The 71,164-nt window shown below is 50.7% G+C and overlaps 1 long non-coding RNA gene across 1 annotated transcript; it reads left to right on the top strand.

Annotated features, from left to right (window-relative positions):
* The first annotated feature begins 23,950 nt into the window (after positions 1 to 23,950).
* Positions 23,951 to 53,558, top strand: LOC122221856. Its single transcript, XR_006203475.1, has 8 exons — positions 23,951 to 24,350; positions 25,724 to 25,791; positions 27,038 to 28,093; positions 29,096 to 29,241; positions 30,909 to 31,073; positions 31,687 to 31,857; positions 50,602 to 50,850; positions 53,479 to 53,558. It is a non-coding gene; the product is annotated as an uncharacterized LOC122221856 (long non-coding RNA).
* The last annotated feature ends 17,606 nt before the right edge of the window (positions 53,559 to 71,164 follow it).

Below are 71,164 nucleotides of genomic sequence, written 5' to 3'. Positions count from 1 at the left end.
ACACTCCAGCTATTCTTGGAAGGCATTTGCAAGTCAAAAATATGGTGCACGGGGATCTGATGTCGACTTCAAATTCTGAAGATTTCAGCTGGGTCAGCAGTATTTTATGTTAAATCCCATCAACAAAAAATAAAGACATGACGAGGGGGCACTGTACTTTGTTTTGCTTTTAATTTTAATTCCGTGATGATTGCACACATGGTCCAACGGGCCTGCCTCCTCCCACCCCCCTCACCGGCCTACCCCCACCAAGCGATGTCAACCTACATCTGTGTACGTCCACGGACTCAGGGTGGGGATGGAACGTTCCCTTGTCGCGGAATTCGAAAGCATTCCAACCATTGTGGTTTTGCGCTAAGTAGGGAGGAGATCAAAGCGTCCCCATTTTCTTGCTTTTCTTTCACCAAGATTTTACAGGACCGATACCTGCTATTCGCTATAATGTGTGCGTATGGGTCGTTCGAAGCTCAGTCGAGAAGAAAGAGAAGAGAAACCAGGATCTTCCCATTGACCAAGAAATGGGAACTGAGGCTTGTTTTTTTTTTTTTTTTTTTTTTTAAAGAAATTGCGGTGAAGGCAGGAGAACCACAGTGAATATCTCTGTCTCGGAGGGCGGACTTTCCTAAAAACATAGATGCTGGGGCCCTGGCTTCCCTTGATAGATTCACACATGGGTTTGTTTACAAACACAGTACTTAAGGGCGAAGGCAAGCAGTCATCAAGTGTCAGGAGACGAGGGAGAAACAGAAGCAGGAACATCCAAGGTGCCTCTGTGACCCTCCTCTTCTGGTCCTTCGTGACAGCAAAGGACCATGACTTTTCTCACTCCCCTCCTTGGAAACTGGAGAGCCGGTAACATCTTTACGTGCACAAGGGCCCGGTGTATCTGCGAACCCTCAAGCGTAAACGCATCGGAGGCAGTAACGAGGGTATTGATGGCAGCAGCAAAGTGCAGGAACAGTCTGTGGATTGGAAACCTTTGAGGCCGGGACACGTCCCGGTGCTCAGAGCGAGCACTTCCCAAATTTAGATATGCGGAAGAATCCCCTGGGGATCTGGTCAAAGTAAAGACCCTCATTCTGCGGAGGACCTGAGAAGGTCTCCGGTCATGTTACTGCTGCTGGTTCGCAGAACACGCTTAGGATATCAAGGATGCAGACCGGGTTCGTTCTTCCAAAGCAGAAGTACGTTCAGACTGTTGTGGAATCCCTGGGATCTGGCACCGTGAGGGGGACGTAGAAAGGCCAACACCTGGCTTGTGGCTTCATGTCTCCTTCTAGCCTGTACCCTAGATGGTTGGCCCACTGAAGATGGAGGTCCAGGGATGCCGGACAAGCCGTGGGCAGAGGAGGAGTACCAGGCCATGCGGGAGAAGCACTGGGTTCTCCCGGGACCACCTGGCTCTATTACTCAGCCGTGTGGCACCGGGCGGCCCGCCATAGCTTCCTTTTCCTCACCTGCGTGGGGTGAGGGGGGGCTTCCCTACAGCATTCCATAAAATCGAGTAGGGTTGAGATTCAGGGGCTGGATGATGCCCCAGGCGATAGCAGCTGTGGGAAGAGAACCTCATAACTCTGGGTTTAAATCATGGTTCTAGTAACACTGATAAGTCCTTTGGCAATTTTGCTCATTTCCCTGAGCCTCAATGATTAGGACACTGGCTAGGCAACCCGTGAGCATGAGCCCAAGCAGTCTTGAGAGAGAGAGAGAGAGATGTGGGCTCTGCCCCACTGCCCTTTCTCTTTCCTTTTGGGGTCGCACAGCTGGATCCCCCAAGATCAGACCATGACAGCTTCAGCCCTGCCTGAAACAGGCCTCCAGTCCTGGTCTCCCAACCCAAGCCTTTCCGTGTGAAGTTCTGGAAGGTTGGTGTCAAAGCCCACCTTCCCCCACGATAAGTCTGTCCCGCTCCGGCTTGTCTTAAAAGGGAAGTCAGCCAGTGGAGGGATTCAACAGCTCATCTGGGCAAATCTGACAAATAGATAACTTTCCCCATGTTTATATGTCAGTGTTCCAGCGGAAAATGGAGTCGAGCACCTGCTTCCCTCAGGAATACTGTGAGCCCAGGGAGGACACTGAGAGCACAGGTTTGCTAAGCAACCGTAATGTTTGCATCCCCCTGAGACGTTTCCCCTTCTTTTGTGGAAACTCGTTCATCTCTCTAGGACCCGTTTCTCCGTCTAATAACAGCCCCCATTTTATGGAGGGTTCTGCCCTTCCTCACTCTGGTCCACAAGGTCTGGTCGAGATTAGAGTCCTTGGAGTGGACCTACAACGCAAGCCCTGTCTAATCAGAACATGCCCTCCTCTGGCTACGGTGATTGGTTCAGTGGTCTTGGGCATGTGACCCTGGCCGGTCCAATCAGAAGGAGTCGCTGGCCATGTTGTTCTCCATCCCCACTGTCATCTATCACTGCATCCTCGCACTGGTAAGGCACCCTTGTCACCATCTGTTTCCCCTGGCGTCTACTGAGATTTGCCATCTAGTCTGGTCTTTGGACAGTTGCTCCCTTCCTTGTCGACATGAGCCTTGCCTTCCTCTCCGCCTCCTATCCATCCCCACTCATCTTGCCTATCCATAGACAACCTCTGACCTTACGGCAGTCTAGCTTCATCTATCCTTTTTCCAATCTACAATGTATGCCCGATTTCCTTCAGAGCTTTGCTTCTGATGCTAAAAATTAGGCATTTAGAACTTAAAAAGCAATTCCTGCAAATCAAAAGCATTAGCTTTCAAGAACTCGTCTCTGTTCTGAGTACCAAAAATGTACTTTGAAATGAAAAGAGTTGACTGTTTCTTTTCTCTTCACATCTCGCATTCCTGATAGAACAATCCTAATCTTTCTTGAGGCAAAGGCACCTTTAAAGAAGCGCACAGGGGCCTGGGAAGCACGATCATCCTGCTGTGGCAACAGGGATATTCTCAGCTCCCTGAGGCCCTTCCAAAGCTCTTGCAGGGGACCAGGAAGAAACAATTTTGGAGTCAGGGCACCCAAATTCTAATCCCAGTTCTGCCACTTAATAATTGCACAGTGTAGGGGCGCCTGTGGCTCAGTCAGTTAAGCGGCCGACTTCGGCTCAGGTCATGATTTCACAGTCCGTGAGTTCGAGCCCCGCGTCGGGCTCTGTGCTGACAGCTCAGAGCCTGGAGCCTGTTTCAGATTCTGTGTCTCCCTCTCTCTGACCCTCCCCCGTTCATGCTCTGTCTCTCTCTGTCTCAAAAATAAATAAACGTTAAAAAAAAATTAAAAAAAAAATAATTGCACAATGTAGAGGGGCAGCTCGGTGGCTCGGTCAGCTAAGCGTCTGATTTCAGGTCAGGTCATGATCTTGCAGTTTGTGAGTTTGAGCCCCGCATCGGGCTCTGTGCTGGCAGCTGAGAGCCTGGAGTTTGCTTCGGATTCTATGTCTCCCTCTCTCTTGGCACCTCCCCCGCTTGCACTCTGTCTGCCTGTCTCTCTCAAAAATAAATTTAAAAAAACATTAAAAAAATAATTGCACGGTATAGAGAAGTCACTGAATTTTCCTAAGTCTCACTTGCCACATCTATTAAATGGGTATTTGTTACTGCACCATAGCCTTGCCTATCCTGACTAATATACTGGATTTGGGATGATTTTGAAAGTGACCTTGTGCAATGGGGGATTTACTAGACTTCAACCTGTCTTCTTCTCTCTTTGAACTCGTTTGCACAGGGATCTCTGGGGATGTTGTGGCTGGAGAGAGACACATGTGGATGGTGTTGGACACTGCATTTGTCCATCAGAGCTCAAGGAGTCAGAAGTCACTGTGGAAGGACCATGGGGGATAATTTAAGGAGCTCCAAGACCCCATCTCACGGCCGGGTAAGGCCAATGCCAACTTTACAGAAAGATAGAAGATGCTTATATTTATTTAATCGCCGCAAATGTCACTATTATCACAGATGACATTAATTTTTAAGAGAAAAGGAAGAAAATATGTTACATTTCTGTTTTGTGCATATGCTGATTGAAGGAAAAGTTTATGCCAGATGCCAACTTAAAATAAGGACATATAAATATTTAATTGTTTGTATGTATATGTACATTTCTGTATACACAATACGTGTCACACGGAACACTGGCTCCCAACTAGGGGCCGATGTTGCTTCCCAGGGGACATCTGGCAATGTCTGGAGACATTTTTGGCCATTCCAGCGGGGGGAAAGAGAATGCCACTAACATCAAGTGGGTAGAGGCCAGGAACGCTGCTAACACCTTGCGATACACGGGGCAGCCCGAATCTGGCTCAGGCGTCAGTATTGCTGAGGCTGAGATCCCAGCGTGGGGAGACGCGTGGAGTACAGGGACCTTTCTTCAGTGTATCATCGACACATCTCCTTGACTTATTTAACATCCCCATCTCGACGGACTTATCTAGAAAAAAAACCCCACAAATCACAAGCCAGGGAGAGGGGGGTTCCTCATGGCCTCTGTGAGACACAGCCTCTGTCCTCTTAGGAATACACTTGGAGGCAGGCACCCCCGTCCTGCTGGTTTCTCCTGATGACAACTGTTGACCGGCACCTAACGTCGTGTGTGGCTCACCTGGCTGGAAGCCCCACCTGTGGAAAGGGAAAGGGAGAGGCAAGATGGGGAACTGGAGAGGAGGGGGCAAGTCATTCTAGAGCTTTATGAAGCCCTGAGTATTAGCGCGTCCTTTCAATCACTGCCCCCCAAAGAACCGCGTAGGCATGGTTCGTCTCCATCCGAAGACATCAAGACATTTATAGCTACACGTAAAATGTTTATATACATATATAAATTTGTACACACATGTAAGGAGGCAAAACACTGACTGCCCTCACAGCGGGCACCGAACTCCCACAGAGCATGGGCAGTCCCTGAGAAATTTCCTTGATAAGCCACCGGACCGGAGAGAGACTCTGAAGGCAACGTTGTCATCTGGACCGTCGACTAACAAGCTGGCCTGCTACCGAAAATGGAAAAAAAAATTAACTTTTGCTTCTGGGGGGCGGGGGGGGGGGTGGTTAAGAAAAAAGAAGAAAAAAAAAGAAAAAAAAAAGATGGGCGTGAGCACGGCCCTGGGATGTTTGTCCTGCAGTGTGTGCTCAGAACTGTTAGGACCATATTAGGACATCTCTCCCATCTGCTGCTTTGGTGAGCTGCTTTGTGCGGGCCTGGGGAGAGGCTGGGCTTCCCGGAGGCGGTGTCTACGGCAGCAGGCAGCAGAGGGGCAGTGGGAGGGAGGCCTGCGGGCAGAGGCAGACCGCGGCCCCGGGGAATGGGGGCAAATCTAGGGGAGAGCTTGCACACCCCTAAGGCACGGATTCATGGTTTCAGCCACGCTGAGCGGGACTTGAAGGGGGCCGGGGAGCTGCAGCTGACAGCTGGGATGCCACACAGATTCCACCAAGTGATTAGTCCAGATGCTACTTTATTTCCAAATCTCGGTGCCGGAGATATTGGAAAAGCGCTTGGGTAAAACCAAGCGAAGGACCTGCGGCAGGCACAAATTCACTAAGAGATTCTAAACGCAGTCACGGGGACGGGACTAGCAGATCAAGAAAGGCCTATTCCTGAGATTGATCACACGTTTGCACTTTCGGGCTCTTGACATTCCAGAGTGTGGGACGGGGGCAGAAGGAGGTGTGAGTCAGTCACACGCGGCGCTGGGCTGCCTAAGTCGGCTGCGGGTGCTGGAGGAACTGTAGGTGAGTCACCATAGCCTCGCTCGGCCGGGTGGGCAGCCTGTGGGGGCAGGGCTCCATCAGGCGGTCCCTGCCCGGGTCACCCGGCACTGAGCACCGGATCCCTACCTCCCACAGTCAGGTGAAGTCCTCCTAGCTTCTCTGGCCTCCGCGGGGCCTTTTAACTGGGACCTCAAGCCAGGCATTGTTTTCGGGCCCTCAGCGAGCACCCACCCTCCCCTTCTTCTAACGCGCCTTCCGCAGCTCCAAAGCTGGGCAGGATAAAAACACCCTTTCTCAGGCTCCCTTGCAGCTAGAGTTCTGATCATGAGTCCGGTGCTGCTTGTCAGATGCCATCGGGCCGAGCTGTGAAAGCAGGAGTGAGGCCAGCTTCCCGTCAGTTAGCCGATGTCTGTGGGCAAACAAGGTGGGGACGTGTGGGGACCTCCTACAAGTGTCTCCGTGTCTGAGTGCCTGCCTTGTTGGAGCCAAGCCAAGCAGAGGTGATGGCCTTGCGACCCTGGCTGCTGATTCCAGGCATCTGAACACAGAGTCCCTGATTCTCCACCTTCCCGGCTGGGCCAGAGGCAGCCGCTCCCCTTGTGGACCATTCTATGGTGTCCACAGACATTCTTGGAGGTCCCAGGCAGAAGCCTGCTCCCCTCCAGCCCTCCCTGGGTTTGGTACAGTTTGGTTTTTAACCTGCTACTAAATCCCTTTCTGTTTCAAATAGCTACACTGATTTCCGCTTCCCACTGATTGACTCAGGACTTTATAAAGACATCACAGGACTTGCTGAGAATGATGGGACCAATGTGTGGGTCTAGAAAGCCACAGAGGAGGAAGAGTGGCTCCCGTCAGCACTTCTTCCTCCGATTCTCACCGACCAGGGTACTGTCCCTTCTGCTCTGGGCCCCAGGCTGGCGAACAGAGGCCCCTGGCTGTGAACTTGAAGGAGGCGTTCTCTCCCGGAGTCGTGCAAAGGCAGGGCGGCCCCTGAGGGAGAGCCCCTCCTTAAAGTGGACACCCCAGGTGCCTCGCTTGCCTCATTCTCATCCTGGCCCTGCTCACAGGTCAGACCTGGGTGCCTGGTTGACGTCAGTGCTGAGTTTGGAGAATTCTCAGCCTGTGCACATGCTGTGGCTCAAAGAACAGCCTGTGGGTGCCTCCTCTGAGGGTCTCAAGCCTGCCCTGCGCTGTGCACTGTGCCTGTGTGAGGCTACAGCTCCCAGAGGCTCCTCCCTCTGCTGTCTCATCCTTGTCCCGACCTGCCGTGTGATGGAGGACGCTTGGCCCCGAACGTAAAATTGGTCTCATTAGCCAAGCCGCCATGCTGTCGCCCGGTAACATCATCCGATGCCTCGGGGGAATGGCAGCTTGTGGCATTACTCTGCAAGCGCCTCGTGCCCTGTGCCCAGTCAGTAGGTTGGATGAGCAGAAGCATAGTATGCAAAACAAAGGAGGGGACAGCTCTGCTCCAGCTGGTCAGATATGCCTGGAGAGCTGCCCTTCCACAGGGAAACCAAGGGGCCGGGGCCCCTGAACCCGGGGGAGCCTTTGGCAAACACACCGATGTCTGACAGATGCTCAACTTGAACAGAAGACCCGGAAGTGTAAATTAAAGCATCAGGGGCAAGGAAGTGCTTTTTCTCACCTGCTGGATCAGTAGCTGGGGACCAGAGCCGGGTGTCCTCACTCCTCTCAGCACCCGTGAAGCTGTTGGCTACACCAACAGCTAGTGGGAGGACAAGGCCAAGAGCCTAGCCAGGATTTTTTTTTTTTAAGTTTATTTATTTATTTTTGAGAGAGAAAGAGAAAGCGTGAGCGGGGGAGGGGCAGAAGAGAGAGGGAGAGAGAGAATCCCAAGCAGGCTCCACACTGTCAGTGCAGAGCCCGAAGCGGGTCTCGAACCCACGAGCTGTGAGATCATGACCTGAGCTGAAGTCGGATGCTTAACCGACTGAGCCACCCAAGCGCCCGCCTCCCCTCCCCGCAGTGGTATCTTTTGGAGGGAAACGCAAGCGGTTCTTCTCTCTCAGGTTCATAATGACTGCGGAGCTAGCGAGAGGCAGACAGTGGAGGAGTGATTGCCTGGCTAGCCCCTCTTCTGCCTCTAAGGCTTGCTGTGGGGCTCGAGGGACTGGTTGCTGAGGCCGGCCTTCCAGGGCGGGCGTGCCGGACCAGCTTAGCTCAGAGATACCAGCCTTAGAACCTGTTCAGAGGGGTGCACTGCTCCCCTTGCCCAGGGGCAGAAGAGATCCCACACCGGGTGTCCAGGCAGCCCTGGGAACTCCTAGAAATACATCCGCAGTGGAGACAGAGGAAGTCATTCTGGAAGAGACTGCAGCCATTGACGATTGACGGTGCACTGGCCTTACCTTTGTTACTGGATGAAAAGGGGTGCTGGTGGGGGCTCTATCTCGTTCAGTGCTCTGACAGCCTGATGAAGTGTGTGCTCGTTCAGGTCCTCGATCCTTGACCCCCTAGTTCCCAAACTCCAAATCGCCCCGACAGCCAAAGACTTTTATAACTCACTTGGTGGCAGGTCCTGGGCCAAGGCGATATGAGGTTATTTATGGTCTCAATTATCCCATTTACTGTAAATATTTATATCCCTACAGAAATACTCGTGTGTTTGTTTGATTACAGAGTTCCTCGGAACTCACTGGTGTTCCATCATCGGCTGTCAGGGGCCATATAACTTTTCTAACATCCCACATTTCTGAATGTTGAGGTGTCTGGCCCTGAGATAAACTAGAGTGAGCCTACATTGTTTCCGTTTTACATACAATGGAAACCCATGTTCGGGAAAGAACCAGCCATCCTGCCCAACACCACGAAACTCCTAAGCGACAGGCAGTCTTGAACCCAGGGTTCTCTGACTGTCCGTCCCACGCTCTCCGATTCCGGGAACAGGGACTGTGTTTCTTAAGTGCATGTGAATTCCGAGGTTAGGACAGCTGTGTTTCCTAACTGCACTGTCACAGCCTTTCAAACCGTCTTGTTCTGAGAATCAGGGAACAATACCAAGACTCAGTAGCTCCCCTCCACTCAACCCCAAGCCCCTGATGGGATCCGGCATGTGAAGATCTCTGTAGAGCCTTTTCAGTTATTTTTATAGCAAACTTCTAAAAGCTTTCTGTGCTTTGGGTATTTATTGTTTCTGGACATTGTGGCAAGCAGAGATTTAGCCACAGAAAGCCTAGCGTTTAATGGAAGCTTTTGTACCGCAAATGTGTTCACGTGACCAAAAACAGCGTCAACTCGTGGGTGGTTCTCCTCCTTGTCCCCCTCTGTGTCATCCCTCCCTCGCTCCAAACCCTTGCTGATCCGGGGCCCCTGCCAGCACTCCCCTCTGATCTAATTCACGTTCAGTAATGAAGTCATTCAACAAACACTTATTGAGTCCCCATTGCTGCCAACAGTGCGGTATAAGAGGTTTTTTGGTTTATTAGAATCACACTGGTCTGACGGACAAAAGATTGAGGTCCTGGTGCTACAAGAGTTTGAACAAGGCATTTCCCTGCTCTTCCCAGTTTAACCACGGATGAAACAAGGTCTGAGCAGGGACCTTAATTCAGCCCTCCTTTGGGTATCTTTTTTAATCTTCAGGGTAGCTAGCCTCATGATCACAAAAGAGCTGCCAGCAGCAACCGTAGTCACATGTTTCACAACCAGGGAGGGGGAGGCAGGGCTATTTAAAGGCATTAAGCGCGGTGAGCAGACAGATTGCTTGGATCCAGTTTTGTTCTCATTGAGCCCCTGCTGGTTCCAGTGGGTCAGAAACTGACCTGGACGCTATTAAATATTTCGGGCATCACACCAGGAAAAAGTGCCATTTCTTACAGTTATTAAGCCAAAGTCTGGGATTTCCAGCTGATAGGTTTAAGTCTTAAGTTACCAGAACCAATCCCCATGGCAGGGGGCTTAGGAGTGCCTCAGCTGGTTTGGAGCCATCAGGCCCACCGCTAGAGCTGGGGGTCAGGTTAGTTCTGCTCATATGGCATGGTCACTATGGGAGGGGTGGGAGTGAAGAGGTTTTCAGGTTGCACACGGGGTTGCTGTGTCTATCAGCCCTGGGGGCCCTTCCTACTCGAACCTTCCTTACGTCGTTTTCCACCCCACGCACGTGGCATTGCAAAGACACCTCCCACTTGCCTGTTTCCTTGCTGCACTCTTAGTTCAGTCGTGTGGTCGGGGGGCTGCTTCCCCTGCTGGGGATTCTGCCATCCACTTCCCATCTTCCCAGAATGTTCCTCTGGCTCTGTCGACGAGAAGGGAAGACCCAGATACGGGGCAGGGCTGGTTTGCGGTGTCAGCCTGGGCTGAGCAGGGAGAGTCGCGGAGGGTAAACACATCTGGCTATCTGCAGGGCCTCCCCCCATGCCTGGCACTCAGATGGCATTGCCTGTGTGGCTTCCTGGGTTATGTTCTACACATATCCCAAAGATATAAACGGTATTTACATTTGTGTGTGTACGAAATGAAATCCTGCATCATATATACACCAACAGGGGTTATGGTGTAAACCAGTGTTTGTTGACTGAATAAACGAGTACCTAAAACGAAATGTGAGACCTATGCCATCCAGGGTGACCAGCCAGGAAGCAGAGACCACACAAGTGACTGTATCGGGGAATCTTACCATAGACGATCCATGATACAAGGATCACGGGACTGGAGAGGCAGAGAGTGGTCTTTGAGGATGCACAAAAAGGCAGCTACTGCCCTGAGTGGGGGGAACAAAGAAGGAGATGGGGGTTGTTAGCTTGCCCTGGAGTGGGGCCTCGGATGCGGAGCAGGGGGCGCTGGCTGACTGGTACCTCTGTCCCTGAGGGGGACAGGCTGTGGCTGGTTCTGAGACTGTGACGGAAAGGCGGTGATTGATCTGAAATGATCTGTGGCTACTGGGGTGACGCTACCTGGAAGCGGAAGCCCATGAGATAGACCAAGTCCCTCCGCCTGCCTTGCTGCTTCTTACCCCCCACCCCCACCCCTGCAGCGACAGTAAGGCGGCAGAGAGCACAGCAGGAGGCAGCCAGCAAAGGGGAGGGGTTTGCACAGTTCCGGCCCCAGCAACACCCAGTGGGCTCAAAGCGTGGGTCTGCCGCAGAGACGAGGGTATCATAACCAGGGCACCCTGCTTCTGTTTCCTCGCAGCCGCGAGGCAGATTAGGGACAATCACCTGCTCTGGGCAGGCTGGCCCTGTGTCAGGGCACGTGCTTTGGTGAGCGGAATTAGAAGAAGGTGCGTCCCGGAAGAAGCAAACCATCCCAGGGTGTGTGGCTGGGTAGAAAACCGCGGGCCGGATTTTAGCACCTGACCCCCTTCTCATCAAGGCGCGCTTCCCCCTCGTACAGGGTGCGACCTGTGCCGTCACGGCCGGTGGTCTCGCAGCACCGTCTCCGGCATGTGGCGCATTCCGTTACAGGTGGGCGTCGCACACGCACGCGCGTGTGCAGATGAAAACGGGTTTTCTGCCAACGCAGTATATGTGTGACGGCAGATGTACATGTAGAGACGGTTTGCCCGAGCAGGAAAGGGGGCTATCCTGTTGCCCACCCTCCGTGGGGGCTGGGAGTGAGGATGGGCTATCGAGAGACCCCCAGGGTCCCCGGGGTGTCCTGTGGGTAGCTCAACACGCACCTGCCCCGTCTCGACGCAGGACCCGGGGTCTGAACTAAACCAGTGTGCTTCTGCAGACAAAGGCATAGAAAATAGAAACAGTTTCTCAGCGAATCTAGGACAGGAAGCCGCTTCTGAGGGACAGTGTGGTGTTGGTGGTGAACCAAGATGTGGGGGCGGGAGTCTTCAGATAGTAGGCATTAGAGAAGTTTGAGAGGCTATTTCAGAATTCCTCATAATAGAGTTTTCAAATTGGATGGGACCCTAGAAATGATCTAGTGATAATGATAATGACGGGAACACTAGTTGTCTTAGATTAGGTTTTCGGGAACTAGACTCTGAGACGGTTCTCGGAGAGGCCGGGGAGCACGTATCACAAATAAAGAGGGGAGGAGGCTGACCAGGCCAAGGGGGCAAGCAGACCCAAGGTGTGGCTGTGAACGAGGCCCCAGGACCCTACAGGGGGCTCTGGAGTGGGATGGGCCTTCAAAATGGCCTCCGACCGAGGTAAGAAGGCTGGCCCTTGCGTCCACACATCACCTGGTCATTGGCCACAGGCCCCCGTGAGAGAGCAGATCCCTGTGGTCTAAGGCAGGTTCTGATGAGGGATGAGCTTCCCATTAGCTGGAGATGTGTTGCTCCCAAGAAGGGATCTGGGCAGAGCCTCAAGGGAGCCACGACAGTAGCAATGAGGTGACAATAGCCTCCCACCTGTTGATCACCTACAGTGAGCTAGAAGCCTTGCCCACAAGCCTCCCCAAGTATTCCCCATCCCAGGAAGCAGCACTGGCGTCCAACCGCGGCTCAACACTTTTTCATCCGCAGCCAGAATGACCCCCAACCATTGCTCTGCTGTGTAGAGCCCTTGAATTGCAAAGTCTAAACTCCCTAGAGCAGGATGCAAGGACCCACGCCATGGGTCTCTGCGCCCTCATCGACGTCTGTTTTCCCCTAGCCCACCATATTCTAGTCTCACTGGTTTTCACTTGATTCCTTCTGCATACCCAGCTCATTCTGGCCTCAAAGCCCTTACAGTAGCTGTTCCCCATGCCTGGAATGACCTTCCCCAGAACTGCCATGGCGTGGCCTTGTCACTCAAGCCTCAGCTCCAGTGTCACCTCCCTGGTGAGGCCTCTCCTGACCTCGCTAGTTAAATTCTTACTGGAGACATCAGTCTAGCCCGGTTTCAAGGACCAGGCCCCACCTCTTGCAGCCTGGGGGCGACTTGCAACTGATCAAAGCATCCTTTGTACAACCTGACCTGGCTGGTGGGGTGTCTCCTTGGGAAGAAAGTTCTCACGTGGTCTTTTTCAGGATCCCAGAGCTGTCTGGGACCTCCCTGGCCCTATCGTGGTAAAGCGAAACTCACTGCGGAGTAGGAGGAGCTCGGGAACTGAGAGCCCGGCCTCTCTTCTCCAAGTGAGTCAGTTAACAAGTGGAAAAGAGAAACCCCTTCACCACTGAATTTTTAACCGCACCAGAAACTGCCCAGCCGTTTGGTCCAACGCGGGAGGGGCAATTTGGTTACTCTGTCTACAGGCTTGGGGCAAGTAGGAACAGAGATGAGGTTGGAAGCATTGTTAACGTGTGTGTTTTCTTCAGTCATTAAAGGAGAGCGGCAAACTTGGGACGTTTGAAAGGAACCATCATCCACTTCACAAGCAGTCGTTTGGTTCTGTGACTAAGACGTGGAAGGACTTGGATGAGGCATCGGGGCCACTGGAGTGTCACACGGTCGGTCCCTTTTGTCATGGAGCTTACTTTTAGGAGAAGAGACAGGGCAGAGGAAGTGGGGGCATGGGACAACACTCGCTGAGACCGCGTGCTGCGTCAGGCTGTGTCTGGGTTTCTCATGCACGCAGAGCCCCTAATAGACAGCAGGCAGGGTGCGCCCAGAATCGAGGGGCTGGGCAGGCACTGAGTCCGAATTCCCAGGAAGGCGGGCGAGCGAGCGAGCTCCGTGGGGCAGAGGCAGTGAGAGAGGACATCTGCGGAAGTGGCCTTGGATGTGGCTCCCACAGAGCGGTGGCCTCCAGGCCAGCATCGCTGAAAGAATGACCCATCTGCCCCATGTCCCTCGCACACTTCTGCCTCTGCCTCCTCCCCTTCCCTCACCTCTTCCTCCCCTGGCTGGGGAGCACTCAGGAATGACTCTCTGAGCCCTGGCAGGCTCTGGTGGTGGTGGTGGGGGGCACCCTACCTGGCCGATGTCTTACAATCTCCAGCAACCACACACCAAACAAAGTCTCTTGGCTGGAAAGCGCGGCGGTCCCTTGGAACCTCTTCTTGGAAAAAGCAAACGCTCACTCAGTGTTTGAGCCTCCTGGCTGGTTCCTTTGGAAGGGGGGCGGGAGCTGCTGCCCAGGGGGACGGAGGGGTGAAGTGGAAAAACATGGATTGGTTTCACAGCAGAGCACAGGGAGGCTGGGAACTGTTCTGCTCTGTGAACAAAGTCAGGCTAAAGGCGGGGGGAGGGGGTGGGGGGGGACAGCGTGAGCCAGCGAGTGTGAGAGAGAAAGGCATGGAGGGAGTCGGCTCTCGGTAATTTGAAGTTAATTTGGAATTGCCTTGAAAATCACCGTGCAGCATCCAGTTCTGCCTTTGATGGTCGAAAGAGACCAGTGCTTTTATTCGTCTTCAGGATTTGTTTCCCACTTCTCCCCCCCCCCCCCCCCCCCCCCCCCCAGCAGTGAAGCAAATTAGGCAAAGCAGCAGTGGAAGAGGAAAAGGTCAGGCTAATTGTTGGTTGGGAGCTCATAGAGAGGAAGCATATTGCCCCTGCCTGCTTTAACCTACCCCCCCACCCCCATCGTGTCCCATTGGCATCTGCAAAGATGGGCACCCACGCTGGCTTTCATTACTAGCCGGGACCCCTCGTTCCAGCCACGAACACGCCTGCACCACGCGCAGTGTCTGGGGGCAGACGAGGCAGGTGGAACATGGCCCCGTGTTGCCCAAGAAGGGCCTACAAGGGGCAGCAAACCTTAACGCCCACCCCAAGCTGCCTGATGACGCGGCTCTTAATTTGCAACGTCAGCAGTGCAGGGATTGGAGGGAAGGGTAGCTTCATTGTTTTTTTGTTTTTCCTCTTTTTCCCTGTTGCTTCATTCTTATCAACTCAGCTGTAAAAATTAATATCATCGAGCTGCGTGGAAGGATACGCAATGTAGACTCATCTCTGGAGAGTCTAGAATGTACCTTTGTATCCCATTTAAGCAGCCACCTGGGGAGCTCGCCCATGCTGTTTGGGGCCCCTGGTAGAGCTGTCGTTTAATGAGCAGCGTGCTGGCGGGATGCCCGCTGCCGGGGAGGAGGACCCGGGAGGGGCCTGACCTTGGGAGAGGCAGACGATGGGAGAACTGCCTTCTCCAACCTGCGAGTGGTTCCTCTCTTGGTAGAGGCAGAGGCTTTCATCTTTAGGGCAGATGTTTCCTCTGGGCCGCTGAAATGATCAGGACGGAACTTTGATTCCATAAAGTGAGCTCCTCCCGCAGCTGCGGGGAGACCGGAAAGTAACCCGAATGTCAATGTTGTAAATGGGGACACCAGAGATGCATTTGTTGCGTGTGGCTATGCCCCGGCTGGGTCTCTCCTTTCGTCTCTCTCCCTCCCTCCCCGCTCCTTTCCTTGCTGACTGTGCCTCCCCTGGTCACTTTAGTCGGGCGGTGTGGATGCGGCTGACCCAGAAAGGAAGCCTCTTCCCTTGGCTGCCTCCTGAGTAATGATCCGGGTGGGAGTTTATTCAGATCTAGTTTGGGAGCTCCAGGATTCCATCCGGACCATTCCTGGGTGGGATGTATCTTTCCTTCCCACCAGCAACCCCCAAAAGCAAAGGGGGGACCTGCGGGGGTTCAAATTTAACTTTGGTTCGGTCACCTGGATTCTCTTGTTGGATTGCCATGATCTTGGAGCATCAGGGCGGTGACCACGTGGATGAGTACATGGCTCACCAAGTCCTCCTACGGTGGCCCCCATGGGCCAGAGTGGGGGATGTAATGGGTCTCTATATGTTTTATGAAAACGCTTCTCACCGCTCTTGTACCCGAGCCTTCTGGACAGAGTATGAGCAGGAGATTATCGGGGGAAAGGGTGATGTTCTAGCCACTGGGATGACAGCGGAAGGAGACTAACAACCCAGCCCCTGCGGAGGAAATATCTTAGATTTGTGCTCAGCAGTCAGCTACTGGGAAGCTGGGGACATTCGTGGGATTGGTCTTTTGGAACCACTCCTGGGGACTTCCTCTCGAAAGAAGATGCTCTGCGCATCTTCTCCCAAACTGTTGAAGGTCCTTAAATTTAACGAACTGCTGGGTCTGCCGTCCTCCGCCAGGCAGCTCTGACCATCATTTGGTCCCTACTCCCCTTAACCTCACTGAGAACTCTGTACGAAAGGCAGGAATGGCCCCAGCTCCTGCATCTCCCGCACAAAATACCGTCAGCACCTCTGGGTGTCTGGATTCTCACAGCTGTTACTCGGTCATTCCATGGGGCAGGTGAATGTCACCCGGCTGGGGGAGTGGGCACCCGGCTGGGGGAGTGGACAGACAGAACCGGTTGGACAGTCTGCCCTCAGGCGATCTCCCCCAAACCAAGGACTAGACAAGACTGATGGCAGCGGAATTGGGAACCCCATGGCTTATGACCCACTGAAGGGCCATGGGAGGTGCTGTCAACCCGTGTCCCCTGAGTGATGAAGTCCCCACTTGGGGGATCCCAACAATTGTAAAAAAAAAGTACTTTCTTTCTAGGGTCTCCATATGCACCCTTGGGACTGTACTTCTCGTGTGGAAGCCAGACATTAACCTGTGTCCCTTCTGAATACATGGTGACTTATAGCTTAGACGGCATCAAAGAGACCTTCAGGTATCTAAGTAGACATCGCTGGCACGTCGGGAACCCCCCCGATGACCGAAGCCACTTGGCACCTGTGTGTGTTCCTGCGGTTAGTTATCCCTATCATGGGGGTCCCCCACTCAGAAAAGGCAGCATGAAATCTGTCCCTGCCTTTAGCTGACCTCACCTTGCCCTGGGATCTGGAAGGCACTCATGTCAATCTCAGTTCACTGAGAGCCGAGGGTCGAGCCAGGGTTGTTTTGAATGATGGAACTGCCCCACACTTTCTCCTGGGAGGTCAAGGTGGAGCCTGTGCCGTCCCTAATACATTCTGTCTACTTGGATCACTGCCTTGGGCCAAGCGGAAAGGTCAGTATAGAACCATAAGGCGGAATCCCCCTGGCTTTCTCAGGTAGACCCTGATTAATATGACCTTTGTTCAGACGGCCGGGTCCAGGACTCTGGGGAGGGCAAAGCTGAGGTCAGTACTGCAGGTTGGTTTCCTCTTGCTGCCTGGAGCCCTGTTGATATTTGCTTCACTTAAATGTTGCATGACTTAACAGAACAGATTTGGTCCCGCTCCCTGTTGGTCAGCTTAATCAGAGTGGCCAGTGGGGTGGGGTGCTCAAGAGAAAATCGGCCAGAAGCTGAGACTAAAAAGGGTGGATATGGTCGGGAGAAAATTCTCTGCAGGCCTTTGGAGTTCCTGCCTGTTTTGTGAACAGAGGCACCACCTGCCTTTGTTCCGGGCTATGCTTTCAAGTCCCTGGTACAGCCAATAGCCTTGGAGGAGGGCGTCCCTCTGGAGAGCAGGGCAGGCAACCCCACTGTTCCTTGTATGAGATTCACCTTCCCTGGGGCGCCTGGGTGGCTCAGTCGATCGAACATCCGACTTCAACTCAGGTCATGATCTCGCAGTTCACTAGTTCAAGCCCCGCTTCAGTCTCTATGCTGACAGCTCAGAGCCTGGAGCCTGCTTCTGATTCTGTGTCTCCCTCTCTCTCTGCCCCTCCCTTGCTCACACTCTGTCTCTCTCTCTCAAAAATAAGACATTAAAAAAAAAAAGAATTTATAAAAGATTCACCTTCCCTACGCTTGGGGTTTCTCTCCTATAATACGACCCATTGAATACGCAGGCATCATTTGGCCCTTTCCATGTTGCCTTATGGGATTTGGGGCTTGGGGAACCGAGGCAAGAAAGTCTGCTATTCTGCCTCTTACTATCTCTGCGAGGATTGAAGTCTTTTGTGTCTGGCCCAGGAACCTTGACTGTAAGGTGCGCTAGCTTCTTAGCGAGTAGGGTAGACCTTGGACACCTCCCAGTCCTCGACAGCCATGATTTGGCCCGGACCACCCTTAAGTGGGGTGGGCACGTGAGTGTTATCCGTCGTGGGCATCACGGGAGGACAGAAGTCCACATCACGTGGACTGTGCCGGACTGGGCTGGCTGGTGCATGCGGGGTCACCGTCCAACGCTGTCCTTTGTCCAGCCCACAGAGTCCTTTCTGCCTATGATCCGGGAGGCTGACGGGAGAGCGCGAGCAGGGGCCTCCGGGGTCAAACCACAGGGGCTTCCACTGTGGCCCTCCACGCAGCACAGCCTCCGTTTGCCCATCTGTCAAGCTGGGCTGACGAAAGCACCTACCTCAGAGGGGGTTTGTGGGGACTAACTAGGCAGGTTTGGCACAGGATAGCTGTCGCCACTGTGGTCGTTATTCTCCTCGATAACGTTATCGCCTCGACCTTGACTCATTCTTTGTAAGCCTTGCCTCTCCCTCTTAACAGCCTGTCTGTAATCTGACTTTATCTCTTCTACACTGAAATTGGCCAATTTACGTGGCACCCCTCACCACAGCCACTGGATGTGCCTCTAATCTAATTAGACTAATTTCAATTTCCTGGATTTAATGACTTTTAATTTAATTAATTTAGAATGCAGTACACAGGGTGATTAATTAGGAAACGTTACTGCGGGATTTGGAAGGTGAGTCGCAGGATGTGTTTAAATATTGTGGCCGTGGCCGTCAGTCGTCGCTTTACACGGGAGGCCGCCCAGGCACCCCCCCCCCCCCCCCACCGCCCCCAGGAGGCACAGAATCCGGAAAACCCCGGGCGGAGCCGGGACCTGAATGGAGATCACCCGACGCCAAGCTTGGATCCTTCGTCTCTGTGCTTTCAGTGACAAGGAGCAACTCCCAGGGGAAGCGAGGGGGCGGTGGATTCTAGCGAACGTCGAGGGGGAACGAGGCAAGTGTCGCGAGCGGTGAGGACGGGCCTTGTCTTTCTGCGGAGCCATATCCTTCGCTGTGTTCTCCGTGTGCCAGGTAAATGGGCAAACCCGCTGCGATTTTGTTTTATATATATTGCGTGCTATGTTCCCTTCCTGAGTACTCGGGAGAAGGAGGAGAATGTTAACACATACGTAACGCGATGCACCGGGTGCTATTCTGAGTGCTTTTGTATTGACCCGCTCATCCTGTTGTCATAGGAGGGGGGCACACCGAGCGATTTCCATCGTCTGAAGGAGGAATCTGAGGCGCTGAGTCGGCTCTGCTGGGGAGATCTGTTCTTGCGTTGCACGAAAGGGACAGCCCCCAGTGGAGTCCCGTCTGTGGCAGGCGGGTAGGGAGACGGGTTAGGGCTGGGCATTGTCTTGAGCCCTGCTTGTCACACGCCCTCCATCTCTGAGGGGAAGAAGTAGCAATGACACCGCTCGGAGAGCCCTCTACGGGGCCGGGCTGGCCTCCTCGTGCTTGTCGTGTGTTGACTCCATACATGGCCGGCCCACCCGCTGCTCACTGAGGGGAGGATGCCTGGGGTCTGCTCACAGCCCAGCTGGGCGCTGGACCCTGGGGGTCAGGGTGAGCCACCCGCCCTCACTGCCCCTCTTCCTCTTGGCCATCGACTTCAGAAGCCATAGGCTCTGTTCGCTGGTCGGGGCTTCTGACTGCAGTTGGGTTGGGCCCGTGGAAGCAGAGCCGAGCCAGACCTTCTACCCGGAGCTGGGCCCTCTCCCCTAAAGTTCAGCTCCAATCCCAGGGTCACTTATTTTCCAGATGGGTTCATTGAGCATCTTTGGGGCTCTGACCCCTGTTCTTCTGGAATGTTGGGCCGTGACCCAAGTAAGGAAAACAGGGTGCAGACTCTACTTCCTGACGCAAGCAATGCCTGATAGGGCTAGACCCTGTTACGCAAGGAGGGAAAGACACAAGAGCTGCCTTCCATAAATGCCCTGTAGGGAATAAGGCCAATCAGTGGAAGCCAGAGAGAGAGACTCTCTAAAAGAAAGGATTTCCTTAACTAGAATGGGTTCTTCAGTAGGCCGTGAGGTACTGAAAGGGTTCAAACAGAGGCTGGTTGTCAATAATTCGCTCACCTTCTTTTTCTGGAATGTTCTTTCCTTTCCTTTTCCGCTGGTTCCCTCTCATTCAACTTTTAAGACAGCTCAGGAGTTACTTTCTGACCGACCAGGTGTTCTCTATGCTCCTGTAATGCCCTGGGCAGAACTTAGTCATGGCACTCAACGTACATCACAATGATCTGCGTATGAGTTTGTCTCGTTCACGTCGCGTCCATATTGCCCTTTAATAACCCTGCAAAGTGCATGTGGTTTCCCCTAGTTGGAGGGTGGAGACCTCAGCATGACTGAAGGTCTTGCCCATGAAGCCAGAAGGAGCCAGAGATGGTTGAGGATCTGGTTCCCAGACCTAATGTCTGCAATCTTTCCACCATGAAATACTGCTCTCCCAGCAGGGGCCCCAATTCTGTGATTCGTGAGGTCGTGGTCTTGTGTGCAAGCTGTGTGTCTGAGGCACCAGGGGCAATCTATCAAGGGGTGGCTCCTGGGCCATCTCTGGAGGTAGGTTGACCCTTGCGGACAGCCACGTAAGTACACAGACCCACCTCGTCAGCTCACAGGCGCACTCTCTGAGCCCTTCAGAGGTCACGGAGAGGCCAGGAAAAAATGAGAACCAGGGCCGCCAAAGCCTGTGTTTCTCCTGGACCTGTGGGGCTTGTTTGAGCCTGAGCCAAAGCCCCTCTTAGCGCCCGCATTCCTTGACTTAACAAAGGTGAGGAGAGCCCTACCCTGTGGTTTTAAGGCTGGATTCCATTTCTATTAAGATCGCTGAAGGCCTCGTAAGATTAACTCACGGTCGCCCCTGTGAAAGCCGATCCGAGTGGAAAATCGAGTTAGAAAATTCTGCCTTCCCTTTCCCTCACACCGCAGCAGATTAAGGGAAGGCCTGATGCTGAGTTTTGGGGATTTATGGGAATGTGCAGTTGCTGGCTGTTAAACGCGCACTCTTTGGGATGTTGGCAACCTTGCTTCCTATAAATCGTTGCTGGTATTTCTTAGCCTTTCCTTGCCAGCAACGCGGAGGCCTGCAACACCTTTTCCGTGCAGTAGCCTGTGAAAATATTGAAGCTGGGCCCAGAAAAACACCAGCATAGAAAGGGGAAACTTTGATGTTTGCTAGTTATTTTCAGACAACCCTTGCCAAATCTTAATTTTTCTAGTTTACAAGTGAGGGATTCTGACCATCTGCCTGCTGTCAACCGATGTTTGTTTGGGTGAAGATTTTATTTTTTTCTCCCAATCTAGCACTCCTGTTCTTACAAGTAGTTTATTGGACTTCATAAATGTCAGCGTTTTGCAGGCATTTTGTAAGCAGCTTATGATTTAGTATTTAATCAAAATTGAGCAGTCAGCGTCTGTAATCAATCTGAAGCGGGAGTAACAATGAGATCGCAGCTCAACATCCACCAGGACCACGATTGGTGCGTCCCAACTATCCCTGTGAGAATTATGTTTGCGTCTGAAGGGAGGGCGGTGAGTAGAACGGTGGAGGAAATACCCACCCTTCGGGCACCGATTACGTGCTCTCTTGTGTTTGTGTCAGCTATCGAGTGCCAATACTGCGTAACAAGCCATCCCAAACTCAGTGGCTTGAGTCAATAAACAGTTTCTTAGCTCCTTAATTTAAGGAGTCAGCTGGGAGCTCCTTCTGGCCTCAGCTGAGCTCCTGAAAGGTGTGGGAATGAGTCGGGCCGTTGGTTGATCTTGCCTGGCCTCATCTGGGACAACTGAGGCAGCTCAGCTCTACTCCACAGATTTCTCGTCCTCCACCAGGTTAGCTCAGGCATAGTCATGTGGTGCTGGGGGAGTGCATAAGCAAAGAAACCAATCATTCAAGTGCTCTCCTAAGCTTCTGCTTGCCTGACATGTGCCAACATCCCATGAGCCAAAAGATGGCATGGCCTAACCCTGAATCAAAGAGGGGGACAGACTCCATGTCCTTGTTGTGAGAGGTTTTTTCCAAAGTCACAGGCAGAGGCAGTGGGCACAGGGAGGGGCGGAGAACCGGGGCCCCTTGATGTGGTCTAGCCCAGTGATTCTGGAAATCCCACAAAGGAGGTGATGTTTCAACCCCAATGTCCAGAGGAAGAAAGAAGGCTAAGTGCCGAAGGCCTCTTCTGATGTCGTTACTAAATTCCTTCCTTGGTTGGTGCTACAGACTGAATTGCATCCCTCCAGATTTATATGTTAAAGCCCAACCCCCTGAAAGGGACACAGGGAGAAGGGAGGTTGTTCATTTTCGCCTTTGCTACCAGCTTCCCTGCCTCCGAGGATCAGCTCCGTGTTCTAGTCAAGTTGGTAAAAATGGTCAGGAGGAAAGAGAAGCTCGAGGGGGACACTGAGGTGCTCCTAAGAATCGGGCTCACCAGTCCCCCCGCCTCAGCCCTCTGGCTTCTCCCCTGCCCATCTCCTCCCTCCTTCTGGTTGACCCTGCTTTCGCTCCCGCTGCCTTCTCTCCAGCCCCTCCAGCCCGCCCTGCCTCCCCCATTCTCACTGCTCTGGGGGCAGCACGGCACCAATGAGAGTCAGCCTGACCTGAGCTGGACTCCACTCAATGGCTGTTTGTCCCTGGAAGTCAATAAACCCCTCTGAGCCTCTGTAAAATGAGAGGACTCGGCTTAGTGTGACGTCATTGTACAACCACACAGCCACACCCCCAGAGAACGTCTAGCTCGTGGGCACTCAATTCATATTCTTTTATCGCCCCCTTCCTCCCTACTCCTGTTGACCTGAATCTTCATGGCACTTTCCTATCCCTTCGATAATTTAACATGGATGGTTTATTAAACAGGGGCTTCCTGATGGGCTGTTACTGACCTGGCAAAGAACAGATGTGCCCTGTGAGGGTGCCCAGGCCCTGAAGGAAGCAGTGGGCGAGCCTGAAGGGATGGTGTCCTCTTGCCAGAGGGGAGTGGCCGGCGGGGGTGGGGGGAAGACCCCGATGCTGTCACCTTCATGCCTTGGGCCACCTCTTGGCATCCTGAAACGGTGGTTTGGAAGATGGGGTTTCCCCATCTTTCCCTGTGAGGTTTCTATGGAAACTGAAACAAAGCAGGTGAAATTCTCAGCGCTTCACCCCTCCTTGTTCTGCACATAGGGCTCAGGCCAGCTTCCAATCTGGGGAAGGAGGTTGGTTACCCACCTAGTCTAGCTTCGGTGCTGTGACAGCCAGGTATTTCTTCAGAACTGGTCATGTGGCTTTAAAGCATGACTATCCTAGATTCATTCCTTTGGGTGCTAAGGAGTCAATTTCTTCTTTCTTCTAAGAAAGAAGTTTCTATGATGAAAGACATGTCTTTGGGGTGGAGACGTTCGTGGACCCCTGATGGCTGACGTTTAGGAGGAGGGCACTTGAGGATCCTAGTGCTAGCTCTGGCTGTGACACTGCAGAGTGTCCCTATGTGACCGTGGATAAGTCACGTCCTATGTCTGGGCTTCAGTGTTCTCAAATATAAAACTAAGGGCTTAGGTTGTGTGGACTCTAGTATTTTGATGAGCTCAAAAGGTTAACTTTGAGGTTACTCGTGGGGTTCCAAAAGGGGTAGGTTTGATGAAGGTGTGGTTAAAAGGGCGGAAGCAGGGCAACCGGGGTGGGGGTGGGCAGAGGCAGCCTGCCTGGATGTGGCACCCGGGCTCATGCAAACCTGTTAAACTTGGAGGTTCAAATCAAGGCCTGCTCGTGGATTGATTGGCTCATTGATTGATTCATTCTCTTCATAAGACTTCCTCTGACGCTTCCCAGCCCAAAGTGCTCTCTCCCTTCCCTGACCTTCCGTGGCCCCTCCATGCAGCCTCACTGTTGTCTCTTGCAACATCTCCCCGCTATCTTTTGCTGGCCTGGCTGTTTTCCAGATGGCCCCTTGCCTCCTGTTCCATGTCCCGGCTCCCTCGCTGCCTGATCGCGTGGGAGGCTTTCCTTTCTGTCTCCACCTCTCAAAGTTCTGGCTATTGCTTAAGGGGCTGCTCAAAAGCCACCTCTTCCAGGAAGTCTTCCCAGGCATGTAATTCAAAACTCTCTTTCCAGGTGCTCCTTATTAGCACCCTTCAGTGTCTGTCCATTGACATAAGACAAGGCCAGAACTTTTAGCTTAGGTCCCGAGCCTTGTCTCTCATCCCTGCCTTCCCCGTCCCCCAGATAGGCCAGGGTGTCTCTTACCTCCACACAGAACCGAAGCTGTTTCTCTTGCCTGGAAAACCTTTTCTCCACCCTGTCCCCAGGATGTCGACACTTTAGGATTCTAAGACTCCGCTTATGTCTCCTGTACTGGTAAAGAGTTTCTTGGACTTCTCTTTTGGTCTGTATTCTGTGTTGTGCCATGCGCTAGTCTCATCCATAAGTCTGGTGACCCTGACTTATTTGCCTCTAAAGTCACAGTGCCTGGCACATAGCAAGTGCTCAATGAACATGGCATTGAAGAGTATTCTTCTATGTGTCCATCACAGCACCCAGCAGAGGCCGGGGCCCAGGCAAGTATATGGATGGGACGATTGATTCAAAGGTCTGTTTGTAGCAGTCTTGGGTTCTGGGATGGAGCCTTGAAGCTGGTGGAGCTGAGAATATGGCGCCTGCAGTGTGTGTGTGTGTGTGTGTGTGTGTGTGTGTGTGTGTGTGTGTATTCTCCGTGGGCATGCTTGTTGGGGTCTTGGTAGCCTGCCATGGGTGGGGGGAAAGCCTTAGTGCCCCAGAGGCTGATGCCTCTCCCTCGACATCCTTTTCTCCTGGACACCAGGCTACCAGCCTACCAACTCCAGAGTCAACACCGGAGACGCTCCTGGAGGACGCTCCACAGTCACGGTCACGCACAGACTGCGTTCTGCAGTGGACCAGGGCACGGTCTTGGAGCTGCGTGGTCTTGCACCGGGTACCTTAGACAGGTTTCTGATACCTCACATCCTCTGGGAAACTAGCCATGCTGGGCTTCCCGTGTGCCAGGCCTTGGGTGAGGCCTCTGGGTGCAGGATCCGATTTAATTTTCATGACCACCCTTGTTGGCAGAGGGGAAACTGAGGCACAGAGCGGTTGAGTTACTCGTCTTAGACCATGAAGCAGCCAAAGGGAGAGCAGGGGGATGGGGCAGAGCAGCCTTAGCCACAGCCCATGCTCATGGGTGCTATGCCTGCTCCTTCTCACATAATAATGCCTCCTTGAGCCACTGGATTAATGTAAACAGGTGACATTTATGGCATGACTGCCACACAGCAGGCATGCAACCAGCGGAAGCTGACATTATCAATCTCTCACTCAGGCCTCTCAATGTAAAGGTGAGGAAACCGAGGCACGGTTCACATAAGTGACTTGATGGTCACGTCGCGAGTCGGGTGAGGTCTCCTGATGGCCGGCTCTTTTCCTTATGTAAAAATGAGAAGGAAAGAGAATCTCACATTTGGGAAGAATCGAGGCAGAGAGGGAGGTGGTGGGGGACGGCGGTTGAAGACAGATGGGGAGCCAGTCCTTCCTCGTAACTTTCCCAACCACCAGTGAGGACGGTCCTGTTATCCCAATTTGCAGTCCTGCCAATCTGATCGCGGGGGGTGGGTGACTTTCCTGAGTCTGTCAGCTGGTGAAAGAGAGCAGAATTTGAACGTGGGCTTGTCTTTCTCCAAGTCCCGTGCTTTCTTCTGCATCGCTAGCCTAGGAGTGAGGTTGAAGATCAAGGTCAGAGTAGCCACAATTTGGACCGTCGCTTGTGGCAGGGAGTGGACCAGCTGCTGAGGTTGTTCCTTCTGAGTATCCGGAGAGCTCCCGGAGCTGGGGAGAGAGCGGTGTGGGGAGGAGTGGGCCCCAGGGGAAGAGGCAGCTCTTGAAAGTAGAGAGCTGCGTTTCTTTTTTAAAAAATATTTACTTATTTTTGAGAGACAGAGAGAGCACTAGCAGGGAAAGGGCAGAGAGGGAGAGAGGGAGACACAAAATCTGAAGCAGGTTCCAGGCCCCAAGCTGCCAGCACAGAGCCCCACGCCGGGCTTGAACTCACGAACCGTGAGATCATGACCTGAGCGGAAGTCAGATGCTTAACCGACTGAGCCACCCAGGTGCCCTAGAGAGCTAGATTTCTTCCTTGCAGTACTGAGGGAGCCAAGAGGCGCCATTTTGTCTCTGTGCATCCAAATAGCCTGGCTAGTGGGGTGACTTTCAAAGGGCAGAGAGTGACTTTGGACCCTCAGGTTGGAGGAAACATCTCATAAATCTTAAGTTTTATTTTGAAAATTCATGCAGAATTTGCCTTGTTTCCCACAGTATACCCACATGTGCAAGAGGAATGGCTGAATCTAACTACATGAGCCCAGCTGAGCAGCCCAGATGAGGTATGCCAAGGGACACTGTCTTGGGCCACATCCTGTTCAACACTTACCAATGGCTAGAATGGACTTACTGCTCATGGCGTCCCTAAGACAGGTTGTGTTACCCCTTTTACAGGCCAAGTGATTCCCCCATGGGGCTGAACCGCCTTGTCCCCGAGGGGCGTGTGGGAAAGTGGGAAGGGTGGACGTTTCAGGGAAGGTGAGAGGCAGGGTTTGCAAAGGCCTTGGCCAGGCTGAAATGGGCTCAAATTCATGCATAGCAAGATGAAAGGCAAGAGAGACCTTTGCTTGGGGTTCAGAATACCCACCAGACACACACAGGATGTGGGATACCTAGGTCAACAGCATAAGTGAAAGAGGCTGGGTTTTTAGTTGGCAGGAAGTCTCGTATGAGTCAACAGGGGGGAGGTGGCAGCCAGCAAAGCTAATGTCACTGTAGCATCCACCAAGTGGAGGTACAACGAGTGGGGGAGGGAGGAGATACTCCCGAGTCAGTCTGCATCCAGGAAATGGAGCTCAGGTCTGGAAACCTGAGTCAGGGAAAGGGGCAGAGAGCTCACCGGGCTCTCTGACCCAGAGGCTGGGGGTGGAGAGGTGGCTCCTGGCTGTTGCTGGACACTCTCCTCATCCTCTGGCATCCCCAGAGCGTATTAGTCTATTTCTGAACAATTACAGCCCCTTCTTGCTCTTGTCCGATTGCCTTGCCTGCCTCCAGAATACGCTACTCATTCAACTTCGGGTTTTATTCACGTAACCTGAGTACCTGTGGGGATTCCTTGTGACCTCGTTTCTACATGAAGTCACATTCAAAGAAGCCCAATCCAGCAAGCGAAAGAGAGAGCTTTCCATCTTCAGGCACACCTCTCAAAGAGATGAAAAAGAATGAGGTCCCTGTTTCCTTTTCTCTCTTACTATCTTGGGCTTCAAGTCTTCTTTAGAAACTTTGACTCTTCCAAGGCACCCCAAACCCCCCAGGCATCCATAATCGACCTGACACGCCATGACTCTCAACTTTCTGCACCCCCATTATACACAAAGGACTCAACACCTATGTCTTTTTTTTTTTTCCTTCTGGTCCCTCCTTCCCTACCCCCTCTATGTTCTTCTTGAGTTTTCTTTCCACTTCACTGCTGACCCAAATTCCTCCCTCCGACAGGGTGGGGGGACTCAGAGACTGATCTGGCAAGCCAGGATGCTCCCCCGCGACCTGGGTCTCTCCAGCACTGTCTGTCCCTTCCTTTCCTCCCAGGAACTGCGCTGGCCAAGATGGAGCTCTGAGGGAGCTGAATGAGAAGAAACAGAGCAGGCCAAGACCGCATTTTTGGAGAGTGGGGTGTGTGGGGCAAATATGGCGACGGGAGGGATGACGGGGACGTCGGGAACACTCTGCATGCAAAGTTTGTCCTCGGTGTTTGTCAGCACATGGTCGCTGTGGGTGGAAGAGCCTGGCCGCCCGTGCGTACAGATCCTACCTCAGATTGCCGTGTGATGGCTGCTTATAGTGAACAGCAGCAGACAGAGGGCCTCCCCCAAAAGTTCCCCATCACCTTGCATGGTTCATTTCCATGGCCATGGGCTCCTCTTCTCCACAGGGCTGACTCTCGTTTCTTTAATGGCATACCCTGAGATGTCCTGGGGGAAGGCTGGCTGGAGAGACAGCACTCACCACAGATTCCATGTGCCGGGCTACACTTCCCCGCCTCCTCTGCAGCTAGATTGGGGCCCCACGGCTTATTCTGCCCAATGGGCTGAGACGAAGGCAATCGCGGGTTGATGTGCCTCCTCGTTTTGCCATAGGGACTTTGGACGCCCCGTGTTCCAGACGGCATGCCAAAAGGGGGAGGGTCTCGCAACTCACGGGGCACCTGATACGCGCAAGAAATAAACTTCCATCTCAAGATTGAGATTTCAGTCTTGTCACTGCCACATGGCCTGGCCTGGCCCCGTGAATAGTCAGAGCGTCAGAATTAACGGAGTAATTGCTATTCTTGAGCTCTTTAATGTGAGGAAGGAAGAAGCTGTCTCTGGAGCCACCCGGGGCAGCTGATTGACGCTTTCCCTGACTGTCATCATCCAGCACAGATGGCACTTCCTGTTTGGTAACACCTCACGTGGGCTTCTTCATCCCCCACTGACTCTGCCAGTCACCATCCTACACAGTCAAATGTGCACAGTATTAGAAGTTTGCCAAGAACACATCCTTGTGTCTGCCAAGGAGTGTCTGTTAGAGGAAGAGTATTCTAGCAGACGATGTTCAGAGGAGAAATGGACCACCCCAGGAGGCAGCAAACCCCTTGTCTCTGAGGTGAGCACGTGGAGGTTCGATGCCCGTCGGGGATTTGGGGGGAGGGGGCATGAAGATGAGACGCCATCCCAGAAAGGGGAGGGCTCGGTGTGGGAGGGCAGGCTGGACCAGATGATTTTTAAGTCCCGTGCAACCCTGAGAGTCTCCAGCCCAGAGTCTATTTCTTTTTTTGGAAAGTGGATGAATGGATAAGTTTTGGTCACTAAGAAAGTAAAGACCTTAGGAGATCAAATAGCCTGGCTTAACGAGCAAGTAAGTATCATAACACTAACATTATCCTTGCTTAAAGGTATATGCTCATGAGATCAACGTTCTCGGCTCCCCTGAGGTCGACAAATGGTGACGAGTAGTCACAAAGGCATGTGAAGCATATCTGTAATTTACATGTCAACCGCAAGGAGAGCTGAGCTGAGGGAGGAGTCACAGCCTTGAGACAGACCAAAGTCATCATGATAACAGCCCCGTAATAAGGGCATCTGTGCTTTATCATGTGCAAAGTGTTCTCCGTGACATCCTGAGTGCTTCGAGATTACTATCTCAGAGCTTATTGTCATACATCATACATTATCATATATCTCTGAATTTATTATCATAGCCTCTGGAGGAGACCGGCTGCCATTCTCACTGTATAGATGGGCAGGGAGATTTTCAGAGATTGTTCCCACCCAGGAACACATAGCAAGTTCAGGGGGGAAATCCCAAGACTTGAACCCAGATCCTTTGGTTGGAAGTGATGGATTTTAAAATAAAAGAGCATGTCTACTCCTGGCACTAGAAGGGACCAAGCTCCATTCGCATGCTCCTTGGTTCCTGAGGGATTTCTGCTTTCTGTGTGCAAGATTGTGTGAGGCAAGGTAGAGTGAGGATAAGGATAGCCCTGAACTGCTTAGAGGAAGAAGGATTTTTTTTTGGGGGGGGGGTGGGGAAGCAATGAACTGAGGCACAGAGTGCAGGAGTTCAGACCCTAACTCTTTGACCCATTTCACATCCATGGCACCCCAGTTTCCTCATTTGAGAACGGGAAGAAAGATACTGACCCACCTTGAAGAATTTCCGTGAGGACCCCGTAAGAAGACGGGCTGAAAACATTTCGAAAACCCTACAAAGACCAAAGTTGTCATTTCAAGAAGGAATTCATTCAGCGGCAGGTAACAGGGGCACCGGCTACAGATGGTTTTAACAGATGCAGCGTTATTTTTCCCTGGACACAAGAGTAGCACAGGGCAGGGTGGCAGGTGATGGGATTATGCCGTGGAGGGCCTGGCCTTTCTGTTCTCCCTTTATCCTCTTGCTGCTACCTTATAAACACAAGATGGGTGTCCTATCTCCAGGGTTGCATGCCAGCTCCAGGCAGGACAAAGAAGGGAGACAGAGGAAGAACCGGAATGAAGAATGGGAAAGTCTTCTTAGGAATGCAATAGCTCATTGGCCAGAAGTGCAATCAAATGGCCGGGTTCTAGATACGCGGGAGGCTGGAGGCGTGAGCACTTTGTGGAGGTGTGACCAGGAACAAATCCAAGGTTTTGATGGAAACGAGGGAGAGGCTGGGACCCACAGCGGGTGGCGGCCCGCAGTGCCTGCCATGGCTCCACTACTGAGACGGGCGCTCAATTCACAGGGATCATTTGACCTCGGTCTCCGGACAGAGTGAAGGCAAAGCGGGTTGCCTCATGCCTGGAAGAAAAAATGGATCTACAGGATCCCGCTGTCAGGATGGGAAAGGGAAGTGGGCCGCGGATAGAGTAAGGCTGAGTGCGGCTGCGGGTCTGGGCATCTCCACGGTGTCTCTCCCCCCACCTTCCCCTGCCCCAGGCTCTGTTTCCTTAGCCTCCTTCCATGGGGCTGGGCCCGGGCGGGCTGAATTCGAGGAGCTCATCTCTAGCCTCTGTGTTTGTGTACGTCTCCACCCGAAGATGTCTAACCACAGACTTCCTCTTGACTCCTGGCAACAGAGAGAAAACAAAACCGCAGCAGCTTTCATTGCTGAAAACACAAAACTGCCTCCTTTGCCTAATAAGCCCAGACGGAGGAGCTTTATTTCTGCTCGCGACTCCAGGCCAAGGAGTCTCGGGTGGGCAGTCACATCGCCAGACTGTGCGGTGGGAACAAGCCACCTGCTGGGGGGCGGGACCCCGAGCTCCAGGAGCCTGCGTTACTGGCCGGCGGGGCTCCAGGGAGACCCTCACGGATCAGGGGGCCCTCACCTGCCCCAAGATACCAGTGGCCTCTCCCTCCCACCAACTCTGGTTTCAAAGCCCTTGTTTGGTGTATTTTTTTTTTTATCCCCTTCTCTTAGTTTCTGGGCTATTAATTTCAGCTATTGGTCAATTCCCATTTTGTGCTTTCCTTTTTTTGTTGGCTTATTTTTCTAATTCCTTATGATGCGTATTCAGCTCCTTTATTTTTAGTCTTTCTTCTTTAATAAGGAAGGCGTTTCAGGCCATAATTTCCCCCTGAGTTGAGCTTTTTTGGGGGTTCCGTAGGTTTTGAAATAAAATGTTCCTCTTTTCATCTGTTTCTAGATGGTTTTTGAGTTTCGTTTTAATATTTCTTGTGATCCATGGGTTATCTAGACCTCTGTTTGTTAATTCCCAAGCACTTAAGAATATTTTCAGCCACATTATTTTTTTATTTAAAAATTTTGGATTACAGTCAGAGAATGCGACCTATAGACTCTCCAGTTTTAAATTAAAAGATTTTTTTCTCTGTGTCCAAGTATGTGGTCGAACTTTATAAATGTTCTATGGGGAAGGACAAGCTGAGCTGGTGAGACCAGCAGAAAAGAATGATGTTCTAAAATGTTCTTGTTCTGCAGATAAGTCGCCCAGTTTCGAATCTTGCTTCTACCTGTCTCCAGCTGTGTGTCCAAGGACGAAACGGAATATTTTTTTTTTTTTTGAGAATTTGTTTTCCATCTTTAAAATGGGAGCAAAAGGAATATCCACCTCTTAGCATTTCTGCGAAGATGGTGTGAAATTGTGTAAGTAAACAGTACATATGCCCTATTGCTGTTTTTATTGTTGGTTTGCTATTTTTGCAGAAAGGGAGGAACCTTTACTGTTAGTGCCCTAAGCTTTCTCCCTGCCCCAGAACTGTGGCTGCTGGTTATCGAGAGGCCTGGCAGGAAAGAGGAAATGGACGGCTCAGGGAAGCCACCACCGTCCTTGTGAAGGGAGCCACCTGAGGTGGGGGCCACTTGCCCAAGCAAAAACAGCGATTTGGTGGCAAGGCCAGGTTTCAACCTCAAGTCTCAACTGACCAGTCCCTCTCTCTCTGCTGGCGGTCACTCTGTAGTTTCTCTCTTGAAAGAAGAGACTGTTGACCAAAGGTTGGCCTCTGGGATGAGGGAGGGGCTGGAAGCTTCTGATGGGTGGCCACCTCTGAGCGTTGCCTTATTACAGCTTTGCCGTCTGGGAAGGGCGACTCTGAGGTCAGCAGGCTCCAGGAGAAGCTAGAGAAAGAGGGTTGGTTGGGAGCGGTTGGCTGCTTCGGGCACTGCTGTTTCACGGCTCGGTGGGGGGCAGAGGGAATCGCAGAACAGAATTACGAGGCAGGGGGTGTCTGGGCTCTCTGATTTGGGCCATTGATCTTAGGAGCAAGACCATTCATTCGCTGAGGATTCCCTGTTTCTATCAGCAATCATGTAACCATGCTGTGTTTGGACCATGCGTGGACAAGGATGCCTGTAACATATATGGATTTGTCTAGGCAGCGGGACTCTGACTTCAGATAGGAGTGTGTGCCGTGGGCTAGGCTGCCGGCAGGTAAGGCCTGGGATTGGCTCCTCCATATAAAATCTAAAAAAAAAAAAAAAAAAAAATTATAAGGCCTCTAATGATTATTATGAAAATTAAGTAGGTCAATGTTTGCAAAAGTGCCTTGTAAATCGCAGCACAAATACCGAAGAAAGTCATGGTGTGTAGAATTTGGTCTGAAAATGCTAGCTGACGCTTGACTGTGTCCCCAGCTCTTCGCTGGAAGCTGCAGAGAAACCAAATGGGGTTAAGCCTTGTTCTCCCATCGTGGGGCTGGTGGGCTTTCTCAGCGTGAAAGCCTTTCCCTGCCCCTTCCTTCGAACACGCTTTGATTAAGCACCTATTATAGGCCAGGTTCTGGGCTAGAAGCTGAATAGTATGGTGATCACTGTCTCCTAGGGGACAGACGCTGAGCAAACGGGTAGGTTGCAAAGCCCCGCTGGGTAGCCAGGGATTGTCACAGAGAAACGGATGGGTTCAAAGGGCACCAGGCAAGCCTCTGAGCCTCGTTGCATCATCTCTAAGATCCGGACGGGTGGCCTGAACATTCTCTTGGAAATCGGTAGCTTGGTTGGAGAGAGTAACCACGAGGTGGGGTGGGCGAGTGGACAGAGGCCAATTTACACCGGACCTAGCACTGGGGAAGAGGGAAGCAGTGGTGATCTTGGCCCTTGGAGAGTCCATAGTGCAGTGGAAAGACAAGAAAGCAGCCAGTGACAGCGTAGTCTGGTCTGAGTTTTGACAGGCTAAGTGAGGCCAAGAGGTACGGGAGCCCAGAGGAGGAACCCTTTTCCCCAGCCTGGGAAGTTGGAGTGGAAGTTAGCAAAGCAGAGACGCAAGCTAAGGGAATTCTAGGCAGAGGGAACCGAATGAGCAAAGGCATGGAGTTCTATCCAGCTAAGACACAGAATCTGAAATGGGGAGCGATAAGGCTGCAGGAGGTACACAGTGAACTTGAACGCCGTGGTGGGGAACTTGAACTTTACCTTGTATGTAGCGGGGAGCTACTTTAGATGCAGAAGCATGAGATAAAGGATTAATCAGGCTTTGCCACCAGGATGGCAACTGCGAGTGGGTCCAGGGGAGGCAGGCTGCAGAAGTCCTAGAGGCCAACGTGAAAGGCACTTGTCTGGGGTTGAGCCCATCGTACAGCAAGTCTAGAGTGCCATTGAACTTCCACGGACTCAGCGGCAACCTTCCCCACACAATGCCCCCTGCCTTGCTCCGGTCTGGGGAGGATGGGGCCCCGAGCTGAGAACGCTCCTGTAGGGCCCAGGCCTTCAGAACAGCCCTCCGGGGGGATGGCCCCCTCCAGCCTCGATGGGCTAGTTCAGGCTGCTTTAGCTGGGGCCCATTTGGCTGCAAGGGACATTTTGCTCAAGCCAAATGATGACCTTGTGGAAAGGAGATGGCGAAGTTTCACAAAACCCAGGGGTGAAAGCTTCAGCCCCACTTCTGAGGAACTAAGAGTCCAAAACTGCAGAGTCCTGCCTAAGGCTCTTTTCCCACACTCGCGGCTCTCCTTCCTCCTTCTTCCCTCCATCTGAGGGCCAGCTGTCTCTGGTAGAGGAGAGCCCCACTGCCCGGCTTCTCCCCCTCACCGCCAAATGCCCTGTAGTGGCGGAGAAGAGGACCTCCCTCTGGTCGCTGGGATCTGGGCAGTCTGAGGGGCTGTGCCTCGGGGCAGGGGGCCTGGGGCCAAGAAAGGGGGTGTGTCCTAGACAGCAGGGCTCCAGAGCCTACTCCTCTGGGTCTGTTGGGGGGTGGGCTTGTGGGTGGGAGGGGTGCCGGCGCTGGATTGGCCCCCAAGGGCTGTCCGTTCTATTAGACCCGGTGAGCCTGCCCTCCAGGTGCACAGTAGTCAGAATCCACAGAGACCTCCACTCACCTTTTCAGGAAGGGAGACAGACCAGAAAAATCCCCATGTTTGCTACTGTGGACAGTGAAAGCAGATAAGTAAAGGGTCTGAGAAGAGCCTGCCTTGGGGGTGGTGGGCAGGGGTGCAGGAGGGCTGGGCCCTTTTGCTACGGGCTTGGGGAGCCGGTTCAGAGCCCGGCGACCTGGTAGGAGGTGGCCGATCTTGGAGGAAGAGGCTGAGGCCCCTAGGGCTGGAGGCTAACGGGGGCAGAGCCAGCATCTTGGGTCTGAGGAGGGGCCCAAGACTTCTGGGGTGGGCGTGCGAGGTTCCTTTGTTTCCGATGCCCCGTGGACTTCACACGGCACCAGCTGGAGGAACCAGAGGCCATTGGGTGGTTTTCCCCAAATGTGGAGGAATCTCTCCCCTCCCCCACCTCTGGTGTTGCTAGAAGCTGGGCTTCCTGGGGGTTCTCATAAACTCAGGAGGCTCTGTAATCGTTTCCATATAGAATGGTTTCCCTGAATAGAGAAGGAGGCCAGCTGTAGCTGATGGAACACAAAACAGCATGCGCTGCTGGGGGATAAACGTGAACGCCTATCCCTGTGCCTGGCACGCCACCCCCGCCCCCCGTCCCCCCAACTCCAGGAGGGAGGAGGTTGCCCAGTGGGTAAGCACGTGGCCGCTGGTCTCTGCACCACACGCTTCAACTCCGGCACGATTGCTCACCGGTCGAAACCCCAGGCACATTACTCAAACTTGCCGGGTCTCAGTTTTCTCTCCTGTGAAATGGGCATGACGATAGCCCGAAGAAAGGTTGTGGTCCTCAGGATTTAATGAGACACCTGGAATAGCACGCAGCACGGGTGTCTGGATGGGCTCACTAACACTAGAGGTTTCGATGGTCACTGTCCCTGTTTTCGGCACGTGCCGCAGGGCTCAGCCCAGTCCCTTGTGGTTTCTCTATTGGTTTCCAGTGTGGTTACAACATACCTGATGTGCTAACCATCCCCACGTCCTCCGTGCTTGCTAAACTCTCCCCACAACTTGCTTGGGCTCTTTCCTCCTCTGGGAACCCTCCTTGTGAGAGCTGCCCGGCCACGACCTCACCGCTCCTTGGGGTGCTGCCCGACCCGCCCTCCTTCCTGAAAGCGTGCCGCAGATCCGGGAAGGAATTCGCCACTTCGCCTCCAACTCCCCAGGCTCCGAATTTCCACGAATCTCTGTGAGAGGGAGGCAGCAGCACGCAGCACGTCACGTCACGGTGCAGCTCTAGGGTGGCACAGCTGTAGCCCTAGCTGTGTGACCTTGGCTTGCCTGGGCCTCAGTGTCCTTGCGTGTCACATGGAGACAAAGCTCTGTTCACAGGGCTGTTGTAAGACACGGAAAGCAGAGACAATGCCTCCTGGCACCTATGAAGGGCTCACAAAAGATTGGATATTTCTATAAAAATAATCTCCAAAAGCCTGGCTTTTAATGGCTGTGATATCTACTGTGTGGGTAGATCATAATTTCATTAACCAGCCCCTTGTCGTTGGGCATTTAGACTGTTTCCACTCTTTCGCTATTATAAATAATGCTGCGGTGAACATCTTGTATATAAATCTTTATGTTTATCTCTGCTTCTTTAAAAGAGCTCCCCAAAGATTGCTTGTCTTAGAACAAAGCCCCTGCCCCCCAGACTTTCCAGTGATGCCCTTTGAAATAAAAGCAAAGCCTATTTTCCACCAGGGAAAGGAACATATGGAACATGTTAACCAAGAGGTGGTTCAGGAGGAAGGTAGAAATAGGTTCAAGATGGGTTTGGATCCATTTCAGGATGTCTGACACAAAGCCAGTGATACAGCTCCCCTCGAGCCTCCTTTCCCGGAGCGAGGCAGAGGCTGATCCTCGGGGACCACTGACTTCTTTCTTTGAGAGAATTCCAAAGGGCTTTGATGTTCTTGGCGTGGGAGAAGCAACAATGACAGATCAATAAACGAAGCCAGAATGTGTGGACAATCCGGGACTCCTCCAGCCGGTAGGGGGCGATATCGCCTGCTTCTGTCTTCCAGTTGGGCCTAGGGTTTCTCCCTAACAAGGACTTCCTTTGTTGTTGTCTTAAAACTTTGGCTTAGGCTTTATATATTTCTCTCGCCTGTTTTCCTTCCTCTCCTCCCACCGACGCACTTTTCAGAATCACTTTGGGTTGCCATTCATTCATCCCCTTCCTTTGGGAGAAATGTACTGCGTGCTTCCCCTAGGCCAGACATCAAGATTGTGTTCAGACTTTCTAAGACCTAGACACGCTTGCTCTGGAAGCTCTGACTCACACGGATCAAATGTATTGCAATTCACCCATATTCCATATGAGGTATATTTTTTCTGTGAAGAAAAATAAGGATTATATCTTATAACGTCACTTTTGAAATTATTTGGCTACAAGTAATTCGTTCCATCTACGGCCGGCTTTGATTTCGCAGCAGTTATGGGGGTGCTCGAGAATTCTTGCAAAGTGAGAAACATCTAACCTGCACGTCGTTCTCAAAGACAGTGAAATTTTTATGAATTTTTAGGAATGCTAAATGGAACCATTAAGGCGGTTGATGTAATATTCTGTTTTGTGGACGTTTCAGTAAAATTTTATTCATTTCCATTGCAAAGCTTTTCCTTCGTGTTTGGGATCCAATAATTTTGTTTTCAGGTCTACAGCCAGTTTTTAGGGATCTCTGAAAAGTTCCCAGGCCCTGTAACCGTGCCCAGTGCCTAGCAGAGCCCTCTGTGAGGCTCGGGCACGGAGAAACGGAAGAGTTGGGACAGTTTTTACAGAGTTCCCAGGCCATCGAGTGGCACACTAATTTAGGTAAGCGTTGCTATAACGGAGTGTGAGCGGGACACAGTGAAAGTATCATTTGCTCTAAGTTGAGACTCCAGGGGGAGTCAGTGAAGACTTTCAGAGAGCAGGTGCGTCCGAGCCAGAATATGCGACTGGCGAGCAGTTTTCGAAGCAGATACCAATGGGGAGGGTGTTGCGGGCAGGCGGCACAGCACATACAAAGGGGGTGGCCGGGAAAAGAACCTCTGCCTATGAACAAGCCAGCGACCTCTCAGTGCTGCCCACACCGATTGCTAGGGCGTCGTTTTCCAGACCAGCGGCACTGGTGTTGGCAAGGCGGTCGTAGGCACCCCCCCCCCGGACCTCCTCCGTATTAATAGGATCCCTGGCGCTTTGAATGAACCCCAAGATCTGAGAGGCAGGCTCTAGTTCCAGCTGGATCGGAGCTAGGCCTCCTCAGGGATTGGGGCTGTGGGAGATGGGGAAGGTGGTGGTCGGCCCGTGGAACTGCAGCCCCGACAGAGCGGCAGGCCAGCTGTTTCAAAAGTTGTTTTCAAGTTTGGCCTGCGAGCCTGTCTGGGGCGGGGGGCGGGGGGCGGGGGGTGGCCAGACAGTTCGACAATTGTTGGAGGGCTGGGCTTTTCTGTTTGGAGACTCCTCCATGCACTGGGCCCACACTGTCCCTTCTGCTGGCCTACACTCCAGACAGCCTGTCTTGCCTGTTGGCTCCCCTAGCCGGTGCATCACCGATTACCTAATAGACTGTAGGCTGTGTGCGTAATTTATTCCTGTGAGTAATTGATCACATTAGGATGAGCAGGGGAAGTACCAGGGAGAGAAGGGAGAAGAAGCATCAATAACCAGGGGAAGGAAAACTGCTACAGTCAGCTAATTAGATATCTCTCTTGAGCAGCTCTTTCAACATGATGGCCCATCCCGCCACTGCTGGCTAAGCACCCCCTCCCCCTGCCCCCACGCGTGGAGGGGCTTTCTGACGGGTGAGGACTAGAGCCAGGAAACTTGGCTCATAGGCCGGGTAATCTTAGGCAAATTACTTCTCTCTGGGCCTCAGTTTTATTGACTTACAACATGGGGAAGGCTGGATCAGTGGTTTCCAAACATGGCTGATAGCGGAATCACCAGAGGTGTTTTAGAAAATATCAACCCCAAGGTCGCTGAGACAGGAGGTACGGAGCGAGGCCAGGAAGCCGCGCGATAATGAGTGCCTCCTCCGACTCTGACGCGGTTGGTCCAACAGAAATGCGGGAACCCCTGGGTTGGAAAGATAACCTCGGAGCTCCTGGCCTGCTCTGACGTTTCCAGGTCATTGGTAAGGATGGATGCCTCCAAGACCCCTTCGGAGCGTGAGGACGGTGCTGTGGAAAAGAGACTAGAAGGGCCAGAGACCCTTTATCTTCTCCTGGCTGTCAAGAATTCACTCTGTAATCACGGTTTCTCCCTGAGCCTCACCGAACCCACCGCTAGGCTTTTATCCAAGCGCCATGTCGCCGTGTGCCCGGGAAGATTTCAAAATACAGCGGACTGGCTCCCCTCGTCCCTAGAGTCTGCCGTAATACGTATGGGGTAGCTCAGGATGTTGTGTATTTTTTTTTTAAATTTTTTTTAACGTTTTATTTATTTTTGAGACAGGGAGAGACAGAGCATGAACGGGGGAGGGTCAGAGAGAGAGGGAGACACAGAATCTGAAACAGGCTCCAGGCTGTCAGCACAGAGCCGGACGCGGGGCTCGAACTCACGGACCGCGAGATCATGACCTGAGCCGGAGTCGGATGCTCAACTGACTGAGCCACCCAGGCGCCCCAGGATGTTGTGTATTTAAAGGCTGCCGGGCGATTGTGAAGATCAGCTGGCTTCATAAGGCAGCGACCTGTCCGAAGGCATCGCGGAACGGGACGCTGGAAGACCACGGGACTGGGCAGCATCCGGTTGGAGGAGGCCGCTGCCACGTTGGCAGGAAACACGGACCGTAAAGAGCCCCGGGCAGATCCTCACGCACCTGTCGGTCTCTGTGCGAGTGTAGGCAAAGCCCACCGGTCACGAACTCCGGCGCGAGCAGAAGACCTGTCTCCCAACCGGTGCTTTTACGAATAGGAGCAAGTCACAAGAGCAACATGAATGTGTTCCTTTGTCTGTAAAATGGAGCGTCCACAGTAGCGCCTTCCATCCTCCCAGCCCAGTTGTGAGGATTCATTGGACCCACTCGAAGCCTGTGCCCTATGAGCGGTCTCTGCGAGAACTGCCCGCTTCATCCCAGTTCCCCCCCGGCCCTGGGACCGGCGGGAACTGGGCTGGTTGACTGTTAACTTCTCTCAACCCGCCGTGGAAGCAGGACTTGGAGGGTCTGCTGCCGCGATGGGCCAGAGGGCCCGCGAGGAGACAGATTCCCGGCTTTCGGTCCAGGTGGAAACTTCTGGAATTCCTCCTCTCCACAGGCCAGCTGCATGGCCCAGCGCTTTCGTGTTTTCTCTCATCTCTTGGGGCCGCACATGACAGCCCCAGGTCGGCACGTGCCTGCGTGCCGGCTAGCCAGTGAGACTGGAGCCAGTTTCCAGGGACTGAAGTCTCTCAAGTCTGTCACATTCTCTTCATCCCCTTCCCCATCACCTAACCCAAGGTACCTTCCAGGGACCGTTATTGCCCTCTGCAGATGTGTTCTCCTCATAGCAGCCAGAGGGGTCCTCTTATGATATAACTTAGGTCATGTCATTAGTTTTGACTGGCTTCCCATTCTCACTGGATTAGATCTAAACTGGCATGTAAGGAATACCCTGGAACGGCTTCTCATTCTCTTTGCCTGAACCCCACACTTCCCCTTGTTTACATGGCCCTGTACAAACTGACTTCCACGTCTCATCTCACTCCAGGCTACCTACCCTTACTCGCCTTGGGAGGCAGAAACATCGCTATGTGTCTTCCCAAGCTGTTTATTGCCTTCCTGTGCACATGGCCAGACACCGTCCCCCCCCTCCTCGCGGTAAGGCGGGGCCGTACCTCGGAGTTCTTGTCAATGGAATATGAGTGCAAGTGAGATGCATCACCTCTGGTCTTGGCCCCCAAAGCTTTTTCTTTTTGCCGTTGACTGCATGCAGAGGCTGTAATGGACCACTCCAAGGAGACCTCGGAGGATGGCAGGGAGCTTGGGTTTTGAGCAACCGAGCAAAAGACCTCCAACCAAACACCCGATTGGTTCTGAGGAGAAAAAGGGATACACTAATATTGTCTGAAATCACTGAGATTTGGGGTTGGGTGCTCCAATGGCCCGACTCATCGCCTGTTCTCTGTTCCTGGAATATGTTAAGGTACTTTGTGCTTCTCCGAGGCTGTGTCCTCTGCTTGGAATGCTTTTCCTGACCATTCCTCACATGCTTGCGTCTTTAGCCGCTAGGTCTAAAACTCACCACCAGCTCTTAGCCTTCATCTGTGTTCTTGTCTTTTTTTTTTTTTTATAGAACTTTTTACAACTTGTGTGTTGTTTTTCTTAACTTTGGTTTCCATTGTGCTCCCCACTAGAATGTGAGCCTCCAAGGGCATGAATCAAGTCTGTCTCACCCCCCCAGCATATATCCCATGCTGAACAAAGTGTCTGACAAAAAGTAGGCAGTTAACAACTATTAGCTGATGGATTGAATGAATGAACCAATTATGTGTGATTCAGCTCAGTTCATTTCGAATATTTCCTGGGCACCAACTTTGTGCAAGGCACTTTACACACATATAATGCGTTCTCTACTCAATTCTCATTAAAATCCTAGTGGGGAGGTAAGATCATTACCCCCACTTTACGTAAAGGCATCAAGAGGCATTGGTAGCACCCATAACCCAGGTCCTTCACAATGGCATTCTCCAGCCACCATCTTCTCTGAAAGGTAGGTCCTATGGTCTCCGTTTTACAAAAGGAAAAACTCATGCTCAGACAGACTGAGTCACTTTCCCAAGGTCATGCAGCTAATGAGGTCATGCAGCTGGGATTTAAACCCAGGTCCAGGGGGAGGGAATGGAAGAGAATGGGGACACGCCTCTCTTACAGTGCTATTCTTCCTGACAGCCTCATTAGAAAGCCCCAAAGAATATCTGGAACATGGGTGGAAATGAAGACTGGATTTCTCCAGAGTCCCATGAGCTCGGTTTGCAAAGGGATTTCATTTTAAATGCAGGACCCTCTCTCTCCCATGGCGCCTGGGATGAGGGGGCGCCATTTTGTATCCTGGGAATACAGCTCCCGTGACCTTGTGTGAGCCAGGCTGGCCTGGCCACCACCGATAAGCTGGAGGCATGAGTGCCCAGGTTCATCTGGGGAGAGCAGCCGGAGCTGTTGATAGGCAGAGAAAATCTGTGATTAATTATGGCAGATGAAAGTATGAAGTAATGAATCCTTCTTGAGGGCTGGGCAAGCTGAAGAGCCTCACTCTCTGGATGCATGTGGAGACTGCACAGCCCCTTCTGAAACCAGCAGTAAACTTTAATGGCTGCAAGTTCTGTGACTTGGCGGGCTGCGGATTGGATGGCGCATAGAACTCATGAATTCTCTGGGGTGGGAGCTAATTAGGGTGCAATTTTTCAATTATGGAACATTGAGCGAGCCTCTCCCCAGACCCCCCCCCCCACCATCCCTCAATGGATACACTCCATTTGTCTGTTTTCCTTTATTTCTTAATCATTTGATGATATGACAGCAATTATTTGTCATTTGGAAGAGAAAATCGTCACGGAGCTATTGTTTCCCTCCCCAAGCCCCAGCTCTTCTGTGGAGATGGTTACATTTGATAAATGGTCTGCGTTCCCGCCGCTCCTCCCCCAACCCCCACCCGGGGTTGGTGTGGCAACAGGAAAACATTAGCCTGTGACGCGCCTGCTCTGATTGAAACGCCATTTGTAGAAAGGCATGGAAAAGCAGGATCCAGTTTAAAAGAGCCGCAGCCCGGAGCTCTAGGCCCACCCACGTCACCTAGGTTGAGGCTGTGGGACATTTGCTTTGGGAAATTTGGTCACTTCTCTGAGCTAATAAGCCCAGCGTCAGGATCAGGAATGCAAAACAGAAATGGAACAAAAAAGAAAAAAAAAAAAGGCAAAGAAAAAAGCAGCACTCCGCCAGAAATGGGAACACTTAAATGACTTTGTTTAAATGTCATGGTACTCTCAAAACCCTGTTCTCATATGTATGCAAGTTAATTAAATGGAAAAATGTCAAATTAGTTGCTTAAAATATTAATGGCAGGAATTATCCCAGATTCTAGAGCAGGCAGTGCAGAGGAAATGAACCTTTTAGGGCTTAACCCTTTTTTGGGTCACCCTTCTCGCACAAAATAGATCTTTCTTTTAACCATAGGAATCTCCGTGACTACCAAAGAGTTTTGTGGGTTTCAGGATCCAAGCTTTCAGTGGGGGGTGGCGGGTGGGGAGAGGGTTACCCTGCAAATCCGCCTGGAATACAGAACTCACTAGTGGCATTTATTCCTGTAGCACTGGTTTTTTCATGGGGGATTTGAGGTTTCCGGGAAGGCCCAATGATCCTGAACATGTCCCAGTGGTCTGTTCTGGGGTCTGGGTAACTTGCCATTTTTTCTTTTGGTTTTTGAAGGGTATTTTGGTTTACAGAACCCAGTAAAATGCAAAATAGGAAAGGCTTGCACAAAGAGGGGCACCCATGTTCTACTCACCAAATGTTTATTCAGTACCAACGGGGTCTAATGGCTGTGCTGACCAAAATGGTGGGAAGAGGGAGAGCCACAGACTCAAGGGCTTTGAATCCAGCAGGGAGAGGCCGCAGGGCCCCGGGTCTGGTCTCATGGTAGCCTGTGGGGAAACTTAAGCCTCAAGAAAACAAGAAACGTTCCAAATGCCACACAGCTATTGAGTGCTGATAAGGCTCATCTATTCATGCACACAGTTTCTGCCCACCTCCCCCAGGGACTTCCATATATTAGGGGACAGCAGGGCAAATAGATACAGGCCCGTGCAGGCCACATGCCTAACACCGTAGGAGGAAGGGCAGAGGATAGACGACAGAGACACGGTTATCAGGGAGACCTTGCCTCTGTCAGCCAAAGAGCATTTACCACTGACGATGGCAGCCAGCTCTCCATTCTGGCAAAGGCAGGCAGGGAAGGAAGGCAAGGCCTGTCTGTTGAGAAATTACGGCCGGTCACCGCCTCGACATGCTCAGAAGCATCTTGCGGAATTCGATCGGTTCAAGCCTGACAGATGTTATCCCTCTTTTACAGTTTAGGAAAGCAGGAGACCCTCTTGGCAAGGGAAAGTGGCCGAAATGAGTCCACAGGAATTTGTAATCCTACAGTGGCCAGTGGGGTTTCGGTTTAATTGCAAATTAGCAGTAGAAATACCCAATAATAGAGGTAGGGCCCAGTTTCCAAAAGGGGTATCCTCAGAAGGAAGGAGGAGATATTCTGAGTTGCCCTGTGAGAAAAAATTCCAAAAAACGTAGGGAACCCCTATCTATCTGTATTTTTAAATTTTTTTAATGTTTATTTACTGTTGAGAGAGAGAGAGAGAGAACGCACGCACGTGAGCGGAGGAGGGACAGAGAGAGAGGGAGACACAGAATCCGAAGCAGGTTCCAGGCTCTGAGCTGTCAGCACAGAGCCCGATGCGGGGCTCAAGCTCACGAGCCATGAGATCATGACCTGAGTTGAAGTTGGACGCTTCACCGACTGAGTCACCCAGGTGCCCCCAAGAACCCCTACATATGTTTATCCTTTTTTGTATCAGCCAGTGTAGCAAGTTGTATCATGGACCCCAAATACATTTCCATCTTAATCTCCAGAACCTACGAATGCTGCCTTATATGGCAACAAGGACTTTGCAGATGTGATTGAATTAAGCATATTGAGGTAGGAAGATTATTCTGGATAATTCACATGGGCCCAATGTCATCGCTAGGGTCCCTATGAGAAGGAGGCAGGAAGGTCAAAGTGAGGAGCAAGAGAGATCATGATTGGAGTGAGGCATTTTGAAGACAGGGAGAGGAGCCCTGAACCAATGAATACAGGTGGCCACTGGAAGCTGCAGAAGACAAGGCAACAGGTTCTCCCCTGGAGTCTCCAGAAGGAACCGGCCCTGTCAATACCTTGAGTTCACCCCAGTGAGACCAGATTTTGGAACTGGAAGGGAATGAATGCACGCCGCTCTAAGCCACTCAGTTTGCGGTATTTTGTTACGGCCTCAATGAGAAACTAATACAGTCACTTACCGCTAAGTAACAAACCAGCTCGATGCTACTTTGTCATTCTTTGGCGGGAAGGGTTTGGGGGGAGCCGCTCGGTCTCAGATGATAGGTTGGTGTTCATGCTCCTCACCAGCTGCGTTCTGGGAGAAGGGCTGTGCTCTTTTCGGGGCAATGACAAAAATGGGAGAGAAAATGAGCAGACACTTGCCATGTCTGTTACCGGTTCAGCTCTGAGACACCCCACTTCTGCTCATTTTCCTTTGGTCAAAGAAGTCACATGGCCAAGCTGAACACCAGTGAGGACCCTAGAACCGTACACAGCCTGGTTTAGTGGGAAGAACTGCAAAATGACACAGCAGAGGGCAGGGATATACGATTCTAACACTGGGGAGGGGTAGGAAACAGTTGGGTCCTGTCACACTTTCCTTGAAGATTCGTAATGCACGTTGACATGTGGAGAGCTCCGAGAGGTCCTGCATAAATAAGTCTGTGTAACTCTGTTCACACGATGTTCTCCAAGCTTCTCGGCATGCAGAGCCCTCCTATTAGCCTACAGGGTTAGTATTTTGAGACATGCTCCTGAAGGCGGTTTGTCTTTAGAAGTTCAAGGGAGGAGAAGACTGCGGGCTTGCCTGGGCCTTGAAGAGTGGATTCAAGCAGTTGATGAGACTTTTCCCACGGGGGGGAGCAAAACTGAAAATTGTTCGTGTGAGCTAATGTCCCTATCCTCAAGGGACTCTTTCTCATGAGAATCTGATCAAATACTCCGTTCCCTCATGGACAAGAAGAGCCCAGGATGAGATCCTTGTCTAAAAGAGCAAACACCACTGTCTGGGAGTCCGGTCTTCATTAACCCAAGGACCTGTTGGGAATTCCTCAAAAGGCAGACCCTCACCTCTCACCCAAGACCTGGGGTGCCTCCTGCTGACCTGGCTTCCTGCGAACAAGCATGGATTTGGGAAGTGTTGCTGGATGGGAAACAGAGGTGGGTAAAACAGGTTTCCCACCAAAGTTGATCATCAGCCTGCTACTAGAAGTTTCCCTGGACTGGAGACCTGAACTCTTTCCCCCTTCCTGTGTGGACCCAGACTGGGAACAGGCAGAGGAACAGGAAGCAAGTTTCCCAACGTGGGAGCTGTCAACTCCAACTCATGCAGGTGGGCATGACTCCATGAGGCCCCCGGAGCAGAGCCATGAGCCTCTGACATGTGGGCCTCCACTGCTCTGAGGAACAGGGTTGAGGACATGCTGTCCCTGTGCCCTGCCTGCTTCCCTCCACTGTGAGTCACCACAGCACTGCCCGGGGAGGGCTGGCCACTCTGTGGGATGGTGACTTATTTGACACACTTAATTAGCCTATTTCCATGTAACATGTTTTAACGGAGGCCATTACAGCCTAATAAAAGGAAACAATAGCGCCATAAATCCCAGGATCAATAGAAGGGAAAGCAGTGAGGCTGAGAGTGGCTTCCTCTGAAAGATCCAGAGGGGTTTCAAGAATGCAATTCCCCTTGAAATTGAAGGATGGGGGGAAAGAATGTTTGCCGGCTCGCTCACTCGCTCCCTCTCTTATGCATTCAGCAAATATTTAGAGGGTACAGACTATGGGCCAATCTCTCCCATAAACTCCTAGAACGTAGACAAAAGGCAAGGTCTAGTGGAGGAGAAAGATGCACAATTCAATGTGGCCAATCCAATGAACAAGAGCTGGAGGGAGAGACTTCCTGGTGGAAGAATATTTGAATGGGTTTTGAAGGATAAGCAGGAGTTTTCTGGGCGGAGAAGGGAGTGGGGGAGGACGATGGTAGGGGCAGGAGGAGCACATGGAGAGCACAGAGGCAGGAAAGGAGCACGGTAAGTTTGGGGAACAGAGTATGAGACAAGCAGAGAGCAGAGACACAGAGACATGGGAGAGGCTGTGGCTGGAGAGGTATGTTGAGGCACAGTGGGAGAGAACCCTCTCTGCCAAGCTAGAGTTTGGATTCTTTTGAGATCCAGCGGAGTTGAAAGAGATCGGAGGGCGCAGTTACCAGAGACAAGTGCTGCAGAGAAAACTCCTTGTCTCGGTTCATTCCGTATTCCGGGCCTGGCACCCTGTAGCTTTGCAGTCTCCCAGGCAAACTTGGTAGGGACACCACAGCCACTTCTGCTTTGTGCCCAAGCTCACAGCTTTGGGGGCAGGACTGGAGAGATCGAGGAAGACAGCAGAGGAGCAACCTACCTCTTTAGTTGGAAGGAAGGGGCTGGATCAAGAGAAGCCTGCAAAGGTGTTTGGAGGGACACATGAGACATTCACACTCCAGGAGTCTCCAGGGAGACACTGTCAGCTCTTGTTGAGACAACGTGCCAGCGCAGGATACACATTTTTGGCTGATTAGCCATATGGCGAAAGCGTCGTATAGCGAGGTCACGGCCACCAGCTTAGTCTGCTTTCCCGAAATCTCACGAGTCCATGGGTTGTACTCAAGAGGAGAGCTGGATTCTTAGCTTAGCTTTGCCATCAGCCATGATTTCACTGTGGACTGCCCGCTCTATCTGTCTGAAGTTCAGCTTCTCTTATGGTAAATGAATTTTCCTCAATAGTTCTCTCCTTCACCAAAGCATCCAACCAAGTCCGGTTGATTTTACCACTCAATATGGCATCCTTCCCTCTAGTTGAAGCCACCATCAGATGTCACTTGAGGACTGTTGGAATCCCTGACCTGGAATTCTGACTTCCAGGCTTGCTATGCAGGGTGTTCATCAAGTCTGTGAAAAGATGGAGGAATTTAGGCTGTGTGAGCCACATATGTCTATGCTCTTCTTTGGTGGAAACAACCCAATGTCCACCAACTAATGAATGGAGAAACAAAATGTGGTATGTCCATTCAATGGAATATTACTTAGCCACGAAAACATTATACGAAGCGAAAGATGCCAGACGCAAAGGGCCATACGTTATAGGTTCCATTTATAGGAAATATCCAGAATAGGCAAATCTATAGAGACAGAAAGTAGGGCTGAGGTGAGATGGGGAAATGGGGCGGGTGATAGCTAAAGGATATAGGGTTTCTTTTTGAAGAGATGAAAGTATTCTGACATTGACCGAGCAAAGGTTGAAATTGCATTGCATTGACTGAGTAAAGGACTCTGAGTATGCTAAAAGCCATTAAGTTGTATATTATAAATAAGTGAATTATATGGTATGCACATCATTTCTCAGTAAAGTTGTAGTAAAAAAAAATATCTGTAGCTCACAGGCCATATAAAAATAAGCTGCAGACCATATTTGGCTCATGGACTATTGTTTGCTGATCCAGAGGCTCTATGTTCCTGCCAAAATGAATGGCCTAAAATGCAGATCTGGTTTTGTCTCTCCCCTGCCAGGAAATCTTCGATGGCTCCCTATTACCCATAGGATAAAGAACTAATTCTTTGGCTCTCATACATGCCCTTCCACACTCTGTCTCCCGCTAGTCTTTCTAGTTTCATGCCTTTCCATCCCTCTCCATGCTACAGCTGCACGGATGAATATTCGTATCCATTGACACTCCCCCTTGGATTTGGTTTCTGTCATACCCTCTGCCTTCGGTATTTTGGAAAGTTCTTACTTATCTCTCAAACTTTCACTCAGGTATCCCTTTCCTTTATGGAGCCTTCTGTAGCCTCCCAGGAAAGGGGATCGCTGCTACCTTATGTGTTGTCTTGAATTATATTTATTTGATTAAAGATAGGCTTGCCTTCATAAGACTGTGAGCTCCTTGGCAGCAGCAAAACAGGAACCCTGTCTTTTCTTCTTGGCCCAACCAGCGCTCAGCACAAGCCCCTGGCATGCAATCAACATTTAGTAACTGCTTTCTTGAAATGAATTGAAGCCCAGTGAGAAGCTGACTAGCTAAATGGCATCAGAGGAATTCAGCAAAATCTCGCTGCAGAAAAGGCTCTTGGAGGATATCTAGTAACCTAAGGCCCTCATTTTCTGTGATAAAACTTGCCTGGATATGGTAAAACTTGCCCGCAATCATCCAGCAATTAGAGGCTGAGGCATATCTAGAGTCTGAGTCTCCACCCCCCACCCCGGGGCTCCTGTGTGCACACCTCCATGTCTTTCTGCAGTCCCTTCCAACGTTAACACTCTGGCAATCAGGGCAGTTTGCCACAGCCAGGCTTTATAGCCATCTCCTTGGCTCAGCTAAGCCAAACATCCCCATGGCCACCAGCCCACTTCTCTCTCCCTCCCACTCTGGGCACTCTTGAGCTCGCTAGAAGGGGTCAACTACCTCAGGAGTGGCCAGAAGAGTGGGCCAGAAGCTCCGGGCAGTGCTGGCTGTAGGAACAGAGAGTACGGCCCACCCTCTGATGCAACTGGAGCTGGAGGTTGGACCCCGGCTCAGATTTGGATCCCACAGTTTGATTTATTGCATTGGGTACTTGTTCCATACATGTTTTTCCTATGCCTGGGAACACCCCAGGCTGACTGTGGTTTTCTCTTTCTTTTATCGTGTGTGTGTGTGTGTGTGTGTGTGTGTGTGTGTGTGTCTGAGAGTGAGAGACAGAGACAGAGAGAGACACACAGAAACAGAGACAGAGAAAGAGAGGTATTTCTGAGTCAGATACAGGATCAAGGTCCTTGGAGACTGCTAAAGAATTAAAAAAGAGTCTGGATTTTACTAAGGCTTATTCCTCTCCTGCAGGCACGTGTATAGCCAGCTACAACCTCTGTAGCCTGCACAGCGCCTACTATGTGCCAGGCACCTGGTCCTGTTGAGCCTCATGCCAACTCCATGCCGTAGGAGGGATTGCCCTTGTGTTCAGGACAAGGGAACCATGGCTGAGAGAGCCAAGCCATGCTTACGGACCTGGTTAGCAACGGTGGAGCCTAGACCCAGAGTCGAGCTTTGTTTCTGCCACCTGAGCCCTTGAACCTTCTCCTCTATAGGAAGGGCCTCCTCTGGCCAGACACCAAGCTTTTACCATGACAGACATGTACCCACCCCCCCCCCCCTTCTTAGAGCTTCATTGGTATTTGTATGGTGCCATTGCCAGCAGCCTTGTGGATAGCTTTACTAAAACTGATCAAACTCCAAGCTATTTTGGGGGTCCACCTCTATGTTTCGTACCGATTCTCTGACTTATTAAGGCGCAGATCAGCCATTCCAATGTCTCCCATTAGCAGAGGAAGAAATCAAGGACTGGGTCAAGCGACATGCCCAGGGCCAGCTAGCTAGTTGATGACTGAGCCGCGATGCAGGGGTCCTTGTCTCTTGTGTCTCAGCTCAAGGTCTTTGTGTCCTGCTGTGTTGCCTTCATGCTACAAGCTCTTTCCACGGAAGCGATGACCCCATCTCGTCATTTCTACTTTAGCTGTGCGTAGTACCCCTCCTCATATCCTTGCGATGCTCTCTTGTCTCCAAGGGTGGAAATAGCACAACAGCTGGGGAGCCAGGAAACGCAGGCTCTGTCCATGGTTTCCGTGGTGCTGGCTTCTTTGAGTCCTTGAGTCTAAGGCGGCCCCCGCCCGGACAAAAGCCCATATACTGAAAAGGCCTTCCCCGTTTTAGAGATGAGACATGGAGGCCAGAAAGGATGGAAACGACTAACCCAAGCACACACAGAGATGACAGTCAGTCTAAGACTGGAAATTGTTGCCCCCTGCTGCCAGGTGTAGCTGCGGCTTTGAGGAGCCATTTGTCTTTTCCGGTGGGTCCTCATGAGCAGGGAAGCAGATGCCAGCTTTTTTGAGGAAGTACGTCCTGATGCTCAGTGTTGCTTGAGTTGTAAGAAGATTCTCTGAGAGGTAGTGAGCTCCCTGTGGCCGGAGATGGCCAAGTAGAGGCTGCATAAGCCCCCGCCCAAGGGAGTGTGGAGCAGACCGAAGAGGGCTCCGTGACTTTGGGCTCAGTGCCTAACCCAAAGGGCCCATGACCCCAGGATCCAAGACTCCTGCCTTTCCTTCTGGGAGAGTAGGGGAGCAGGAAGGGGTGGGGTAGTAGCTTCAAAGACAGAAAAAGCCTTCTACCTAAAGAGGTCCCACTGTTGGTCGTCAACCAAAGGTTTTGTGGGACGTTCGCTGAAAAGTAGGTCTGAGCCTTGTAATTTAACCTTCGCTCCCGAGGGGGTGTCTAACTAGATGAAAGGGTACAGCACTTAGAGGAGGTTACAGAACCTCCGGCGGCGGGGGGGGGGGGGGGGGGGGTGGTGGAGGGGGGGAGGGGGGCGGAAAGGAGCCCAGGAAATGGGCGGGGATTGTCCCAGACACTCAGCTGGATTTGATGGGGCAGATGAAAGTGCAGGAAATGGCCCGGCATTCAATTCTGGGCAGCAGCCTGGACATCTTCACGGACCAGGGGCCAAGGGCCTCAGCATCCAGGGATCCTTGAAAGCTGGCGTCCAGGGACGCCTCTTCCAGTAGGTGAAGCAGATCTGGAAGTTACTTCTTCAAAGTTTCTTCCTCAGCTTGGGGCCAGCCCAGACCGAATGTGGTTTCCTGTCTTTGGGGGTGAGGCTGTGTGCGTGCGTGTTTGCTACCTGCCTTTTGCTGGCCGCAGGGTTTGTGTCCATCCCAGGAGCCCAGGACTCTCAGACCTCAGCCCGACGTGCTGAGATGTTCTGGGACCCAGCCAGATACCCGTGTACCTGGGTAGACCGCAGTGAGTGCTAATGGGGTGCAGCCCGCAGACGGGTGAAAGTGGGGTGGGGTATTGCCCCTGGAAAATCAAATAATAGAAACCATAAAAAATAAAACCATGCAAGCAATAGAACTCTCCTCATGTTAATTTTGCCTCCCCTAGATTTGCTGAAATCTTTGCTGCCTCATGTTACCTCCATGTTCGAATCTGGCGTAAGTCTGGGTCTGATTCGACACCAAATCAGCTAGTTAAAAATCTCCTTTGTCTCTAGGTCTTTCGGACAGCACCCTCGCTTCCAGACCGTGTGCCCCCATAAAGGTTCGAGAGTCACCGAGAGTCCCTGCTCAGAGAGACTTGGGATCTAGATGTGGTTCTCCCCCAGCCCAGCTCTGCCAAGCTCACCTCACCTCGCCAAGCCTCCATTTGCCGGTTCTGTTTGGAGAACAGCAACGCCTGGCCCCATCCTACCTCACAGGGCAATCAAGCCTCGGGGGGGGTTGGAAAAGTTGTGAAATGCCAGGTCAGTCGCTTCCAGCTGATTCTCACCTGCGAGAATTTCGCAGTGACTGCTCCAGACTCCGCACACGTGTTGTGCTAGGACCTGGGACCTAGCCATAGCAGGACCTACCCGCTGCCCCCACGAGCTCAGAGCCCAGCCTTGTTTCTAGAAGCGGACTCCCAGTCTGTGTGGTTTTGTGCCTAGGTAGCACAGAGTCTGTGTGCCTGTGATGTTTTGGCGATGGGAATTCTTACCATGCTTGCCTCCCTCCTCGAAATGTTCTCACCCTTTCCCCGCCCCACATGCTCTCTCTGCAGGAATGTAGAGCGGGGGTGGGGGTGGGGTTGTATGCCCTCTTGTCCATATGGCAGTTGAGGTCAGTGAGGCTCAGAGTGAATGACTCAGCAAGACCCCATAGTAAGATGGCGGCTGATGGGAGACCAGGTCTCCTACCTAATTTTTTTTTTTAAATAGCTTATCAAGATTTACTATACCTTTGCTTTCAACGCACGGGACATCGAGTGTAGAGATTTCATACTGAACAAATGATATTCATTAGGCCAAAAGAGGAAACGACATGGAGGAATTTGCATTGTTTCGCCTACATTGTTCGAAATACAAATATGCAGATTTTGACGCCGGAAAAAAAAAATCTGAGTTGTGTTTATCAGGGACTTAAACTGAACCTAGGACTTTTTCACACCTCCATTAGAAAGAACACACAACAACAACAACAACAACAAATCCCAGAAAAAGAAATAGGCTAAAAGTTCTTTGGCTGCCGAGGCAGTCAGGACTCTTGCCTTATGCCAAGAGAGGTGACATCTGGCCGGAGATGAAATGGCCGTGTTTCACTTTGTGCAGTTTCCCGGCTTGCTGACTTGTGACACTATAAAAAGGTGGCTGGGAAGGGACCAGACTGTGGGGACCTGGGAATGTATGTCACAGGAGCATCAGATGTACGCATCGCTTTCCCGGCAACGAGTTGCAAAGCAAAAAGACCGGGGAAGCTCAAGGTTGGAGGGGCCGGGCAGAGTCTGTGTCACTAAGGGCCAGGAAGGATGGGTGACCCAGCACCGGAATTTCACCACCACCCCTGGGGCTCAGGATTAGTAAAGGGAGGACCTCTTAGGGAGGACCCTTCCCAGCTCCTGTGGACCGAGCCTGGAGGAGTCATTGCCTGGAGATACCTCCATGTCGTCCGAGGCCCGTGTAGACAAAGGAAGGATCAATGTGCCTGGACTAGCCTTTCTGCCCTTCATCAAGGGAAGATGTGCTCTTTGTCCCAGGCTTTTCCAAGACTGTCCCCTTGAGTTTTTCCCATGGAGGTCACCCACTGGACACCTGTGGGCTTTATGTGGGCTGGAGACGGCTTTTATTTGCCGGGATTTTCTTTCAGGAACTGTAATTGCTGCCGGCATTGAAACACTGGGCGTTTTCACGTTAAAAAAAAAAAAAAAATCTGGCCTTTCTTGAGAACCCCTGGTGCATTTATGACCCGTGCCCAAGTCCGTCTTCGTTTTCTAGACAAGGGTGCCAAAGACCTGGTGTAAGAGGCGTGGAAATTGATGCTCTGAGGGTACCTCCCCTAGCTTAATATTTGTTGTCCCCGTCCCCCCCCAGCCCCTCCCCTGGGGATATCCCCACTCTTTTCAAGCAGCTCCAGGCTCTGCTGGCTAAAAACAGCTGGGCCAACAGGAGGCTCAGAGACGTCGGCCCTCGCCCCACGCCCACCGTGGAATGTGCCCCAACCCCCCAAGAGCCATCGCAATTTCCAGATTAAAGATTCCAGGCAGGCTGGGGCATATTTCCCACCCAGTGTCTGGGGCTTATTTTCTCCTTCAAGTCATTACAAGTTCGAAGGCTCTAGCAACCCAGGGTCTTGAAGGCGTAGCTGCCTTTCCTGACAGCCCGGGCTGTTCAGACACCAGGTTTTCTCTGTTCCTTTTCCATATGCCCCGCTCTAGCCTTTGGTCTGGGTGCAGCTTGTCAACATTAAATAAGCACTTCTTGTGGTTCACTCATAACAATTCTTTAGATCTTGGAAGCCAGGCTGTGGAGCTCTGCATATGTATAGATCTCATTTTCACACAACAGTCTGCTTAGCAGATGGGGACCCAGACCAGCCTCCAACATTGAGCTGAGAGTTAAGATGTGGGAAACTAGGTGGCTTTTAACCAGCCCGGACTGCTGTCAGTGTTCAACCTTAGAGAATTTTCACAGGGAAAAGAAAAAAAAAAAAAAAACAACAAAACCCAACAACAACAACAACACGCACACACGCACACACATGCGCGCACACACACAAAACCAACAAAACCACAGTTTTCCTTGCTCCCCCAAACCAGATGGCAGATGGTATGGAACCAATAAAACACAGACTCGAACGTTTGTTTATTTAACTTTGAATGTAATATGGCTTTGTGGTCTCGCAAGGAAACACCAACCTTCCAACCAAAGAGACGACGGGTTAGTCGAACTTCAGAGCGGCACTTGGAGGTGCTTCCGAGGAGGCCATAGAGAGGGGCCAGGGGCAATTAATGGCCAGACCCCAAGCCCCGTGGCCCGTTTGCCTCTCTGGGTAAAGACGCAGGAGGTCCTCACGCACGCTGACTGACGCTTGGTTTCTGTTGCTGGTCTTTTGTCAAGGTTCAGTCCAAGAGGCAGCCTGCCACATGAGGAATGTTTCTGCGTCATTTCCAAAACAGCTGTGGAAGATGTCGCTCCGGGCCACCAGTGCGAAAGACCATGAGAAAACGGCCCGAGCCCTTGAGGAAAGGCGCTCTTTCGTGGTGCATTGGGGTTTGTGATGTCAGAGCACGAGAGTTGTGTGGTTCACTTTTTGCTTTGGCTTTCCAGAGACCTCGGGCGAAATTATACGCTCAGTTGAAATAACTATCGCCATTAGTTAAGATTCTTTGGGTTACAAGTGGCAGAAACCCAGCCCAGACACCTTCAAATAAAAGGATAATTTATCAGGTTAAGTAAGTGCAGATGGCTTCAGAGATGGCTGGGTTCAAGGGCTTCATGGTACCAGGGCTCCCTTGGAGATAGGCTTTTCTACAAGCAGTCCCATACCTTAAACTGCCCGCAAAATCACATCCTACGAGGTTAGCAACGCCAGCAGAAAGAATCTTTTCCACCAGCCCTGTCGGCAAATCCTGCTTGGCAGATATGCTCGTTTTTTGAACTAATACAGGGGCCAGAGACTTGGGGGTACTCTGACTGGTTAAATCTGGGCCATGGTGACCCTCCCTGTAGGTGGGAAGGGGGCCCAACTTAGCACCACCCTAAGCACATGGAATATATTCCCTATTGGAAATATGGGGTGAGGGAAACTAGGCCAATAGATGTCTACTTTAGCCTAGGATTCTGGCATAGCTTTCTGTTCTCTCCACGAATTCATTCTCTCTTTCTCCCTTTTGAAATGAAGTTAGTAAATATGCATCTTTCATGGTAAGCAATCCTAAAATTATGGAAAGTGGAAGTAACTTATTCTGCACGAGTGAACAGTGAAAGATTGAACATACTCTAAAATATAGGGTTCTTTGGTAAAACGGAGCCATCGTTGGTTCAGAATGCCAAAGCGAAGGGAGGTGGAGAGTTCATAGCGTGGGTTGTGGATGAGCTCACAGAGGCCCCGGGGTCGGGGGTGGGGGCGCGGGGCTGCCTTGTTCGAAGTCTGGTTGCAAATCAACCGCAGAGCCTGGAACTCGGAACCTGATTTCAGATCCAGGGCTCTCCCCGTTCCCTGTCCACCTATGGTTTCTCATCTTCCTATGTTGCTCTCCCAAGGCCTGACCCATGTTCCTTTTTCAGACCCCTGTTCTGGAATCTTCTATGAAATGGGTGGCAAAAGTTTCTTGCCAACGTAAGAACTTACAACTGGTAGGAGTAAAACTTAACAGGACTCTCCCCTGCACTATTTGGGTCTTCAATACCCAAAAGAATGCATACTTTAGGAATGATTTCTGCATCAGTTTGTTAACTGCCAAGTAACAGGTTAGCACAAATGGAGCAACTTAAAACAACACACCCATTTATCACCTCACAGCCTCCATTGATCCGGAGACCAGGTGTGGCTCAGCTGGGTCCTCTGCACAAGAGCTCACAAAACTGCAACCAAGGTCTAGGCTGGGTTGCAGTCTCATCAGGAGGCTCAACTGGGGAAAGATGCACTTCCAGGCTCGCTCGGCTTGTGGCCAAAGTCATTTCCTTGTGTCCGTATGACCAAGGTCCCTGGCTTTTTGCTGCCTGTGAGCTGGAGGCCTAGGACCCTTAGATCCTAGAAGCCAGCCCCCCCAGTTTCTGGCCACATGGACTTTCTCGACACGGCTGATACCTTCCTCAGGCCAGTGAGGAGAAATGCTCACTCAGGTCTGGAGTTTTATATAAAGCTCCATAATCATGTGGTTGAAAGCCCATCATCCTGGCCTTATAACATAACCTAATCATGGAAGTGCTGTCCTTTGCCATAGACGGTTGGGTAGAAGCAAGTCACAGATTCTGCCAGGGTGGGAATTATTCGGGTGACCTTGGGGTCTTCCTCCACGAGCCCTCACACCTTGGTGAATCACCCTGCGTGTACCCACGTCTATGTAATGGGGAGCACCTGCCCCGTGCCAGGCAGTACCCTGGTCTCTGCAGACGGCCAAGTGGATATGTCGGACCCAGGAGCAGATAGTGGCCCTGTGGCAAGGCAACATGCCAAAGGCTGCATATTTGAAGGGTCTGGGGTCACAGGGGATAGGGTCTCTCCTTGGGCTGGGAGAGCAGGGCAGAGGGCCAGAGAGGGCTTCCCAAAGGGGCTGACGCTGGCACAGCCTTGATGGATTGGTAGGACATCAAGGAAGAACAGAAAGCATGGCAGAGGAGGCCAAGATGTGGAGGCAAAAAGGCAAGGGGGATCTGGGGAACCACAAGTGATCCGGTGTGACCGATACAAGTGCACTGGGGAGATGGGGGTGGGGCCAAGTCACCAGGGACTTAGACACCAAGATTAGAAGTGTCTTCCTTCTGTGGTCCGTCGAGGGCTGCCATGCGGCTATAGTTGGGGTATTGGGGGCAATGGCATGATCAGGTTAGGGCTGCAGAGAAAGAGGTCTCCTAGCAGGAGGCTGAGCAGGGAAAGTCACTGTGGGTACTAAGGAGGGGCCTCCTCCCCCCCACTCCCCGACATAAACCCCAGGGAAGGCAAACCTTCTTAGAGCCGTTTCAGGCAGCCAAGTTGTCAGAATGATGAGTACTGCAGCCCCGCAGCTGAACCAAAGAAGAAAAAAGTCCCAACAAGCCCCATTTCACTGCCCTTGACCTTGCAGTAGAGCTCTAAGTGCAAAATCTGTCATCTATTAATCTGTTAGAAGTTGACAAAAGGGACTTTGATCAGAGGTTGTTTTTTCCCCCCTTCTTAAGTTTCCTGATGACACATAATAGCCCATTTCAGCCGGAGGGCCGGAAGCGCGGCCCTCATTCTGTTCACTTCAACCCCAGTGGCCTCCCGCCCCGTGGCTCTCTCCCCGCCCCGATATTAATTGGCCTGTAAGTGGTTACATGTGTTCCTTTTTATGTGTCAGTTGGAGTCTGTTATTTGAACTTCACAGCTATTTGGGAACACAGAAGTGATGCTCTGGGCCCAAGTGGGGGAATGGAACAGTCCAGAATATGTTGCACTGGCTCCCACCTCCTGATTCTTTCCTTCCTCTATCCCCGGAGGTCTTAATGCCTCCCACTGCCACCCCCACCCCCACTCCCTCCCCATCACCCCTCTGAGTTAGGCACCCCCCCAACACTGCAGCCCAGCTCTTGGAACCATGAAGTTCACAGCCAAGAAAAGCCTCGGGGAGTCCCAAACTGTAGCTTCTGGTTTTAAAGAAATGAAAAGCCCTAGAGAGGGGGAAGGGTTTTTAATGAAAATAACATTTGCTGAGGGGCTATCATGTACGTATTTCTTACATGTGTTCTCTTGTTTCATCCTTAAAATAACTCCATGCGTTCAGAACCACATTGCCACTTTCAGATGGGGGAATTGGAGACTCAGACTCTAAGCAAGAAGGCTCTAGGGCCAGATTGCCAAGATTAGGTCCTGCTTCTAACTCTTACCAGCTGTGTGATCTTGGGCGACTTGTCTAGCTTCTCTGTGTCTCAGATTGCTGGTCAATAATGGATCTACTAATAGCACCTACTTCAAAGGGCTGTTGGGAGAATTAAATTGATTGAGTGTTTTCAGGGGCTTAGGGCAGGGCCTGGGGTACAGAAAGCACTTAATATGGGTCAGCTGATGCTGCTCTGCAAGGCAGTGTGGCCCTGTGGTGCAGAACACTGCTTCCGGAGGGAGAAGCCCTGGGTTTGAATTTCAGCTACCCCAGCTTGCAGCGTGAGCGTGGGTGACTCACTTATTCACTCAATTTTTCCATCTACATAATGGGGATATTCCCGATGGTTGGCGGGGGGGGGGGGGCGGGGAGTCCCTCAATGAAATGCTTATTTCCCCACATAATTACCTTGGAATGAATTTCACTGACTGATAAACCCCATTCAACCTCACAAAGATTTTCACCTGATATTTGGTGACTCATTTTATCTTCGAGAATTTTACATTTTTAAAAGTAATCTCAGTGCCCAACATGAGGCTTGAACCCATGACCCTGAGATCAAGACTGGCGTGCTCTACGGACCGAGCCAGCCAGGCACCCCTAGTGATCCATGAATGTGAATGGACTTCAAAAAATTATGTGTCATATCATCAGCGAATAGAGAAGATTTTTGCATTTAAAAAAACAATGGAAAAAGCAAAGGGGGGAATCAAACCAAGAATAAAATAGGGTTCTTGAAAAGTAACATTAACAGACCAAAAAACATGTTAAATAACACAACATTTGGAACATGAGGAGAACTCTCAGAAAGTAAAACCAAGAGATAACCAGATTGAAGAGAGGAAAGATAAGAAAATTGGAGGGTATATCTAGGATATCCAGCATCCAAATAGTCAGAGTTCCAAAGAGAGGAAAACGGAGAAAACACAGGGGAGGCAATATTTAAGGAAATAACACAAAAATAAAAATTCTCGGAACTGAAATCATGAGTTTCCTTGACTGAATTCACCACATGCTCAACACAGCCAATGATGAAAAGACCCACATCAAGGCAAATTATTGTGAAATTTCATAATACCATGGATAAAGGGAAGATATTGAAAGCTTCCAGAAGGGAAAAAATGAAAAACAAAAACAAAAACAAGACATGTGTAAGGGATCAGGTTATAGGATGGCACTGGATTTCTCAACACTCAGTTCTGGAAGCTGATTTACACCCTAGAATTCTATACCCAGCCAAACTATTAACCAAGTGTGGGCTTTCCAGCAGCAACACTGAAAACTAGAAGCCAAAGAAGCAATGTTTTCAACATTCTGACCAAAATACTGATTTGCAATGTAGAGTTTATGTCCAGCCAAATCACAATCTATCAGAGGCTCTAAGGGCGTTTTTAAAACACAGATTTCTTCCACATTTGCTTTCCATCTTTCCCGTCTCAGGATGCTACAACAGGGAGTGTTCTGCTAAAAGGAGGGAGTCAACCAGGGAAGAGGCAGACCCGGATCCACAAAGAAGATAATCCTGTGGTGGAAAAAGAGAAGGGATCCCTAAGAGCATGGATGGCAGTCGTTGCCTGGATACCTCACTCCCTCTCATCCTGCCGTCAAGGCCCCACCTTACGGTGGCTGGCACTGTGGCTCCCCTGACAGCTGACTGACTCTCCATCAAGCCCCATCTGCTTCCTGAGCCTCCCCATCGCAGCTCCTGAGCCCGCTTCCTCCCAGACCCCTCACCGGGCAATGGAAATTTCTGGAGCCGTCTGGTGCTGCCTTCTGCCATCCAGGCGTGAACGCCCCGCCCCGGTCGCCTCTTCTTTCAAACAGGATAATAATCACGGCGCTGAAGTCACAAGGTCACGGTGAGGACGGAGCGAGCGGATGTTTCCGAAGCAAGAAGCACGTAGAACGGCACCTGACGCGTGGTGACGCAATACTGGCGTCTGTTAAGTGAAATACGTTACGGAACGACGTGAAGGTCAACCTGTAGTAGATTGGAAACACATCAGTTTAAACTTCAGCCGCGGCTGAGGTGAATTCGTCCTCCCCTCGTGGTCACCTACACCAGAACGCTCCCAAACTGGAGGCTTTTGCACTCATGATGCCATTACGAGTCTGACCACATCGCTTCCTGCTGATCGCGACTGAGCGACGCCTACCCGAAGGGAGGAAGAAGCTGGAGTCTTCTCCTCAGCCCAGGAGCCTGGCTCAGCTGTCCTCTGTAGAGTCACCTTGACTCAGCCCTCCCTTGCCAACCATCCTCCCGCTGCCTCAGCCAGCAACTCGTGAGCTGGAGGTCTCCCGCCTCCAGACCTTCAACCATGCTGTTCCCTCTGCCTGGACTGCTCTTCCCCATACCACCCCTTTCTCCTTTAGCTGCTTCCTACTTAACCCCTTGGATCTTAACCAGGTCATCCTTTCTGCTGAGAAGCCTTCCCGGGACCCAAAGGCGATTAGATATCCCAGGGTACGTTCTCCTGGTGCCTGGGATATGTTTAATTCTTCTTCTTCTTCTTTTTTTTAAATTTATTGTTTTGAGAGAGAGAGAGAGAGAGAGAGCGAGCAAGTGGGGGAGGGGCAGAGAGAGAGAGGGAGAGAAAGAGAATCCCAAGCAGGCTCTGCACTGTCAGCGCGGAGCCAGAGGCGGGGCTCGATCCCACCAACCATGAGATCGTGACCTGAGCCCAGATCAAGAGTCAGATGCTTAACCGTCAGAACCACCCAGGCCCAGACGTCCTTCATTCATTCAATGTATACTTCCCGAGCGCCTCTACTGACTAACATGCCATCCTCGAAGATACAGCAACGACCCACATAAACAGAAGCCCCCACCCTCAGTGAGGTGAGTGTGCTATTTGACGTCTTTGCCTTAATGACCCTCAGCTCCATGGTTATCACGTATGTGGTGGGAAACAGGCTTTGGTAACTATTTGCGGAGAAATGAGCCACGGGAACACTGCTGCCTTCTCTGGGAGTAGAGCTGGGGCTGGGGGACCTTCCCCGTCCTATTAAACTTGAAAAGAGCTCCTAGTAGCACCGGCAGGAAGCAGGGGTGCTGACAGGCAGTTTAGAGCAGTTTAGTGGCAAGTTAAGAGAACAGAAGCCCCACCCAGGCAGAAGGGCGCTGTGGTTTCTTTGGCGAATGTGCCTCCCCCTGCTCCCCCTCTTCACCTCCTGTTCATCTGGCCATGCTTGTAACCAGGCCAGCCTTCCAGATTAACTGGGACTGGAAGGGGGGCCGGGGGAGGGGCCTTCATGAGTGGGTAACCCTGTGACTAATCCAGAGAAACAGCTCTGGCCCAGCGGTTCACCCCGGGCTTGTTTGTGTCTAATTTCCCCGGGGCAAATCAGCCCCTTATAATTTCACTCTGAGGTTTAGGGTTTCCCCTAGAGCTCGCGGGGAGTCAGGCCAGGATGTTTTGCGTAAGTGTGGGAAGTCTTGGAGTCGGAAGTGAGAGATGGGGGTCGAGGTGAAGGTGACACAGGGTGGGGGGAGGAGCACCCTTCCCCTCCCTCCGAAGGACCTTGGCCTCGACCCCCACGCGCTGGGTTGTTCCTTTCCAGGCCTTGTTGCAGAAGAGTCCAACAGTGACACCTAAGGAGAGAGAGGATTCAGCCTTTTTCCCCTGGCCCAGGGGGAAGGTGGGGAGAGGAGTAAGAATTAGGAAGCAGGAAGCTCTGAACAGGTGAGAAGCAATGGGGCTGCGTCTTTGGTACCCGAGCCAGGCATGGAGCACGCTTCCCACTGGCTTTGTTGGTGAGCGGGAGGAACTCGCAATCTCAGAGCGGATCCTCTGGGTTTGGAGCCCAGCTGTATCACTTCTGTCCCATAAACCATGCATTTCTCTTCCACGGGTCCCCTCTGTCCTGGGCTCCGGCAGCACAGACACCAAGGAGATGGTTACTTGGCGTTTATTCTTGAGAAAGTCCCTTTCTGTCCCCGATCCTCACTAGGTACGAAAGCCTCCTCTGCCTGCCTCAGAGGGTCATGAGGCTTCCGCAGGGCAGCGCTCTGCACGTGACAACGGGCTGCAACATATGTGCTTAAATAGCAGGACCCTCTTAACCAACCTTCAATTAACCAACTCTCTGGATGGCTGGAGGCTGTCCATGCCCCTCAGCGAGCGCTGTACCCGCGCCCAGGACACAACCAACCCTTGAAGCTAGCAGGGAACCCTCTGATCTTCCCGGGCTCATTCTGAGCTGGGGTGTGCTTCTCAAGTGCTACGTGTGTTCATTCTCAATCTGTACCCGTCACTCGAGTTCAATAATGCAATAATCATTCCACAACGCAATGAAGTACGAGTGCAAAAAATTAGAGTTGTTTCTTTGCAAGCGAAGTGGAGTGCTTTGGAGAGAATCAATGCATGCGGTAACCCAACAGCGCTCTGGTGAATTAAATGGAAGTGAGATAACAGTAAAGGTGAAAGGGAAAAAAAACAAAACAAAACCCAAAACCTGTGAAAGTGGAGTCTTTGGCGCTCAGCTTTATGTCTTCGCTCCGCTGTAAAGAAACAGACTGGACATCGTCGATGGCACTTCGTGGGTGTGGCTTCTTGGGGGGAAGATAACAGAGGCATCTAATAAGCTAACACAGATGACTCCCCACTCTCTGTGACTATTTGGGCCAAGTGACCCTGAGAAAGCTGGATCTTCTCAGGCTCAAGAGGGCTAGTCCTGTAGAGAACCTCTGAACTGGGAGAGGCTTTGTGGTCATTAGGAGAGGCTCTCTCTGGAGTGGGCATGTCACCACAGGCCCGTGGCTAGGTGGCTATGCAGGCTTTCTGTGAATGCCCCCGTGACTCAGTATGCCTGAGTCTGTAGCCTGGCTCATTTTGAATTGTATCCTGGTAAGCATGCTTGACTCATTTCATCTCCCCTTACTGTGCTCCTTGATGGGCCCTCCTTCACCTACAGGTGAAAAATCTCTGTTCAGTTAAGAAGAAAGCGGGTCCAGAGAGAGGCTCACGCTGTAGGATAAATTCGCTTACTATAATCTCAAGATATCAATTTTCCCAGCAGGACAGGGTCATCTTATCCCTTCAGATGAGCCTCTATTCTTTCCTTACCATCTCTCCCAACCCCACGACCCAGCCCTTCTTGTAAAAGATCTACCATTGACTCCGTTCATACAGATTTCTCTCCAGATTCTACCTGATCCCTTCTTCAAGTTGGTAGGAAAATGCTGTACCATGGATCGAGACAACTTCTAATTCTAGCACTTTCTAACTCAGAGACCTTTGACTGTATACTTAACCTCTTCTAAAAGCTGTGGTTTTTTCATTTGTATAATGGGAATTAAAATAACCTATTGTGATGGTTCATTCATTCAACAATCTTTTTTTTAGTACCCACGATGTGCCAAGCACAGTGCTGCCAGGTGCTCTGGGCACAGAAGTGGGAGAACCAGAGACCTTCTGGAATACCCTCAGGAATGAAGCTGCACTCCTTGATTGATGGGCTAACTCAGGGGTTGGCAAACCTTTTCAGTAAATGACCAGAGAGCAAATGTTTTAGGCTCTACCTGCCACGGTGGCACAAAAGCAGCCATAAACAACACATCCACAAGTGGGATGTGGCTACCTTCCAATAAAACTTTACAAAAACAGGCGGGGGGCCAGATCTGACCTGCAGGCAGTCGTTTGCCCACTTCCGGGATGAAGTGTTCATACCCTTGGACTGAAGGCCAGTTCCAGATCACTCCAAGAAGGCGACTTCCGATTGTCTGCCTGTGGTGCATTTAGCCCTGAATGCAGGGAGTGCTTCTGGAGGGTCTCCAGATGTCTTTCTCACTCTCCACAAGCATCATTCCCTTCGCTTATGTGGAGCTGGGTGTCATGGATCCCTAATGGCTTCCCGAATGGCAAAGTTGAACCCAATAGCATTCGGTGGTCTCTTTCAGCAGATTCAACAAGCATGCCAAAGAGGTAAGAGATCTGTATGGGGAGGGAGGGAGGTGACATCACTTCTCCCCTCTGGGAACCAGTTTGCCTCTTTTAAATGGTGAGACCAGTGGTTTCCCAAACTTGAATGCTTATCAAATGACTAAGTGTGCCTGTTAAAAAATGCAGATTCCTAGATCTCTCCTTTGGAGCCATCGTGTTCGATTCTAGGGACGGCTCAGAGATTCTGGACTATTAACAAGTGCCCCCGGGGGATTCTGAAGGAGGGCGCTCCAAGGAGCATAGAATTAGACCTCAGCTAGCTCTGACATTCAGTGGTTACCAACAGAATAAAGGAAGTCTGTCTGCTTTCGCCAGGCTGGGCTGGGCTGTGGTGGAACAGAGAATGGTAGTGGTGGGGATCGTTGTCTTGTCTGCAAGGACGTGGCAGGATGTGGTTGACCCAAGCTTCCTGTGAATGGGGGAACCAGAGAGCAGGGGGAGAGATTCACACCCCAGCACCAGGCTCAGCCCACGTGCTCAGAATGTGCTCAGCAGGTACTGGGAAATGGGAGCCTGGTTCCACCTCCTCTCTGTGACCTTAGGCAGGCCATTTCACCTCTTAGAGCTTCAGTTTCCTCATGTATAAAAGGGGAATGATGACAGGTCGTTTCAAGGACAGCATAAGGAGTAAATTGAGTAATGCTTATAAAATCTCCCTCTTAATTGGTGGTAGGAAATTCTCTTTCAGTGGGATGAGTGTCCTCCTAAAAAGACCCAGGGCCGAGAGTCAGAAGCCTGCTTCACAGGCTGGGCTTTTTTCAGTGACTCACTGTTCCACCTCGGAGTGAGTGAGACCCTTGGCCTTGCTGGGCCTCATTTTGCTCGGCTGTAGAATGGGATGCTAATGCACCTGTGTTTCCCACCTCCTTTCCCAGGACTCTCTTGAAGGCTGGCTGAGACCGTGGGGTGGAAAGTGTCCTGGTGCTATCAGGGACCATGGCAAAAAATGTCTGAGACCATCCTTGTCAAGTAGGGAGGTTGCTGACTTTTACAATGTCCTTGCTTTCCTTTTTCTTTTTTTCTGTTTTAGACAGAGGAAGTAAGAAAACAGGATCTCTGAAGACATCCTTGTTGAATACAACCTTCGCCCTTTGACTTATTATTTTTTTTCCCCTGAACTTACCAGTTGATTAAGAAACAGTCATGGACTGAGGAAGACACACAAAAAATGGAGAGACAGTCCATGCTCATGGATTTGAAGAACAAATATCATTAAAATGTCTACGCTACCCAAAGCAATCTACACATTTAATGCAATTCCTATCAAAATACCAAGAGCATTCTTCACAGAGCTAGAACAAACGATTCTAAAATTTGTATGGAACCCCAAAAGACTCTGAGTAGCTCAAACAATCTTGAAAAAGCAAAGCGAAGCTGGAGGCATCACAATTCTAGACTTCAAGTTCTGTTACGCAACGGTGGCAATCAAAAGAGTATGACACTGGCACAAAAAGAGACACATAGATCAACAGAACAGAATAGAAAATCCAGAAATAAAACCCCACAACTATATGGTTAATTAATCCTGGGAAAAGCGAGAAAGAATATTCAATGGGAAAAAGACGGTCTCTTCAACAAATGATGTTGGGAAAACTGGACAGCAACATGCAGAAGAGTGAAATTGGACCACTTTCTTTCACCATACACAAAAATAAATTCAAAGTGGATGAGAGACCTAAATATTGGACCTGAAATGATAAAAATCCTCAAGGAGAACACAGGCAGTAATCTCTTTGACATCGTCCATCGCAACTTTTTTTTTTTTTTTTTTGCTATGTCTCCTAAAGCAAGGGAAACAAAAGCAAAAATGAAGTCTTGGGACTTCATCCAAGTAAAACCTTCTGCACAGTGAAGGAAACCATCAACAAGACTAAAAGATCTTTGCAAATGATCGATCTGATAAAGGGTTAGTACCCAAAATATATAAAGAACTTATAAACTCAACATCCAAAACCACAAATAATCCAATTAAAAAAAAATGAGAAGACATAAACAGACATTTCTCCAAAGAAGACATCCAGATGGCCAACAGACACATGAAATAATGCTCAGCATCACTCATCATCAGGGAAATACAAATCAAAACTACACTGAGATATCACCTCGCACCTGTCAGAATGGCTAACATCAACAAGACAAGAAACAACAGGTGTTGGTGAGGATGTCAAGAAAGGGGGAACCCCCTTGCACTGTTGGTGGGAATGCAAACTGGTGCAGCCACTGTGGAAAGCAGTATGGAGGTTCATCAAAATGTTAAAAATAGAACTACCTTATGATCCAGCAATCACACTCCTGGGTATTTACCCAAAGAACACAAAAACGCGAATTCAAAGGGATACCTGCACCCCTATGTTTATAGCAGCATTATTTACAATAGCCAAGATATGGAAGCAGCCCAAGTGTCCATGGACAGATGAGTGGATAAAGAAGATGTGGTGGGTATATACAACAGGGCATCATTCAGCCATACAGAAGAGTGAAGTCTTGCCAATTGCAACAACATGGATGGAGCTGGTGAGTATAATGGTAAGTGAAATAAGTCAGTCATAATATACACTATATGATTTCACTCATATGTGGAATTTAAGAAACAAAACAAATGACCACAGGGAAGAGAGAGAGAGAGAATCCATGAAACAGACTCTTGAACGATAGAGAACGAACAGATGGTTACCAGAGGGGAGGCGGTGGGGGGATGGGTGAAATAGGTGATGGGGATCAAGGCGTGCACTTGTGATGAGCACTGGGTGATGTAGGGAAGTGCTGAATTGCTCTATTGTATGCCTGGAATGAATACAACACTGTAGGTCAACTAATTGAAATTGAAATACGAACTTAAAAAAAAGTACAGCTAAAGCAAAAACAAAACAAAGGAAAAAAGAAACACTCATGGGATACCAGCTGTGGACGTAGCCCTGTGCTAGGTGCAGAAGGAGGGGGTGGGGTCCCACACTACGGAGGCTCACAGTCGGGCTGGGAAGATAACGCCGGCATGCGTGGGAGGTGAAGCAGCAATGTAACGCTCCTGCTGGAAATAATGGCGAGAACGAAGAAGTTGAAGGTACTGATCAGTCTTCATACAGGCGCACCATCCTGCGGTTCACAGAGCATATCAATGGTGTTATCTTATTTGATACTCAAAACTATCAAAACCAGCCCACCAGTTCTACTAATGAGCAAACTGAGAGTCATAACTTCTCTGAGATCAGATAGGGAGAAAAGTAGCTGAGTTGGACGACTTTCGTTTGGCCCCAAGAATGCCACTGTCACCAAGACACCACGACCGTCTTCCTTTACGTTGCCACGGAACATTGCAAAATGCGCATTAGCATTACGTAGTAACATAGGTAACTGCCGTGTGGGGAGTGGATGTAACGGGAGATCAGAGAGCAGGCAGGTCATGAGGCTGGTGGCCGTGGAGAAACAGGTAACTGGGCGGAGCTCAGAGGCTGTGCAGTACTTGGACATGTGAGCTGTGGAGACGAGAGGAGGGCTGCCTCTCTGGCAAGAAGACGTGTGTAGGTAAGAAGAGAAGTGAGAGGGGCGCCTGGGTGGCTCAGTCAGTTAGGCGTCCGACTTGACTTGAGTTCAGGTCACAATCTCACGGTTCATGAGTTTGAGCCCCACATTGGGCTCTGCACTGACAGCATGGAGCCCGCTTGGGATTGATTCTGTCTCCCTCTCTCTCTGCCCCTTCCCCTCCCCCACATTCTCTCTCTCTCTCTCTCTCTCTCTCTCTCTCTCTCTCTCTCTTTCTCTCCCAAAGTAAATAATTTTTTTTTTTAAAGAAGGGAAATGAGAGTTCAGCCAGATGCCAGAATGATCAGAATGGGGCTCCATAGTGGATCATCCTGGAGGAAAGGAGGAGCCGGGGAGGTTTCTTCCCAAGGCCTGGAGCGTTTTTTCTTGTGCCGTAAATAGGAGGGTCCTGCCATTTTCACCTGGACATCCTGGCCTCCTTCAACCCCAGTTCCGTTTATAATCAAATCAAAGGGCTGTCTGCAGTCTTAGCCCAAAGACAGAGTCTGCCTCTTCCGATTTTTTTCTTTTAAAAATGTCAGCGTGCTGCTGAAACGGCAACAGTAGTGAGGCAATAGCAGCTCTCTGACTCACAAAGAGCACATCAAAGAAACAGCCATGATAAGGGGCCGATAGGAATTGTGCAAGTCGAGTTTTCCTGACAGTCTTTGAGGCTTAGAGGCCCCTCTGGGCAGCCTCGGGGTGGAAAGAGGCATGTGGTTTTCAGAAATTAGGTGACTCACCACACAGGCGAGGTTTGGGAGCAGAGATAGGGTCCTGGTCTTCTGTAACTCCCAGCCCAGAGCCCAGGCCCGGGGCCCTGCGTCACTGCACATCTCAGGTCTCCATTAAGCTGAGACTCAGCTGTCCGTCCTCCCAGGCTTCTAGGCATCCATCCAGACATCCTCACATCCACATATCCATCTGTCCACCATTTCATCTAGTTGTTCAACAAATACCGCGAGCACAGACTTTGTGCAGGTCCTGGGCTAGGTCTAGGAGGATACGGGGGTGGTTGAAACAGCAGAGTCCTGCCCCATGAGGCTGCTTGTGTATTGAGGGAGAGACTTTATTGAACAAAATAATACTATGTGGAACCAAATCGCTGCCGTGGTACGTACCGTGAAGGAAAATACAGGGTTTTGGGGGAGCAGGTGCGCGATAGCAGAGCCTGACCTGGTCTGGGAGGATGGTCAGTGAAAGCAGGGCTAACTAAAAGATGTGGCTGAGAAGTGGACAATCAGCTCTTTAGTACCATCCCTGTCACCATCTCAATCTCTCTACTCCCCACTCCCCAAACACGCGGGCGCGCGCGCGCACACACACACAGCCCATGATGAATTAATGGAACAATCGTGGTCTTCTGAGTCTCACAGACATGGTTTCAAATCCCATAATCTCAACTTCCTATCTCTGTGACTGAATGAATTCTTTACCCTCTCTGGCCCTCCGTTAGAATTCCAGAAGTCTTTCATGAAAACAGCAAAACCCTACACTGGGAGTGATACATCTTGTTCTAATCCCAGTCCTGCCACTGATAGCTACAGCATCTCTTTTGCCACTGTGAGCCTCGTTTTCCCCATCCACCCAGTGGTGGAGTTGAATGCAAGAGTCCTTCCAAGCTGTGAGTCTAGGATTCTGTAATTCCCCAGGAGGTGTGGCCCTGAGCAGAGCTGGTGCACCCTGTCCTTCTTTAGCCATACTCTTTCTGCTGGCTGGTTCCACGTGCCATGACTCCCACCTGCCCAGGTTCCTCCAGACAGAGCAGGGAGCAGAATCAAGAGCTCAGGCTATTCCCACTGTGATCCGTGGGCATTAACACGGGGAATGTGCCTTTGGAAAGATGCACCTGGAGAAGGTAATGCTTGCCTCCACTGGGTCCTTCAATAACAGGGATCTCCGGGGCTTGGGAGGGAGAAATGTATGACTTCACCTCATTCTACACCCAAGAGGGAGCTGCTGATTCTGTGCATAGGCAGGGCACCAACACTCGGGCTGGGAGAGGAGGGATGGGATATGGGGTTGGAGAGGGAAGGGGTTGAGGGTGCCTTCTGCCTGGTGGAGCCTTCCACTGAGAGTGAGTAGACGGGCGGAAGTCCAAGCCTCTGTTTCCTGGTCCAGTGTCTGGGGATCAGCCAGTGTGGCCCAGATCTAGGGTCATCTTGTCCTAAATTCCCTCTGAGCTTTATTCAATTCCTTAATAGTTAAAATTATATTCAGATTTTCTATTTCTTTGTGATTCAGACTTGATACGTCATGTGTTTCTAGGAATTTGCTTATTTCATCTAGGTTATGTGTTTGTGTGTAATTGCTCTGAGCCCTTTTTATTTCTATAGAATTGGGTGTAATGTTGCCACTTCCATTTATGGTTTTGGTCATTTGAATCTCCTGTCTTTTTTTTTCTTTGTCTATCGAAATGTTTGTTAATCTTGATCTTTCGGAAGAATCAACTTTTGGTTTTGTTGATTTTCTCTATTGTTTCTTTATTCTGTATTTTGTTGATCTCTGTTCTCATCTTTATTATTTCTTTCCTTCTGCTGGCTTTGGGTTTAGTTCTTTTTCTAGTTCCTTTCATTGTAGATTAGGTTGTTGATGGGATAGCTTTATTGTTTTTTAGTGTAAGCATTTATAGCTATAAATTTCCGTCTTAGCACTGCTTTTGCCGTCTCCAATGTTTGGGTATGTTGTGTTTTCCATTTCATTTGTCTCTAAATATTTTCTAATTTTCCTTGTGATGTCTTCTTTGATACATCAGTTGTGTAAAAGTGTGTTGTTGAGTTTCCATAAGTTTGTGAATTTTCCAGTTTTTCTTCTGTTCTTCAGCCCATTATGAAGATATGTGGTATTGATGTCTGTCTTTATAAATCTATTGAGAATAATTTGTGGCCTAACATATGGTCTATCCTGGAACATGTTTCATGTGCACTCGAGGAGAACATGTGTTTTTGTTCAGTAGAGTGTTCTTTATGTCTGTTAGAACTAATTGGTTTATTGTGTTGTTCACGTCCTGTTTCCTTATTTCTGTCTGGCTGTTCTATTATTGAGAGTGGAGTATTGATGTGTCCAATTATTGTTGTAGAACTGTCTATTTCTTAAAGTCTGTCCATTTTTTGGCTTCATATATTTTGATGGCTTATTATCAGGTCAATAAATATTTCTAATTGTTATATCTTCTTGATATATTGAAGATTTTATTAATATAGTCACTTTGTTCTCTTTTGGTTTGTTTGCATGGAATATATTTTTTCCATCCTTTCACTTTCAACCTATTTGTGTCTTTGGACATAAAGTGAAACTCCTGTAGACAGCATACTTTTGGACCATGTTTTTTAAATTCCTTCTTCCAATCCCTGTATTTTCATTGGCAAATTTAATCCATTTACATTTAATGGTATTACTAATAAGGAGACTTCTGTCATTTTGCTATTTGCTTTCTATACAGTTTATAGCTTTTTGTCCCCCCATTTCCTTCATTACTGTCTCGTGTTTATTTACTTTTTCTGTAGTGAAATGTTTTAATTGCTTTCTTATTTCCTTTTGTATATATGCTATACCTTTTTTCCTTGTGATTACCCAAGAGATTAATTAACATTCTAATGTTATAATATCCTAATTTTAATTGATGCAAGATTAACTTCAATAACATAAAAAACTTTACTTCTTTATAGCTCCATTCCTACTCCTTTCAGTTATTGATATCACAAAATTACATATTTATACTTTGTGTATCCCAAACAATAAACTAAAAGTTGTTTCTTCAGTGCATTAGTCTCTAAGCATAATATGGAGTTTTTAACCAAAATTATGAAACATTTGCCTTTATTTATTTTATTTTTATTTATTTTAATTTTTTATTTGAGAGAGTGAGCACAAGTGGGGGAGAGGAGCACAAGGAGAGAGAGAGAGAATCCCAAGCAGGCTCTGAGAGTCCAACACAGGGCTCTATCCCACAACCCTGGGATCATGACCTGAGCTGAAATCAAGAGTCAGATGCTCAACCGACTGAGCCACCCAGGTGCCCCTAATATTTGCTTTTAGACTATAATGTTTACAAAATGTTTTATTCTCTTAAATCATGTAGAAAACAAAAAGTTGTGTCACAAACTGTTGTTACAATAATAATTTTAAATTGTCAATGTAGTTATCTTTATTGAGATCTTTATTTCTTCACCCAGTTTAGGATTATTATCTAGAACCCTTTCATTTCAATCTGTAGGACTCCCTTGAGCATTTCTTGCAGGGCAGGTCTGATAATAACAAACTCTATCAACTTTTGTTTATCTGAGAATGAAGGTGTCTTAATTTCTCCCTCACTTTAAATTTTTTCCTTTATTTTTTAGAGGCAGAAAGAGACAGGGCACAAGTTGGGGAGGGGCAGAGAGAGAGCGAGACATAGAATCCAAAGCAGGCTCTAGGCTCTGAGCTGTCAGCACAGTGCCTGATGCGGGGCCTGATGCGGGGACCCACAATCCATGAGATCATGACCTGAGCTGAAGTTGGACGCTCGCTCAACTGACTGAGCCACCCAGGCACCCCTCTCCCTCACTTTTTTGTTTTTAATTTTTTTTTAACGTTTATTTATTTTTGAGAGAGAGAGAGACAGAGCATGAACGGGGGAGGGTCAGAGAGAGGGAGACACAGAATCCGACACAGGCTCTAGGCTCCGAGCTGTCAACACAGAGCCCGACGCGGGGCTTGAACTCACGGACCATGAGATCATGACCTGAGCCGAAGTCGGACGCTCAACCGACTGAGCCACCTAGGCGCCCCATCTCCCTCACT

Source organism: Panthera leo, chromosome B3, assembly GCF_018350215.1.
Source record: "Panthera leo isolate Ple1 chromosome B3, P.leo_Ple1_pat1.1, whole genome shotgun sequence".
In the NCBI taxonomy this organism is placed as follows: Eukaryota; Metazoa; Chordata; class Mammalia; order Carnivora; family Felidae; genus Panthera; species Panthera leo.
Note: the sequence above shows the minus strand (reverse complement) of the source record. Positions and strands in the feature narration are given on the sequence as shown.